At 35.2% G+C, this 62,303-nt stretch overlaps 4 protein-coding genes across 4 annotated transcripts; all 4 read left to right on the top strand.

The window, feature by feature from the left end:
• Positions 1 to 4,537: 4,537 nt before the first annotated feature.
• On the top strand, positions 4,538 to 5,107 carry LOC126691011 (uncharacterized). The gene has a single exon (XM_050386096.1). The coding sequence runs from the start codon at positions 4,538 to 4,540 to the stop codon at positions 5,105 to 5,107; it is 570 nt and encodes a 189-aa protein (XP_050242053.1).
• A 29,159-nt stretch (positions 5,108 to 34,266) lies between these two features.
• On the top strand, positions 34,267 to 35,588 carry LOC126692252 (NDR1/HIN1-like protein 10). The gene has a single exon (XM_050387784.1). It carries the CDS (start codon positions 34,675 to 34,677, stop codon positions 35,341 to 35,343), a length of 669 nt encoding a protein of 222 aa, XP_050243741.1. The 5' UTR covers positions 34,267 to 34,674; the 3' UTR covers positions 35,344 to 35,588.
• Positions 35,589 to 42,609: 7,021 nt separating this feature from the next.
• Positions 42,610 to 43,287, top strand: LOC126691010 (NDR1/HIN1-like protein 10). The gene has a single exon (XM_050386095.1). The coding sequence runs from the start codon at positions 42,610 to 42,612 to the stop codon at positions 43,285 to 43,287; it is 678 nt and encodes a 225-aa protein (XP_050242052.1).
• Positions 43,288 to 53,983: 10,696 nt separating this feature from the next.
• On the top strand, positions 53,984 to 54,973 carry LOC126692251 (NDR1/HIN1-like protein 10). Its single transcript, XM_050387783.1, has one exon. The coding sequence runs from the start codon at positions 54,104 to 54,106 to the stop codon at positions 54,779 to 54,781; it is 678 nt and encodes a 225-aa protein (XP_050243740.1). The 5' UTR covers positions 53,984 to 54,103; the 3' UTR covers positions 54,782 to 54,973.
• Positions 54,974 to 62,303: the final 7,330 nt, after the last annotated feature.

Genomic DNA, 62,303 nt, shown 5'->3' with positions numbered 1-62,303 from the left:
TTTAAACTTTCAAAAAGATTTGCAGGGAATCCTTACAAAAAAGGACTATGGAAACTCATGAACTTAGAGTATTTTGTGAGAAGAGGCACTGAAGTTCTCTGGAATACTTGAAGGCTTTTTCTAACGGAAAGAGGAAAATGATCTCCCACAGAAGCCTTATATAGTAAGGGAAAATAAATGAGATTATTTCCGCTCAAAATTCTAGGGGAATGTCTGCCATTGGATTAGCGCCTCACCGTTGGATGCGGGGGACATAGAGCCGCCTAGAGTAATTAATGGTGCATCGTGGGCTACGAAGCGTTAGTAACAGTTATGAGGCACGTGAAACAGTGCTCCCACATGTGTGAACCAAAGAATTGGTGGGACTTCGCCTTTAAATATCAAAATCCCACTTTTTTCTCCTCGAATAAGAGGGAAAAACCGGAATTTTGAGGGGCTATTGTAGGAACAAAGACTCAAAATCATATAGTGAGCTTTGGGCCTTACCCGGGATAATTGGCGAATCCGAGGAGAGGCAAATGATCACAAAAGGGACTCAAGGTTAAAGTCCCATAAACAGGAAATGCGTGAGAGATGATCCGAGGAGGAATACTTCCTCGAACGTGATCGATTTAGCTTAAATGCGTAACTCTAGAAATTAGAGGGCCCCTCCGAAAGGTCCTGGTGATGGGAGTGCGCTATATAAACATATGGGAAAGAAGGAAACGCAAAATATCTAAAGAAAAGCTGCTACCACCGCATTAAATGCAATGCAGCTACTTTTCTGACCGCATTTATGTGGAGAAGACCTCTGAACAATATTGCCTTGGTTACCACAACTCACAGAAAGTTGAAGGGAGGTGTCTGATGGAACAGGCACTCAAGTGAGAATTTGGATGATCAACAAGTGTAGGATCAAGATGGCTCCAAGAAGGCTATATAATGTGAGAAATTCCCATGAGATGGGAGAGAGAAAAATTAAAAGAGAACACTGTAGCAATCTAAACTATCTTTGTATCCAACAACGATCAATATACTATAATTTAGCCTCCTCGGACTGAAAGTCCATTGACATCAACATCTTTTATTTGTGCTCGATCGTAGTTTAGCTCAATACTAGCCGTTGTCCAATTCACTAGGACCTAGTTTTTTGACCCATCCTCTACAAATTCATTGTTTTGGGCTCATTGGACTAAGACTTCATACCTTATGGGCTTGGGCTCCAAATTGTGACCCTACAATTCTAAAGCATTTTTTATTCTAAAAAAAAAAAAAAACTTTTACAGTTTTTTTTTTCTTACTCCTAAGAAATCAAATGACCTATTTAAATTTCTTATATTTAAAGTAATTTTTTAAGTTCATCAATAAGTGACTGTGTACTCGAGAACGAAGTTAAACCTGAGTACAGTAATTATCATTTTTATATATAAAAAAAGTAGGTAATATTTACAGCATATCTTGTAAGTCAATTAATTTTCTGTTAATTACTTTTAAATATATCAAATTAAATTTATCAATTTAATTTATTTTCAACCATTGATTATATAATTTAAGCCCCTTTAAACTAAAATTTTGGCTCACCGTACTGTTTTTCATCATTTGAAATCAATAGTAACTTAGTATACTACTAGTATTTTAGAATGTTATTTTTGAGAAAAAGTATTTTAGAAGATTGAAAGGCAAAATATCTAGACTACAAAAACGACTTTCTCAAAGAAATAAAAAAGACTCCAAAAACGAAAGAGTAGTAGTGGAAGATGAAAAGCTCCATACACAAAAACTTTGTATTTAAGATAATATAATAGGCCAGAAGTTAGTAAACAAATATATTCATTGAATTTTTATTGATTAGAACCAGTTAAATGCGCGTATATTTTCCCAGAAAACGAAATCTCAGTAGACTAAATATGTCCAGTAACACACGCAAGTCAAGGATTGAAATTATCCAATAACCCTTTTTTTATATAGGAAATTATCTAATAATAACCTATGAGTCATTATTAGTATTTATTATTTCGACATAATATTAAATCTCCGGTCTCCACACCAATAAAAACAAATTATCTAATAAACTAACATATTATAATTGTTTTCTATGATCATTTATTTTTATTGGTTTATAATAGAGTAAGTCTAGCACCACACCAATTTCTACAATTTTATCACGTGACGACTCATGCGTGAGTTCATAATTTCATTACTCACAAATTGCCACATGACCAAGTTGTGAAAATTAGTGTGGTACTAAACTTACTATTTATAATAAAATCAATTCAATTTTTTCTTAAAAAAAGAAAACAAAAACTTCGAGTGGGGTGCAATAGCATGAGTTCTCGATAAATAAATATTTGGTTGCAAAGTTCTCAACATAGGAACTAAGTTCACACAGATCGAACACAAAATATCCAACGAGGACTTTTACAAAGCAACGCATTATAAACCGACTTGGCTTTACCCAAAACCACGAACAATCCTATTACTTTCCTTTCTCAAAAACCGCAATCTTAATTCTCTCTCTATATATATATCACACGCATTGTACCCTTTTCTTCAATATCTCTATTCCTCTTCTAACTCTTCATCTTCTATATCAAATACTAGCTAAACCCTTTTTTTTTCTCTTACTTTCTTGCCCTTATTTTTGTTCTCAACCATGGCAGAGAAACAAAACCAACCCTTGAATGGTGCCTACAATGGCCCCTCAGTCCCACCGCCACGCCAAGCCTGCCACCGCCCTAGCCATGGTAGAGGCCGCAGCTACTATGCCTGCCTTTTGAAATTCATAGTCTCGTTGGTTGTCATCGTTGGCCTTGTTGTTCTTATCTTTTGGCTCATCTTCTGCCCCACCAACTTGAAATTCTACGCCACAGAAGCCTCGCTTACACAATTCAATTTCACGTCTAACAACACTCTCTAGTACAACCTTGCCCTCACCATCACTACCAGTAACCCCAACAAGAAGATCGGTGTCTACTATGATTCTATAGAGGTTAGGGCTTCCTATGATGGCTAGAGGTTTGGTACCAAGATTTTGACACTATTTTATCTATACATTATGTTATTAGGTTTGTGAGAGATAGACTTGGTGTTTATGTTTTTATATTTAGATTATTGGATTTTTATTATGATATCTTATATATTTGTTACTTTCGTTATGTTTGTAAAAAAATAAAGTCACGAATATAGCCGCTATTCTTGAGTTTTTAATGTTGTCAAGGCCTTGTAGCTAAATTAGCATCTCTCCATGCACAAAGCACTTAGGGGTTTAGGAGGTTTGAGTTGCAAAATTAGCAACATGTTGTAATTATCTCTGTAGGGGCATTAGGCCCTGGAGCCCATTATTTAGGTATATAATGGACCTAAGGCCCAAGCCGAGGATTGAAGGCATCTGAGGAGGCTAAACGTTATCAAAAGAGCTCATGTTCGCAAACAGAGAAGTCAGTTTTGATCATAACGGCACAGGGGGTTGTGCCGAGGATAAGAGCATCCTCGGCTAACCAAGGTCGGGGTCCGTAAAGGTGGTCTACCATTCAGGAGGACGTCCAAGGAACACTCTGCTGATATGAATAGGCACTATGGGAACACAAGATAGAGAGGTGTCTTAAAATATCTAAAGGGAAAGCTGCTACCACCGCATTAAATCTTCTGCAGTTAACTTTCTGGCCGCATTTATGTGGAGAAGACCCCTGAACAGTGCTGCCTTGACTACCACAATTCACAAAAGGCCAAAGAGGATGTCTGATGGAACAAGCACTCAAGTAGTGACTCAAATGATCAATAAGTGTAGGATCAAGATCGTCCAAAGGGAACTATATAATGTAAGAGATCCTCCATGGACAGGAGTTCGAAAGAGAAAGAAAAAAACACTGTAGCAATCTGGAACCAAACTTGTAACCAAACTTAAGAACAATATACAAAAGCAGTCTCCTTGGACATTCCCGAGGACATTTTTCTTCAGTTTGCACTTGTTTATCTTCACTTTTTTGTCATTAAGACTTACCTTATTTGTTGTCTGATTAACTAAAACCCAGTTCTTCCAACCCACTCTCTACAAATTTATTGTTTTGGGCTTTTTGGGCCGAAGTCTATCCACCTTTTGGGCTAAGGAACCAAATCTGGTCCTTATAATTGGCGCCATCTGTGGAAAGATTGGTGTGATAGTGAGTCTGATTTCGAATGATGAGGTTCAAACTAGGTAGAATCCATAGGGTCTCAACGTCGAGATCAATTCCGTGATCTTGAGCAAAAGAGAGACTGGGAAGGGAGTGTGCATACTACTTATACTAGTAGGAACTATTCTTGGGGTGGTAGTCATCTCTCCCATGAGAAAAATACCAAAGCCATGCAGCTAGAGATTGATCACTTAAGGAGAGGCTTACGCCATGAATGGTGAAAGAGAACTCCTTCCATTTCTGACTTCTCTTCTGATGAAGAAGAGGATGGTTGCTATAGGCACAGATCAAGAACTCCCCTCAGTGAGTCTTTCTCATATGATGAGGACCATCATCACGAGTGTAGAAATGGAAATTCATCTTCGAAAGGCCTAAGAAATGATGCTATGAGTAGAGCACTCAACCAGATCTCCAAATCACCTTTCACACGCAAGATTGAGGGAGAAAGACTTCCTCGACAGTTCACTCAGCCCATGTTCACCATGTACAATGGTCGAATGGACTTTGTAGAACATGTTAGCCATTTCAATCAAAGAATGACTGTGCACTCCAAGAATGAAACCTTGATGTGCAAGGTATTCCCATCCAGTTTAGGACCTGTGGCGATGAGGTGGTATGATGGTCTAGGTACAGGTTCCATTGGTTCCTACAAGGAACTCACTCAGGCGTTTGGATCCCGCTTTATCATGTGCAGCAGGGTTCCTCAGCCCATAGATTCCTTGTTGTCCCTGTCCATGAGAGAGGGGGAGGCCTTGAAAACATATTTGAACAGATGCTGGGAGATGTTCAATGAAATAGATGGTGACTTTGACGACGTGGCCATCAAGACTTTCAAGGTCGGCCTGCTTGCCGAGCACAACTTAAGGAAGTCTTTGATTGGGAAGCCCGTTACCAGTGTATGCCAGTTCATGGATCGGATTGATAAGTATAAAAGGGTCAAGGAGGACCAACAATAAGGCAAGGGAAAGGTTAAGGTCATCCCCCAAGAGAGGAGTGATTTCAGGTCGGACCGCTATAACAATAACAGACCTCGAAGGGATTATTCTGGGCAGTCTGGGCCTGCAGTACCTCAAGTGGTTAACACAGTGTTTCGAGAACCGGTGCATTAAGTTTTGGAGAAGATTAAGAATGAGTCATACTTCAAATGGCCGAACAAGATGAGTGGAGACCCTTCGAGGCGAAACCAGTGTCTTCATTACCAGTACCATCAGGAGCGAGGGCATACCACTGAAGACTGCAGGACTCTTTAGAACCATCTGGAGCAACTGGTTAGGGAAGGAAGGCTACAATATTTTTTGTACCGTCCCAACGGGCAAGGAGACCAATCGAGATCTAGGGCTCAGAGGAATGCTTCTTTAAGGCCTCTAATAGGCACGATCAATGTCATCTTTGCTGCAGTTGGGAGAACTAGTTCTCCGCCCTCTAGGGTAATGTCTGTAGCTCAGCTTCTATCTGGGGACACTAATTCTGAGCTGAAAAGGGCTAAAATGGAGATTCGACCGATGCTGAGTTTTTCAAGATAAGATTGGAACCATCCAACCACATGATGGTGCTTTGGTGATAACTCTCAGAATATGAGGGTATGATGTGAAGAGGGCAATGGTAAACTAGGGTAGTGGTGCAGAGATTATGTACCCCAACTTGTATAAAGGGCTGAGCTTGAAGCTTGAAGATCTGACAGCCTATAATTCATCTTTAGTGAGTTTTGATGGGAAAATTGTCATCCCAAAGGGCCAGATTAGGTTGCTTGTACAATCAAGCTCAGAGGTGATTGAAGTGGACTTCATTGTAGTGGACGCGTATTCTCCCTACATAGCCATAGTGGCCAGACCCTGGCTTCATGCTTTGGGGGCTGTTTCCTCAACTTTGCATCAGAAAGTGAAGTATCCGTCTAGGGATCGGATTGAGGAGCTGGTAGGAAATCAGTCCATGGCTAGGCAATGCCTTGTGTTTGCAATTTTGCATCAGCCTACATCTGAGTCCTCAGCCTCTACTGAGGGAGGTTTATAGTAGTCAAAGTCCTCGGCGTCACTTGTTGATGGGCCAGCTGAGGATGCAAAATGTGAGAACTTAGAGAAGTTTTCTGTAGGCAATGACCTAGAGAAGTTTATCCAAGTTGGGACTCAACTACCGCCTCGGGAAAAGGAGGAGCTAGTGCAATTTCTCAAGAAAAACGTTGATGTGTTCGCTTGGAATGCCTATGAAGCTCTGGGGGTGGATCCAAGCTTCATCTGCCATCATTTAAATGTTAATCCATCTATCACCCCCAAGAAACAACCACGTTGGCGTTCATCTAAGGATCATTCTGATGCTATCAAAGATGAAGTGATGAAGCTTAAGCAGGCTGGGGCTATTAAGGAGGTGTTTAACGCTGAATGGCTGGCTAATACAGTGGAGGTAAAGAAGAATGTTGGGAAATTTAGACCCCGGTTGATAGAATTAACAAGTTTTAAACCCAAGTTGTTAATTAGATTTATTATGAATAAAACTTATTAAAACAAACAAACATCAATATCATATCAAAATCATACAGTGGAAAAATAAATAAGACAAGATATGATGACCCAAGAAAACCAATGAAACAAACTAGTTTCACAGTAAAAAACCTAGGAGGAAACCTTCCCGAAAAGCAATCCACTATAGAAAAGAGAAGTTTCAGATCTAGTACAAAACCTTTGTCCCTAGACTCTACAATCCCCGTAGATGAACTCACAGCAAAAACCTTCTAACGCTTCAGAACCTCTGAACTCTTCAATATATGAACGCCACCCTTTGATGCACGAACGTGAGTAACCAATTGTGAGGATCCCAGTACACAACTTAATCACCAAGATATTGGCTGCAAAGTTCTTTATTTCATCAACAATGAAGATCAAGAAGCACTTGGTTACAAAACCCTAAGGCGCAAAGACGCAGTAGCTTCTTTCAGAGAGAATAAGGCATCGGTCACCTTTTGCATATGTTCCCCATGTATTCTATTATGTGACGGCCTCTAAAATAAGCCTTATATAGGTCTAGGGTTATGAGAAAAGAAACCCTACACATACATGTCATCATGAGCTGAAAATCTGAAATTCGTAAAGCTTGACAGATAAGGTGTCGAAATGGTGTCGAGGATTAAAACAGCAGACACAAGAGATGAGGCTCAATTGATCCACCAGGTGTCGAGAAGCTATCGAGGGGATAAGAACTTTCTCAATTGATTGACCAGCTATCGAGAAGGTGTCGAGATTGCGATAAGAAACACCTTAAGAGGCTCGATAGATAGTCTAGTTGTCGAGAGGTGTCGAGTAGCTATCAAGCTTTAAAAACTCAGCACTTCTTCACTTGTTTCTTGGATAGACTTGATGACTTCAATACTTGATCTTGAAACCTTGTTTCTTGAAGTATTTGTTAAAGGATTAGCCAATTACATAAAATCATGACATATGTTCTTAACATGTGAAACACATATGTCCTAACAAAGAAGACTGGGAAGTGGCATGTACAGATAGATTGTACAGACTTAAACAAAGCCTGCCCAATGGACCCTTTCCCCATGCCTCAGATTAATCAACTGGTGGACGCAACTGTGGACCATCCTCGGATGAGCTTTTTGGATGCCTTTTGAGGGTACCGTCAAATACCTTTAGCTTTGGACGATCAAAAGAGGATATCTATTGTCACTTCTATTGGAAATTACTATTACAAAGTGATGCCCTTTGGTTTTAAGAATGCAGGGGCTACCTACCATAGGATGATGACCAGGATGTTCAAATCTCAGTTGGGGAAAAACATCGAGATTTATATAGACGATATGGTGGTAAAAAGTAAGGCAAAATCTGAGCACATTAATGACCTCGGGAACATCTTTGAGATCTTGAGAAAACACAAGCTGCACCTTAATGCTTCTAAATGCTCCTTCGGTGTTAGGTCAAGAAAGTTCTTGGGGTACATGGTTACACACCGTGGAATTAAAGTTAACCCTAACCAAATCAAAGCAATCAATCACCTCGGAATCCCAAAGAGGTCCAAAGGCTAACAGGGATGATCGTTGCTCTAAACTGATTCATTTCTCGGTCAACAAATAGGTGTAGACCTTTCTTTCAATTGTTGAACAAGTGGAAAGGATTTAAGTGGATCAAGGAGTATGTTTTGGCATTCCAACAGTTGAAGGAATATTTATCTCGGCCACCCATTATGTCTAGACCCGAGATGGATGAGGTTTTGTTTGCCTATATTGTCGTGGCTCCCTATACAGTAAGCTTAGTGCTGATAAGGGTTGACAGAGGTGTGCAGAGGCTGATTTATTACGTGAGAAAGTCACTACATGAGGTTATGGTTTGTTACTTACCATTGGAGAAGGCCATCCTGGCAATGGTGCATGCTGCACATAAGCTCCTCCACTATTTCTAATCACACACGGTTGTTGTTCTAACCCAACTCCCACTTAAATCTCTACTTCAGAGCGCTGACTATACAGGGAGAATTGCAAAGTAGGGTACAATCCTAGGGGCCTTTGATATCAAATACATACCTCGCACCTCTATCAAGGGTCAGGTCTTCACCAACCTAGTAGCCGAGTTTGCTGAAACCCTACTAGAAGAGAAAACAGAGGAATAAAACATGGATAAAAAATCGGTTGGTGTAATTTCCCTAAAAGAACCTCTGTCCTAAAAGGTCTATGTTGATGGTGCAACGAATCATAGAGGATCTGGAGTAGGTCTAGTGATGGTATCCCTGGAGAGGATCACAATTGAGAAATTTTTGAAATTGTGCTTCTCAGCCACAAACAATGAAGCTGAGTATGAAGCTCTACTGGTAGGGATGACCATGGTTCAGAAAATGGGTGGAAATGCAGTGGAGGTATTCTCTGATTCGAGGTTGGTTGTGGGCCAAGTTCATGGAGAGTTGGAAGCCAGAGATCCTAATATGCAGGAATACTTGAGCCAGGTTAGACATTTACAGTCCGGGTTTGGGTCTTTCAATTTATCACAAGTTCATACAAATAGAAATACACATGCGGACTCCCTTGCCACTTTGGCAACCTCCTCGGCACAAAATTTACCTCAGGTAATCCTTATGGAGGACTTATGTAAACCTATTGAGGTCAGAGCAAATATGGTTCATGTTCATCAAATAAGGGTGAGTCCTAATTGGATGAACTCTATTATGCTATTCCTTAAGGAAGATGTTTTGCCCGAGGATAAGTTCGAGGCTGACAAGGTACGAAGGAAGGCTCCTCGGTTTTGGTTGTCCAAGGACCAAAAGTTGTATAAGAGGTCTTTTTCTGGCCTATATCTACTATGCATACACCTTAAAGCAATTAAACTACTCCTGGAAGAATTACATGAAGGAATCTGTGGAAGCCACACGGAGGGTAGATCTTTGTCTCACAGGGCCCTCACACAAGGCTATTAGTAGCCAAATATGCAGAAAGAAGCACAAGACTATGCAAAAAAAAAATGTGACCAATACCAGAGATTTGCCCCAAACATTCACCAACCTGGCCCCTTAATCCTTTGTCTAGTCCCTGGCCTTTCGCTCAATCAGGCTTGGATATTGTAGGGTCTTTCCCTAAGGCAGTAGGGAATCACGGATTACTTCACCAAGTTGGTTGAAGCGAAATCATTGGCAAATATCAGGGATGTGGATGCCAAAAAGTTTGTTTGGAAGAATATTGTCACTCAGTTTGGAATCCCTCGCACCCTTATCTCAAACAATGGATTGCAGTTTGATAGTAAGGCCTTCAAGAGGTATTACTGTGACCTGGGCATAACAAATAGATACTCCACCGCAGCTTATCCATAAGGAAAGGAATAGGCTTAGGATGCCAATAAGGTCATAATGAGTGGACTTAAAAAGAGATTGGACGATGCGAAGGGAAAATAGGTGGAAGAGTTGCCACATGTTCTTTAGACTTACCGGACTACTCCTCGTAAGTCCACTAGGGATACCCCATTTTCAATGAATTACGGGGCCGAGGTTGTCATTCCTCTAGAGACTGGGTTCCCCACACTAAGAACGAGTTCCTTCAGTCCGAGCAACAATGATGAACTATTAGAGAAGAGCTTAGACTTAATTGAAGAACAGAGAGAAAATGACATGGTCTAATTAGCTTACTATCAACACAAGCTCATGCAAGGATATGATGCTAATGTAAAGTTAAGGCCACTAACAATTGGAGACTTGGTCTTAAGAAAGGTTTTAGGAATTGCGAAGAATCCAGCGTGAGGAAAATTGGGACCCAACTAGGAAGGGTCGTATCATATCACATCAGTGGCCGGAATAGGTGCATAATATCTTGAAGATCTAGAAGAAAATGCTGTACCACGCCCCTGAAATGTAAATAACCTCAAAAGATATTATTATTAATGAAAGTCTTCTTTGTCACTTTCTTGTATATTACATTATCTGCTAAGCTTCATCCAATTACTTTCCTAAGTATTAAACAGAACCTTAGCTATGACTGACTCCTCGGACCATATGTTTTGGGGAAATTAATACTCTTTGACATCTATCTAAGTATCAAACAGAACCTTGGCCATGTCCGGCTCTTCGAACCACATATCTTGGGTAAATTGATATATTTTAATTACTGTTCTAAGTGTTAAACAAAACTTGGTCATGTCTAGCTCTTCGGACTACATACTTTGGGTAAATTTATATCTTTTAATTACTGTTCTAAGTGTTAAACAAAACCTTAGCTACGTCTGGTCTCTCGGACCACCTACTTTGGGTAAATTAACATCTCAAATTACTTTCCTAAGTATTAAACAAAATCTTAGCTATGTCTGGCTTCTCGGACCACATGCTTTGGGGAAATTAATACTCCTTGACATCTATCTAAGTATCAAACAGAACCTTGGTCATGTCTGGCTCCTCGAACCACATACCTTGGGTAAATTGATATCTTTTAATCACTGCTCTAAGTGTTAAATAGAACCTTAGCTACATCTGGTTCCTTGGACCACCTGTTTTGGGTAAATTAACACCTCCAGTTATTTTCCTAAGTGTTAAACGAAACCTTAGTTATGTTTGGTTCCTCAGATCACCTACTTTGGGGTAAATTAATACTTACTACCATCTTGCCAAGTGTAACACTCCATAATTTTGATATCAATTTAATTATTATATGTAAGTTATAAAGGAAGCCTACAATTAAATGGATTAAATTGATTTGGCCTAAGATATTAAAAATAAGATAAATACTATGGGATATGAAGCCCAAGTGAGGTGGCATAAGTAAGTATATGGGCCTTGAAAACCCTAGCTTTCTTCCTCTTTAGTCATACATGTACTTTATTGATGGAGGCTTCCTTTTTGCTTCAGCCGACTATTGAACTTTGCCTTTCTTCACTGTGGTGTTGAGTTGGAGTCTTCAGGTATGATTTTTCTCATGCTCAAGATTTAAGAAGTTTGAATAGTCAATAGCTAGCAATTGATATGAACCTAGACTATCATTATACTAATAGAAAAGGGCTCCTATAATTGTATTATATTAGATAAAGATTGGTTAATATGTCAGGAAGGAGCACAAACTTTGAAATTGAACCAAATAGAGTAATAGGCTTGGACATTGTCACCATGTTAAAGTGAAAAGAGTGCTTATGGTTATTGCATTCACACATAGCCTCAATTGTTGACCGATCAACCATCACACTTCTATTATTGTCTAAATCCTTGTCCAGCGGCATTAAAGGGACAATAGGCAATTAGATTGATAGTTAGGCTTGTTCGTGGCTTTCCATGTTGGATTGAATATATATATAATATTAAGGTCAATAGATGTCCAGCGGCTTCAAGAGAACATACTAGCACTAGATTGATAGATTAAAGCTATCATGTGGATTTTGATGATAAGTTGATTATGAATATATATATATATATATATATATAATATGTTAGAGTCAATGGACATCCAGTGGTATCAAGAGGGAGTGCTAAGCAACAAATTAAGGCAATACATGGCTTCCAATACTAAATTGGATAGATGTAATGTTAGCGAGAATGGATATGAATAAATAATATAGTTGTTACATTCAGGTTGGTCAAATATTTATTATTCGGCCCTATTGAAGTTTCATGAATACCTATGATTACGTTAATGGAAAAATCTGATTAGGCGACAATATTTTTTAAGTCCAAATATCTTATCAAAGCTGAAAGTGAATTGGATAGTTAAGTGAATAAATGGAGGATTTTGGATATATCAATATTGTCTAGGATAAAACCATTTGAGTGTGAAAATAGATTTTTAAGTGGGAAATTATGTATTGATGAACCTATTTTTGGTGTTGCTAGGTTCTAATTCTACTGAATTGTTGTGATTCAAGGGAGGTTGATTTCTTTTATTTTTGCAACTAAGAGGTAAGTGGTGTTTACTAATTTTGAGGGTTTTCTCAAACAGTGTTGGTTATTAAACTACTATATATCAAAGAAATATATTGTTATTCTATACATATAAATGGATATTTTATAATTTGTTGATGTGCACATTAATTATTCGTTTTATGAAAAACTTGTGGGACAACCTAAATTTATTTAAATTTGTATCTGTGAATATGTCCTTATATTTTTGAGAATTATAAATGGATTATTTTTGTGAGCATCTTGAATGGATTATTTATGTGAGCATCTTGTATATGTTTTGAAAACCTATGGCAAGTCGTGATTCAAAGCTCTGTGTTGTATTAGTCCTTAACAAGGGACAATCATACTGCAACCAGTCCTTAGCAAGGGACGGTCCCAAAAAAGGGGACAGTACACATTTGATAGCTCCTTAGCAAGGGAGTATACTATTGAGGATCCAAAAAGGAAGCTCCTTAGTAAAGGAGTGCACCTTTAGGTTCCAAAGGAGCCATCCTTAAGAAAGGGGATGAAAAAAAGGTTATAGTCCCAGAAAAGGGGACAGCACAACCCTATCAATGGAGCATAAACGTTGACCACGAGTAGAGCCTAGGAAACTGTGTATGTGATGGTATTGATATATATGTTATGATAGCTCACAATATAAAGATATTTTCTTTTACATGAAATATTTAATGATAAATATTGATAAGTTACAAGTTATGAAATTGCTGTAAGAATTATTTATTTGAAGGTTTGTTCCCACACGCCAATGTTAGTGAATTCTACTTATTGAGTTATCTCCCCCCCCCCCCCCCTTTACCTCCCTTTATTTCCCATTACAGATACATTAGAGGGATTATTGGAGTAGAGATTCTTAGGAGACAGCAGTTACGAACTATTTTGTGGAACTGGGGATTTTATTATTATTTTATGGCATTAAAAATTGTATTGGAGAATTATTTTGAGGAAGTTTTGTATTTGGTGAATTAGAGTTCTGACTTTTGTGATGAGATTCAAGGTTGTTGGTTTCTTTTATTTAATATTTTTATAGATTATTCAAATTAAATAGACTTTTATTGCTTATGATTTTGGGATGTTACACCAAGTGTCAAGGGCAAGTCCTTAGTTATTTCGGGCTCCTTGGACTAAATATTTAAGGGTCAGATGGGGGCCTATGAGCATCACTTAAAGCGTTTACAGGCCTACATATAGTTGTTTAGAATTTGATTATCCCTCTGCTCCTTTAAACTTACTAATAAGTTTAAACCTGTTGGCAGGCTACATTATTATGTGTGACCTTAAAGTTAAAATTATGCTTTGCCGAGATGGTGGACTTAGTGGATTTCTTTTGTTTTGTTACCAACCATATGAGATGGGAATATAGGAAGAAAGAAAATATACATAACTTTCATTAATCAAAGCCTTCAAGCAAGGCAGATAGAGTACAAATTAAGCAACTTCCTTACAAACTTTGGGAATTAAAATAAAAGTTACAAGTAAAAGAAAAAGAAAAAGAAGAAACTAACAACACAAAAAGAACTACACTAAGTCTACTTCTATTTTATTACAAGTTTTTTCTTTGGAGGGCCATTAATGGGCTGAGTAGATGCAGCTTCTGAGGCCTCAGGGCCTTTACTTGCAGGATCAGATTTGGCAGGTAGGGGCAGAGAAGCCAGAACAATCTCCATTATTTTAGATGCTTCTTTTTCTACAGGAGGGTCCTGGGAGGTAGTTGGGGGCTTTATGGCATCAGGGGCCACCCCTTGATTTGTGTTCTTTTCTTTTTTGGTAGCCTCGGGTTACTCAGCCTCCTTGGAGGGATTGGCAAAGGAGGTTCTAACATTGGTTGTGCTGTCCTTGCTCACCTCTGCCATCTCAGGCTCGACATCAATCCTCAGACCAAAGGGAATAGACCGCCGGATGGTAAAGGGGTAGTATACGTTCTCTGCCTTCCTAAGCGAGGATAAAGTCTCAACCTCAGTTGAGAGCTTCATACCACATTTGGGAGCAGTAAGTCCTACATGCCCCCGGGACCTTAGCCCTGAGGGCTTCCTCAATTTCTGCCACTCCGGCGTCGTACCCATCTTGCTTGGCCTGATCTCGAGCCCTCTCTACTTGCTCCTTTGCCTTCTCGGCCTCCTCCAATTTCTTCTTAAGCATGATGATTTGAGTTTTGGAGGCGGCCAACTGATCCTCAGCGTTGCGAAGGAGCACCTCTAGCTCTCGGCTTGCTTTTCAGCACTATCAAGAGCTAATGTTGCATTTTTTCTTTCTCTCTCCTATTCCAGCAGCTTTTTCTTAAGCTCTTGATTTCTCTTCTCAGCCATATTAAAAGGTCTCTACAGTATCATGATGCCTTCCCTCCTCCTCCTTCATCTGCCGGTGGCAGTAGTTAGTAATCTCCTCTACTCAGAAGCAGGCTTGAATAGCCTGCCGAAGAAAGAAAAAAGGTTTAGAAAAGGAAAGTGAGTAAAGCAATTAAAAGAATAAGGGAGAAAGAGAAGAAGAAGGGGTCAAGTAGAAGACATACCATGGTAAGATATCTCTTGAGGCTAAGGAAGACCTCATGCCTCCTTATTGACTGTAGCTTGGCCATATCCTTGGGGAGCAGCAAAGCTTACTCCACCTCATTGGCCACATAGCTGGCGGTTCCTCCTTGGAAGTCTCTAATCGAGGCGGTGGCTAACAGAGATGCCCCATCCAACATTGGGTTGGGGCAAGGAGCCAGGCTGGGGGCGCATCTTGAGGCTCACTCCTCATTTCAACCCCCTTTTGCCCTATTTTAACTTGCTTAACTGCTCTTTGGGCCTCGTCCTTTTGTCCACCACCTTTTTGCCTTTAGGCTCCCTCTTCTTCTTTAATCCGGCAGGTTCACTCTTGAGGGGTAAGGCAGGTGGGGGAGTGGGAGGCTTACTCTATGCAGCTTTCCCTGGCGCATCCTTCCTTAGTTGGGACTCCAGCAATTCTTGGAGACTGGACATCTGCTTGTGCTGGATCCCCATCTCGTCTATTAGCGGACTGAATAGAGGGCCAAGATCAAAAGTTGAAGTTTCTGGGGACCAAGCACGGTTAAAGACTTCAAATTCGTCCTCAGAGTCAGGTACGTCAACTACTTCTTCCTCTTCAGTGCTGGCAAGACGGGAAGAAGTAGCTACTCCGATGGCTTGTGATAGTGGTGAGACTAACCTCGATATGCCCTCGGGTATGGCCTTAGTAGCGAGTGTGCCTTTTGGAATAGGGCCGGAGAGCAAAAAACCTGGGGCTGCTACGCTGATTTGTTGTAGCCGAAGATCTCTAGCTTTGATGACACATTTAGGTGCCAAAAAGCTCTTGGAGATTGGGACGTAGTCCAAAATCAAATGAGCTACTCTAAGTTGGCTATTTGTGTGGACGAAGATCTCGGCCTTCAAGATCTTGCCCAAACTTGCTTGGTTTACAAGGTTGAAGTTGGGCATAGCAGCGTGTGGGTCTACAAAGCCATCAACAAGAACAAAAAGTCATTCATTAGCAAAGTGCAAATCAAAGGAAATTTTTAGGTAAGCAAGAGTTAAGGAAAAAGAGAAGGGTATAACTTTGAAATTGTGAATTTAAACCTAGAACCCTATCTGGTTTCCCCTTCCTTGTCAGACAAGGGAGGCCATCATGTCACTCCCCTGATAGGATCAAAAAATCCTTTTTCAGACCTTTATTGGAGTCGGGAAGGCATTAGATGAGCCTAACGTCAGGGTACTTAGATTTCAAGTAGTACCCCTGCCCGGTTAGGTGGTGGAGGTTGTAAATCCAGTTTACATCGTGATGGGTAAGGCCTAAGCCTATTCTCTCATTTAGGGCGTCTACATAGCTTAGGATCCTAAACATGTTGGGAGTACACTGGGTGGGAGCTAACCTATGGGCTCTAAGATAATCCCTAGTAACCGTGCCCATAGGTATTCTCATCCCCCCTTCTATGAAAGCAATCATTGGAATTACCACTTCTCCCTCCCGCCTATCTTCAAACCACTGCCCTTCCTTACAGTACCTCATACCTACCCAAGGAGGGATCCTATATCGGGCCTTAAAGTTCTCCATTCCCTCCTTGGACTCTACCAAACTCTTGAATCTACCCATTTTTGGAAAAGTAGGGAGAAACTAAGAAGATTGAGAAAAGGAAGTGGAGACGAGGAGGAAAGAATGCAAAGAGAAGAAGAGCGTATAGAAAAATAAAGTATAAAAGTTCAAGAAGACTCATAGAAAGAATAAAGGTGTCCTCGAAGAGGCCTTTGGTATTTGTAAGGGCTCAGGTGAGTTGGAAAGGTGTACAAGTTCAAGGTATGTGCGCTAGAACGAAATGAATGCTAAAGTGAAAGGAGGAGTTGATTTGAGAGGTATTTATATAAAGGAGGAAGCTAGAAGTGGAAAAATTCCCGCTCGGTACCCAACAAAAACATCAGCTGTTAGATTTGCATCACGTCGTAGAATGTGGGGGATAGGAAGCCGCAAGAATTTAATGAAGGCGCATCTCAAATGCCAAAGCACCAGGAGCGCACCTTGGGCAGTTAAAAAGGAGTCTTCATTGGCAGAGGTGGGATGCAGAGAGCACGAGGCAACTGTAGTGATGTCGAAATCCTACCTTGTTTATCTTAAGAACAATATACAAGAGCAGTCTCCTCGGACTTTGCCAATGACATTTTTCTTCAGCTTACACTTGTTTATCTTCACTTTTTTGTCATTAAGACCTACCTTATTTTTTGTCTGATTAACTAAAGCCTAGTTCTTTCAACCCACTTTCTACAAATTTATTGTTTTGGGCTTTTTGGGCCGAAATCCATTCACCTTTTGGGCTAAGGAACCAAATCTGGTCCTTACAATCTCTTTCAAAAAAAAATTTTGTACCCAATGTTGCTTAAGTATTGATGTGATCATTAACTTTTGGTACTGATTCTGATCAAGTCATTGATTTCTATATATATATATATATATATATATGAGAAAAGTTATTGGCCCCATTTAGCAAGAGTACACGTACATATTAAGCAACCAGTATCTTTGAGTCCGTCAAACATAAGCGCAACAATATTAATCCCAACTTTTTTTTTTATTTGGTAGAAAGGGAATTTCATTAAAAACTAAACAGCAAACAAGGGCTCAGAATAGAGCCTATTGACATACAAACCATTGGCATCAGCCTCCAATATACTAGTTAAATCCACAGGCGGACTGGAAAATACAACAAAATCACTGTCAAGCAGAAAGCCTATTCTAGCCAAAAAATCCGCACACTTGTTTGTCTCCCTATATATATGCCTAAATCTTTTCTGCAGAATCCCGTTAGCCATATGTCTGCAGTCTTCCAAGATAGGGGAAATAAAAGAATTAGAAGAGGGGGGAGAGTTAAGAGCATCCACAATAACCTTAGCATCTAACTCAATAATAACAGATTGAACATTCATTTGAAGACACAGCTGCAAACCATCACGAAGAGCCCATAATTCTGCCATGTAGCTGCTTGTGTTCCTGATCCTTCTTGCAAAACCTGTCACCCAAACGCCATTGTCATCTCTGATTAGCCGCCTCCACCCGCTTGACCGATGCTACTAGTTGCCGCACCATCAGTGTTCAAAGTGAGCCAACCGGCCCCCGGTTTTTCCCATCTAATGCACTTCAGGATTTTCTGCTTGGTAACCAAGCCATTGTTCGCACAGAAAAAGAACTCTGAAGCACAATCTACAACTTCTTTGTCAAGATTGGGTTTTGGATTTTTTTGTTTGAAGATACATAGGGTTCCTATCTTTCCACAGTAGCCAAATACCAAATAAGAAGACATGACTCCAAGGTAGAGGACCAAACAAGGACTTTGCCGATGACATTTTTCTTCAGCTTACACTTGTTTATCTTCACTTTTTTGTCATTAAGACCTACCTTATTTGTTGTGTGATTAACTAAAACCCAGTTCTTCCAACCCACTTTCTACAAATTTATTGTTTTGAGTTTTTTGGGCCGAAATCCATCCACCTTTTGGGCTAAGGAACCAAATCTGGTCCTTACAATCTCTCTCAAAAAAAAAATTTGTACCCAATGTTGCTTAAGTATTGATGTGATCATTAAACTTTTGGTACTGATTCTGATCAAATCATTGATTTCTATATATATATATATATATATGAGAAAAGTTATTGGCCCCATTTAGCAAGAGTACACGTACGTATTAAGCAACCAGTATCTTTGAGTCCGTCAAACATAAGCGCAACAATATTAAACCCAATTAAATATTTCAAGAACCTTCTCAATTTGTTCAGTTCAGCAACCCAGGCTAAAAGAAGTTTAGAGAATTTTTTTTATTGATTTTATTATCTGGTAAACTAATTATATTAGAAATGGTTATCCCATCTTGAAAAGAAAAGAAGAAGAAGAAAAAGGTGTCACTCCTTATAAATAGAGAGCAAAGGCTAAGCTTTATCTAGTGATAGACTAGGTTGATAGTGAATTTCAATTAGCATTGCCCGAGTATGTAGGCTTCAATAAGTCAACTTAATTGCGTTAATTTTTGTATATTGTAGTTCTTGTAATTTTATTGTTTAGGCAGGGAAGAGCAAAGATGTGTGATCAAGTCAAAAGTATCAACATAATAGAGACATAATTAGGAATTAATATTTTCCATAGATTTTAGTGCAACTCCTCCATAGAGTTCCTAAACTTCTATACATCTATTTTGAACCAAGTGAATTAAATTTTGTCATACCATCAACATTCAAATAAATAGTGTATTATTATTATTATTATTATTTATTTATTTATATCTATGTAGATTATTGATAAGTGGTAAATAAAATTGATAAATAAGTTTTTAAGAAATTCATGATGGAGTCACTCAAAGAACTATAAATAATCTCAATATGAAGAGTAATTATTCTGATTCATGGCTATTTTTGGAACATGCTTCATGGTGGGCAATAAGGGCCCAAGCTCACTAATAAAATATGCGTTGGGCCACTAAGGCAACGAAATCCTTTGCGGACGATATGAAGGCCTCTTATGACCAACTACTCACTAGGGCATGAAGCCCTAACTAGTTATGGGCCTTATTCCGCATATCCATAAGGACACGAAAGGGCCAAGGAGCCCAACTCAGCCACGGATGCTCTATTGTAATATATGTAATTATGTATTGATTTAATCCCAAAAAATAATTTGACTTCACCATTGGGCCAACAAGAAGTCAAATACAGTGTTAATTGTTAATAGTAAAAAGAAAATATGTAAACACAACTTTTATACCACAATTTTTGCTACAATGTTGATGTGGTTGGTTATGAGTTATGAGTTCATGTAAAAGTAATAAATAGTCACTCATAATCTGTCACATCAAAATTGTGTTAAAAGTTATAGCAGACTATTATTGTACATGAATGAAATAGATTGCAATTACTACATATCGTTTTATGTGGAAAATCTTCAAAGGTTAAAGGAAGAGCAATGACACAGGTCAGTCCAGAAGAATAAAACTTGACTTAGTGCATTGTTCGATGTAGTGACTAAGGCTTGGGTCATTTGTTGGGCCTTACTTTGAACCCAATTCGAGCCTGATTTCCTCCAGGGTCTAGCCATCACCTTGTTGGGCCCGCCCACACAGGCCTAACCTTGACTTTGCATATTTGCCAAATTCCTTATGGGTGACCCTTTTTGTGTGTGTGTGGAGACTGATTGTTTTGATGTAGAATCAACACGTAGGTCATGCAATTAATTAATTACCTTTAAATATTCATATAGATGCCCACCCACATCGGTCAATAGTTTGTGAGAAACCACCCACATATGAGATTTATATCAAACAAAATCAAACTTTTGAGATATATATATATAAGACACACTTTTGAAATTTTTTTTTTTTTAGTCAAAATTGATAGTCAATTATCCTTTTGAAAATTTTAATTTACATATTGAAACTTAAAAGAAAGGAAAGTCGATGAATTGAATGTTTATATATATATATATATATATTAACTGATATTTTAAGAATATTAGTTTAGGAAATATTTTAAAAAATAATTATAGAAAAATAAAAAATAATTAAATTGATCAAATCAATTCTCTTGAAGATTCTAAATTGATCAAATGAATACACCATTACACCTGCTCAACGTACGTGTCAGAAAACAATTGCTTGTAAATTTAGCCAATGAAAAGTCTTATGAATTAAGAAATACGACTGCACTTTTAATTTTAAAGAACGGATTCAAAATTATTTTTATTTTTATTTTTTGAAATGTAAGTAAACGGAATCAACTATGTAGCTCAACTTTAATTATTATTATTGTTGTTGTTGTTGTTGGGTCAAGAAGCCCAGCTCATGTTTGTAAGACCTTTAACTTGATGGCCCCTGAACTGTACGAAACCTGCCCAAAACTGTTCTCAACTTTGAGGTCTGAAGAGGTATTAGAACTTTATAGCCAGTTCTGGCCTTTGGCCTGATATATTGAATTATGGAGTGCTGAATTTGAATGCGTTATTGATGACCAAAATAAAATGAGTATATATCTATAAGACCTTATGCAGGGTTATTCCACATTATAAACTATGCCGTCATAGTCTAAAGAAATGTTGTTCAAGGAGGTGCTTACTACTAGGGTAAGACAAAATCCAAGAGCATGGGAGAAAGGTAGAGAAGGAATTTATTTTCCATTATTTACACAATATGGGATGTTATGCCTCTTTTATAACCGCACTCCCATATAATGTATGTCACATGGGAGTTAATCTAATTTAATAAGGCCATTTGATTGGCCTGAATATGCCCATTAATGGGCGATCTAGTTGGCCAAATTCTAATAATAACTTCTGGAGCACACTGACATACAATTTTATTATGAAAGCATAAATCCTTGTAAATAGCCTCGGGCTTAAGTTATTCAACTGATGAATATCTAGCCAATGGTATTGTAACTGAGTTGGCATTTTCCATACATAAAGTGCTTGGAAGTTTAAGGGAAAAATGGTTTGAATTGCGATGTTAACTATTTAAAATTAATTTATAATTACCACATCATTTTAATTGTATCAACTATAAATGTAGATTGTATTCTACCAATAATTTCAAATTATGGGTTGTAAAGAATTATAAATCTTATGAGTAGGTGAGTTCTAGTTAACCTACTCATAAGACTTATAATCAAATTGTTTGAATCTTACTTACATTATAACTAACCAGACTATACGTTCAAATTTATCATACCTATAAAAAAAAATAAATGGAACAAGCTTGACCAGAGGAATTTATAGTCATTTTTCCTTATGGCGAAGGAAGAAGGGTTGGTGTCCAATGGACCTCTTCCATATCTCCCTCCCCTTGTCATGAGTTATCAAGGTTAATGTCATCTTTTCCTTTTTAAGTGGGATAGATTTGTAACTTGTAAGACCCTTAGAGCACCCACAGCAAATGTGGGATATGTGCCAAATGCTAAATATTTGGCACATATCTCACACCAAACACTATTTGACCCCATTTATCAGATGTGTCATATCTCATATTTTTTGCAACATGCTACAGTAGAGTCACAAATTTGCCACGGTATGGAATGCGTGTGGCATATGATTTATTCTTTTTTTATTCCTCTTTCTCTCCTTTAGTCTCACCTGGTAAACCCCAATCCTCTCCTCTCAAACCCTAACCCTCACTGCTCTTCCACGCCCACACCAACGCTCACGCCGACGATCACTTCCACGCTGACGCCGACGTCGATCTCCTCTAGCAATGGTTTTTCTGTTTATTTTTTATTTATTTTTTATTTATTTTTTTTTTGTTTTGGCTGTGGTTTGATGGGTTCGGTTTCGACGGAGGTGGGTGGGTTTGGATGGGCTAGGCTATGGGTCGACGATGACGATGATGGCAATGAAGATGGTGGGTTTGGAGTCTGGGTTGACTTGGATTATGAAGGTTTTGGGTTTGGAAGTGGGTGTGGAGGCGATGGGTTTGTTGGGGTTTGTGGTTGAGGTGGTGGTGGTGGTGGGGCTTTCGATTTGGTGTTGGTGGGCTATGGGTTGTGGGTCAAGGTTTTGGGTCAGCGGCATTATGGGTCGAGGTTGGTTGCGGCAGCATTGTGGGTTTTGGTCCGATGGTTACTTGAGTTTGTTTGTTGATGGGTTGGCTGGGTTGGGGTTTTGGGTCGGTGACTGGTTGAGGCAGTTGATGGGTGGCGAAGGATTTGGCTGGGGTTTGGTTGGTTTGGTTGGATTTGTTTGGGTTGGGGTTTGGCTGGGATTTGTTTGGGTCGTGAAGGATTTGGCTGGGATTTGATGGGTTGTTTGGGTTGGGGTTATGGTTGTTTGTTGTGGAATTTGGCTGGATTTGTTTGGGTTTGCTGTGAGCTGTGTTTTTGGTTGTGGAGGATGTGGTGGTTGTGTGGTGGTGGTTGTTGGTTGTTGGCAGCAGTGTGATGGCCGTTGATTGTCTTGATGAGTTGTAAATATTATTTTAATGTATAGAATTGAATGATAAAACATTTGATAAATGGGATGTTATAAAATGATGTGGTAAAATAATAAAGTAGGCCTTTGGTGTGGTAAATGACATAATTTTTGCAACAGCTCCTACGAATGCTCTTAGAGTGATGGTCCCTGAACTGTATGAAACATATATGCCCAAAATTGTTCTCTACATGCATATCTCTCAAGGGTCATTATAACTTTATAGGCAGTTCCAGCTTTTAGCCTATATATTAAATTATGGAATGTTGAATTATTTATTTATTTATTTTTGAGAACCTGGAGTGTTGAATTTGAATGAGTTATACTGATGCCAAAATAAAATGAGTAATAGGACCTTATATAGGGTTATACTGATACCAAAATAACACTACAACAAATCTGACTTTTTTCAAGGGTCAAAACCCTTGAAAAAGGTATTAGAAAATGAAATTTTGAAGGCCTTCGTGGCCCTCAAAACAAGTGTTCTAATATTATTTTGAGGGTCAAGAGACCCTTAAATAACCTTTTACCAAGGTTTAAAAGATTTATATTTACCACCCTTGATAAATAAGGTTATTTAAGGGGTCTTTTGACCCTGAAAATAAGTGTTGTCGCTACTCTTCACCACTTGCTTGCTTGCTCATCATCATCACCCCAGCCAAATCCCTCACCCAAAAATAGGGAACAGTTCCTTCAATTTTAATAGATTATTCCAAGGGTGGTTATAGGTTTATTTTGAGGATTTTAGTGACCCTTGGAATAAAGCTAATCAAACTTAGTCATGCACCCCAATTTTTAGTGATGGTTTCGCACTTTTTAGTCAACCCTTAAGAAAAGTGGGTTGAAAGAAGTCAATTTTGTTGTAGTGTAAAATGAGTGATGTATCTATAGGACCTTATATAGGGTTATCCACGTTATAAACTATGCTGTCACAATCTAAAGAATTGTTGTAATGGAGGTGCTTACTACTAGAGTAAGATCCATAAAACTCACAACCTAATTAAGAACCTTTGGAGTAAATCCCAAGAGCATAGGAAAAATAAATTCCTTCTTTCTACCTTTCTCCCGTGCTCTTGGATTTGCTCGAAAGAATTTATTTTTCATTATTTACACAAATGGGATGTTACACCCCTTTTGCAACCAACTCTCATATAATGTATGTCACATTAGAGTTGATTTCATTTAATAACACTTATTTGATTGACCTAGATTTGCCTACTAATGGGCAACCCAGTTGGCCAAATTCAAACAATGACTTTTGGAGCACAGCTATATTCAGTTTTATTAGAGCATTTACATTAGTGGAGTTATAAATTTAGCTATTTAGCATCACAAAAAACTACTTTATTTATTTTACCTTCTTGCGTTATAAAACACCCAACATCAGTAGTTTTATTTTAGCTTTCAACAAAATAAAATGATATAAATAACACGATAAAATAATATATCCACTACAATAAACAACCATCACAACCACTATTATAGTGGGTTTGGCCTTCTATTTTTCTTCCGATCTGAACACACATAACACACAAATTTGCAAAAAAAAAATCAAAAAAATCAAAAAAATTCACAAAACTCCAATTCACAAAACCCAAAAAACAACCCAACATAATTGTTAGGTTCTAAAGTCTTAGGATTTTATGTATTTAGAACTCTAATTTGTATTGTTGGCAAACCATGATCAAAACAATGTGTTTAGAAGTGTTTTAGTCTAGCTCAAAGTTGTAATTTTATGTAAAGTTGGAATCGAGTTAAAGTAGAAAGCATTGTGCCTTTTGGCCTGGCTCGATCGATCGAAAGACAGGCTCGATCGATCGAAACTCGGGCAGAATGATTTTCTGCAGAATTTTCCAACTCAGCCCTAAGTGTTTTAAAATGTTTTTAGGGTTTCTTATTTGTCCTAAGTATAAAAGGCAAACCCTAGCCACGTTTTAGTGTTACTCATAATTACGGTTTGTGTAAATCTCTTATGAGATCTGGAGGAGCTTTCCTTTACACAAACTTAGGGTTTTCAAGGAGAAGATTTATCTACTCCTTGATGATCAATTCAGTTGCTGTCATTGAAGTTTAAAGAATACACAAGCGGGTGTGCTTGTATCTGGTGGTGAATCCAAGAAAGAAGGAGTCCGTGGATTCGGAACTTGCACGTAGTCGTGTCAGTAAGTTCTACTGGTGTGTAGCAATAAGAAGTCGAGTGTGGGGGCTTGTAAGTCTTATTGTATGAACTTCGATTCTTTCATGATAGTGGATTCAAGTTTACCTTGAGGATAGTTAGGTTAAATCCTTCCCAGGTTTTTACCGGTTTAGTTTCCTAGGTGATCATATCTCGTGTTATTTATTTTCTGCTGCTTTGTATGATTTGATCTTTGTTATTGTGATAACCTAGACTTGTTTAATTGGACTAAGTAAAAACTTGGCTAATTACCTAGGTTAAATCAATTGTTTAAGGGGTCTAAAAACTATCAAGTGGTATCAAAGCGGGTAGCTCTTTTGTTGTTGATCCTTTGATCACTGAGCTAATCCTTGACTCCTGTTGTCATGGAACACGGACACTCTCTAGTTATTCCTTCTCACTTTGATGGGAATAATTATGCTTATTGGAAAGTAAGGATGAAAGCATTTCTAAAATCCATTGATGAGAGAGTATGGAACTCCGTTGAATACGGATGGGAGAAACCCACAACGCTTGTTAGTGAGTGGGAAACTTCTCAAAAAGAAGCAGCTGCGTTTAATAGCAAGGCTATGAATGCGATCTTTAACGCTGTTTCTATGGAGGAATTTAAAAGAATCTCTAATGTTGAGGTTGCGCATACTGCTTGGAATATCCTCCAAATTGTACATGAAGGCACAAAGGCTGTCAAAATCAATAAATTGCAGCAATTAACTTCTAAATTTGAAAGCATTAGGATGTCTGATGATGAATCTTTTGATGAATTCTATGCAAAATTGAATGATATTGTTAATTCTGCTTTTAACTTGGGTGAAATCTATGATCAACCTAAAATTATTAGGAAGATTCTTAGATCTTTAACTGAAGACTTTAGACCCAAGGTGACTGCCATTACTGAAAGCAAGGACATGGACTTCATCCCTGTTGATGAACTTGTAGGATCTCTTCAATCTTATGAGTTGGATCTACCCAAAACTACCAAATCCAAATCAATGGCTCTTAAGTCAGTTGATGATGTTGAAGGTGGTGGATTTGATGATGAGCTCTCTGCTATAGAGATTGCCTACCTTGCCAAGAATTTTAGAAACTTTCTCAGGAATAGTAATAGAAAGGCAAGAGGTACAAACACTGCTAAATCTAGAAATTTTAGGAAGCATGATCCCACTAAGGTTAATAACAATGATAAACCTAGAAAAGTAGGTCAATCTTCCAATAATTCCTTAGGCTCTTAGTGTTTTGGATGTCAAGGGTATGGACACATGAAATCTGAATGTCCTACCTATTTGAAGTCTAAGGGTAAGGCTATGGCTGTAACTCTTAGTGATGGTAAAGTTTCTGATAATGAGTCTGATTGTGATGAGGATGGAAGCTTCATTGTTTTCATCTCTATGCTGTAGTCAATGAGAGCATATTTGTTGAAGAGAACCCTTCTGATGGGGAACTCTCTGAAGATACAGATCTTCAAGAGGCCTATAATAAATTTTGCAAAGTTGCTGCAAAGGATGCTATGAATGTTGAACTTGGCCTGAAGAAAATTGAATTTCTTGAGCTTGAAAAGAAGAATTTGCTTGTTAAACTGTTTGATGCTAATGAACTTTTGAACAATGTGAAAACTGAAAACATGCTTTTGCTTGATAGAGTTAAATCTTTGGAACTTGATTTATCTGTTGCTAGATCTGCTAGTTCTAAATTTGATCAAATGTTGAGTGTTCAAAAGTCTTCTTCTGACAAAACTGGATTAGGTTATGTTGAAAGCATCTCTCCGTCTGCTCCCCATTCCACAAAATTTGTTCCTTTATCTTCTTCTTCTGAACCTTCCATGAGTGAGATAGTGAGTGAAACTGCCAAACCCCCTGTGAGTGAGGTTGTTAAACCCTTAGAAGGTTCATCATCTAGGAAGATTAGGGTTGATCTGAAAGAGTCTAAGTCTAAGAAGCCTACCCTATCTAAGGACAAGACACATGATAAGCCTGCATGGGTTTGTCACTTTTGTGGTAAGTCAGGACACATTCATCCAAACTGTTACAAGCTGTAAGCTGCAAAGAGAACAAACAAACCAAAAGTACTTGTGCCTCAAGAACTTGATCCTATGGTACTTATTGGTGATTTGGTAAAGGTTTTAAACCTTTATTCCAATCCTGGAGTTGGTAATCATTCTCATGTGAGTAAGAACTCCAATGCTCATGGTGCATCTAAAAGGTTTTGGATGCAAAAGACTCGAATTAACTGAGTCTCTCTGACATGGTCCTTGTGCTTCATTGTTCTACCCTTTGTGACCATTGTTCCTTGGTTTTGTTTTTGTTTTTGTTTTTGTTTTTGTTTTTTTTTTTTTTTTTTTTTTTTTTTTTTTTTTTCTAGGATTTGCATTGCATAACATTCATGTATTTCATTCTAGGTGTTTTTTTTTTTTAATAAAAAAAAATGGAAAAGGAAGCAAATTTTGTTTTATACTATTCTTCTTGGTTTTTGAGAACAAGGTTGGTCAATTTATTTTCACATAACATGTCTTTTGTACCTTGTTTAGCTTTGATGAGCTTACTTATTGCACGTTACTAGTTGAAGCTTTGTAATGTATGTTGTGTGAGAAAGATGTTTATGGTTTTTGATTATTCTGTCTTAATCTTGAAGTCACGTGATTTTAAATGTTTGACTTAAAATTTTAGAGAAAGACATAAATAACGATCTCACCACTGTTCACTAGCCAATCATGAACACCTTAGTGCATATCATAAGATTTTGTGCTCAAGAAAGCGTAGCACATGCACAAAAAGAACATAAGGTGAAGCCTCGGTTTAAATTGGTTAATACTTAAAATTGGTGTGTACTATTAAGCTTGATGCCAAACTCACATGACTTAAAATTGGTATGTATATTATGAGGCATAAATACAAGAAACTTACATGATTGCAAGCTTATGATCTAGGAGAAAGGCATAAATAACGATCTCACCACTGTTCACTAGCCAATCATGAACACCTTAGTGCATATCATAAGATTTTGTGCTCGAAAAAGTGTAGCACATGCACAAAAAAGACATAAGGTGAAGCCTCGGTTTAAATTGGTTAATACTTAAAATTGGTGTGTACTATTAGGTTTGATGCCAAACTCACATGACTTAAAATTGGTATGTATATTATGAGGCATAAATACAAGAAACTTACATGATTGCAAGCTTATAATCTAGGAGATGTGGGAGTTATATGATGTAACTCTTTAGGTGATAGTCTCTTTTAAATTATTTGTGATGAATTTTGTAGATTTTGTGATTGATTACTATTCACATATTATCTCACATGTATCTCAAGTTTTTGCTAGTTGCACACATTACACAAACTACTCTTTGCTAAACTTTGTACATGTTATTGTGTGTGTTTATGGTCTGACCAACCAAATTTTGCAAATTTTTTGAATTTTGTGCAAAAATTAATTTGTTACTTGAAAATTTGTGGAGAATGCAAGAAATTTTGTTTTTGGGAATTTGGGCTTAAAATTCTTGTTTTGAAAATCATATCATCACATACTCATGCATTTTGTTCTTAAATTTCAATGCTTTTGAGTTGATTCTAAATGTTTTTCAAAAACTGTGTTTTTCCTCAAATTAGGTGAGCCACTACCCATTTCGATCGATCCATTCTGTTTTTCGATCAATCAAAATTTTTTAAATTTGATAGAGAAAGCCTCTGTCTGTTTCGATCGATCGAAACTGATTTTCGATCGATCGAACTTGTTTCAAATTGTTTTTATAGAGTCTCTATCTATTTCGATCGATCGAAACTCGTGAAACATGTTTTTAAAAGGTCAGATTGTCTTTTTCAAAAAGTTTTTCAACTTTTCTCTCTCTCCAACTTGGCTAAGGCTCCACCATCAATTTTTTGTCGTTTTCCTCCAAGATTTTTGCAAGGCTTTTGTTCTTGAAGGCCGGTAAGTCTCTTTTGCCCTTCCTTTTGCATTTTATTTCATGTTTTCACGCATTTTTCATGCATTGTTATGGGTATTTTCGACACTTTCTATATATTGGGGTTTTTGATGATTCAAACCTGTTTTGGTGAAATTGATCAATGGGTTTTTGTTCTAGGATGCTATAATGATGACTCTTGTAGTTTAATTCGATCAATTTTGTGGTTTTTAGAAAATTGGAAATTCTAGGGTTTGAAATTGTTCCGAATTGGGGATTTTTTCTAATTGGGTAAAATTGATGAAATTGGCTTATCAAATTGATGTATTTGGTCATTATTTTTGTAATTCTATCATGTGTGATGATCAATTCGTCAATGTTTTTCAAATTGATCAAGTGGTTTTCCAAATTTTGGGGTTTTTGTGTTAATACCTCTATGTTCAAGCCAATTTTGTGAATTTGAACCTTTTGGATTTAATTGCACTGCATTAGAACATGCATCATACCATTTAATTTGTTCATGCATCATATAGATTTTTATTCTATATTTTTTTTGTATTAACTTGCAGTCTGCCCTTGGTTTTGTGTTTTGTTCTTTTGTTCTGTGTTTTGGTCCTTATCTTAGCACCATGCCTAGGAAAACTAAAGCCAGTAGGACCCCTTCCACTTCCTCTGTGTCTCCCTCTAGGGTTAAGGAGTTTAGGAATGATAAGTGCAAAGAGGCCTTTGAGACTTCGAACCGTAAGCGTAAGATTTGGGCTGAGCGAGCTGTTGTCTTAGATGAGCTTGATCCTACCATTAGGGCAAATTTTGAGTCTAGAGGTTGGTTGCCTCTCTTAGAGATAGATCATCCACCCCCGACCACCCTGATTAGAGAGTTCTTCTCGAACCTCTCTTGCCACGTCTATGATTCCAACACCCTTGTTAGGAGTTGGATACGAGGTGTTGAGTTCACCATTACCCTTCGGGTAGTGGCTGAGGCTCTTGGGGTTCTGGTTGTTCGGGAGCTTGACTATCCCTATGATGAGTCACCCTCATTAGATGTAGTCATGTCATACATCACTGGGTCATCTATCCAGTGGGGTTTTGATCCTCGGATTATGTCCGCTGAGCTTACCGAGAATGCCTAAGTTTTCTTTAGGATAGCGTGTCATTCGTTGTGACCTATTTTTTACTTCAATACCATCCCTTTAGAGTGATGTGTGTTTTTGTATGCTTTTGTTTCTGGAGCGTCTATCAGTTTTCCTCACTTGTTCCTTCGTTCTTTGAACGAGGTTCATAGGAGTTCTGCCGTAGGGCATGTGCTGATTCATCCTATTTTCATTCATAGGATTTTGCTCTTTTTAGGTTTAGATGATTTTCCGTCTGGTGAGCCTGTTCATGTTGTTGCTCCTATATGTGCCACCTTTCTTCGTCAGAGGGCTGCTTACTTGAGAGTTGCTCCTTCTCGTCCTAGAGGTGCGTCATTTAGTGGTGTTCCCCCTCCTCCCTCTTCTACAGGTGTTGATGCTGCTAAGACATCAGGTGCTGCTGCTGATGATGATGTTCCTCCACCAACTGTTTCGGATGATTCAGACATTCGTCGCACGTTGGATCATGTCTTGACCGTTCAGGCGGCTCATTGACAGATTTTGGTGGACATGCTTGATGAGATCCGTGCCTTGCATACGGAGTTGGCATAGTTTAGACCACCTCCTTTTTTATGATGGATTTTGTTTGCCCTTTGGCATTCCGTCACAAAAAGGGGGAGTACTTTGTAGAGTTTTTGCTTTCAGGAGGAGTTTTATTTATTTTGGTTGGAGCTTGTAGAGTTTAGATTGTATCTAGGTGCTTCACTTTGTACTTTACATTTACATTTTTAGCTCTTGCCATGTTTTTGATGGGATATTCATGTTAGGGGGAGTTTTATGTTTTGTTTGGTACTTTATATGTTTCTTGTTTCAAACTGCTTATTGATTTATATTTATGAGTTATTCATTGATATATGTCTTTATTTGTGTGTTGTTTGAAATCAAGAAGTTAATTTGTTTACTTGTATTGTTTTCACACATGCGGTTATGCATTTTGTTTAGTGTTTCAGGAAATATACGGGTTGATTCAATTAAGCTGTTGTCTACACTTGCAACTGATGGATAGTAGTTAGGATTGAATTTGTTTTATGAGCATTATTTTGTAAACTTTGAGCTTCTAATTTTGTTTTGTCACGGATTGCCAAAGGGGGAGTTTGTTAGGTTCTAAAGTCTTAGGATTTTATGTATTTAGAACTCTAATTTGTATTGTTGGCAAACCATGATCAAAATAATGTGTTTAAAAGTGTTTTAGTCTAGCTCAAAGTTGTAATTTTATGTACAGTTGGAATCGAGTTAAAGCAGAAAGCATTGTGCCTTTCGACCTGGCTCGATCGATCGAAAGACAGGCTCGATCGATCGAAGCTCGGGCAGAATGATTTTTTGCAAAATTTTCCAACTCAGCCCTAAGTGTTTTAAAACGTTTTTAGGGTTTCTTATTTGTCCTAAGTATAAAAGGCAAACCCTAGCCACGTTTTAGTGTTGCTCATAATTGCGGTTTGTGTAAATCTCTTATGAGATGTAGAGGAGCTTTCCTTTACACAAACTTAGAGTTTTCAAGGAGAAGATTTATCTATGCCTTGATGATTAATTCAGTTGCTACCATTGAAGCTTAAAGAATACACAAGTGGGTGTGCTTGCATCTGGTGGTGAATCCAAGAAAGAAGGAGTCCGTGGATTCGGAGCTTGCATGTGATCGTATCAGTAAGTTCTACTGGTGGGTAGCAATAAGAAGTCGAGCGTGGGGGCTTGTAAGTCTTATTGTATGAACTTCGATTCTTTCAAGATAGTGGATTCAAGTTTACCTTGAGGATAGTTAGGTTAAATCATTCCCAAGTTTTTACCAGTTTGGTTTCCAGGGTGATCATATCTTGCGTTATTTATTTTCCGTTGTTTTGCATGATTTGATCTTTGTTATTGTGATAACCTAGACTTGTTTAATTGGACTAAGTAAAAACTTGGCTAATTACCTAGATTAAATCAATTGTTTAAGGGGTCTAAAAACTATCAATAATAAATCTAAAAACTTAAGAGAGCAGAGTCATTAGCTAAAAAATAGCGTGCAAGGGAGAAAGTGGCAAAAAAAAAAAAAAAAAAAACAGCGTGCAAGGGAGAAATAGAGCGTGGGAGTGTAATAAAATATAATTTTTTGCTTTAGCTTTTTTGCTACAATGCACAACTATAGATGGTTGTGCACTGTAGCAAGAAGCTAAAATTTTTAGCTATAGCACCACCATTGTAGCATACTTTTTAGTATTGGTGGTGCTAAAAATAGCAATATGGCTTTTTAGCACCACCAATGCTAATACTCATATGAAAGCATACAACCTCTTAAATAGCCTCATTATATATAATTAGGGTATAATCCATACATATGCACGGTACAATTAAAAATAACACAATTATACATATATGAATTCAAATTATACATTATTTAAGTTATAGGTATATACATGAGTTTTACTCTTTCTTTCTTCTTTATATTTTATTTTTTGGATATACACATGAGTTTACTCTTTTCTAATGGGGTTTTTTTTTTTTTTTTTTTTATTTATATTAGACTCTTCATTTTTTGCACAACATTAACTCACCTAGAAATTTTAAATATATATAGGACACGTGATGCAAAATTAGACAACAATTAAAATCCAATTTAAAAAACTTAAAAACACTCTTTGAATCAAATATAATTGTTGTCTAACTTTTATTCATCAATATCACACTTTTATATATTTGTTTTTATTTTCTATTGATATCACACCCTAACGTTACATTGTTTTTTTAAATAAATAAATATATATATACACACACACGTTTATATATAAAGACCTTATATCCAATATTTATATGTAACTTTTGCGCATGGATCATAATATTGAGACTAAATGTTGTTGTTGCTGTATAATTTGTAATTTTGTATGTGTTGCCTTAAAAATAATTGAGGTTAATTTATTGCAAAATTTATTTGTTAGGGAAAATTTATTGAATAACTTAAATAAGCAATGTATCAAATTCGGATTGTTATTTTCTTTTTTTTCAACTATTCCATGATGTATAAAACTTGTTTTAAGTGTGTGTATATATATATATATGTTTTAAAAAATTTCAACTATTAAAACTTTAAATAATTCTAAAGCATTTTATTCTTAAAAAAAAAAAATTACAGTTTTTTTTTCTTGCTCCTAAGAAATCAAATGACCTATTTAAATTTCTTATATTTAAAGTAATTTTTTAAGTTCATCAATTAGTGACTATATACTCGAGAACGAAGTTAAACCTGAGTACAGTAATTATCATTTTTATAAAAAAAAAAAAAAAAAAAAGAAGGTAATATTTACAGCATATCTTGTAAGTCAATTAATTTTCTGTTAATTATTTTTACATATATTAATTATAATTTATCAATTTAATTTATTTTTAACCATTGATTATATAATTTAAGCCCCTTTAAACTAAAATTTTGGCTTACCACTGTTTTTCATCATTTGAAATCAATAGTAAATTAGTATACTAGTATTTTTGAGAAAATGTATATTAGAAGATTGAAAGGCAAAATATCCTTAGACTACAAAAATGACTTTCTCAAATAAATAAAAAAGACTCCAAAAACGAAAGAGTACTAGTGGAAGATGAAAAGCTCCATACACAAAAACTTTGTATCTAAGATAATATAATAGCTGGGCCAGCAGTTATTAAACAAATATATTCATTGAATTTTTATTGATTAGAACCAGTTGAATGCGCGTATATTTTCCCAGAAAACGAAATCCCAGTAGACTAAATATGTCCAGTAACACACGCAAGTCAAGGATTGAAATTATCCAATAACCCTTTTTTTTAATATAGGAAATTATCTAATAATAACCTATGAGTCATTATTAGTATTTATTATTTCCACATAATATCAAATCTCCAGTCCCCACACCAATAATAAAATAACATATTATAATTGTTTTCTATGATCATTTATCTCTATTGGTTTATAATAGAGTAAGTTAAGCATCACAATAATTTTCACAATTTTGCCACATGGTGATTTGCGTGTGAGTGAGTCCATGATTATACGACTCACGACTCATGAGTCGTCACATGACAAAATTGTGACAAAGTTGTAAAAATTGATTTGATATTATACTTGCTCTTTATATATAATAACTTCAATTCAATTTTTTTCTATATATAAAAAAATAAAAAAGAAGGAAACTTCGAGGGGGGTGCAATAGCACTTGTTCTCAATAAATAAATATTTGGTTGCAAAGTTCTAAACATAGGTACTAAGTTCACACAGATCGAACACAAATATCCAACGAGGACTTTTACAAAGCAAACGCGTTATAAGCCGGCGTGAGTTCTCATGCAATTGCAGCCGTGCCGTATGTAAACACGTAGAAAACCTAATCCGTGGCTTTACCAAATACCACGACCAATCCTATTCCTTTCCTTTCTCAAATTCAATTCTCCACCGCAATCTTAATTCTCTCTATATATATCACACGCATTGTACCCTTACCTTCAATATCTCTATTCTTCTTCTAACTCTTCCATCATCTTCTATATCAAATACTAGCTAAACCCTAGTTTTCTCTTACTTTCTTGCTCTTATTTTTGTTCTCAACCATGGCAGAGAAACAAAACCAACCCTTGAATGGTGCCTACTATGGCCCCTCAGTCCCGCCGCCACGCCAAGCCTACCACCGCCCCGGCCGTGGCAGAGGCTGCCGCTGCTGTGCCTGCCTTTTGAAATTCATAGTCTCGTTGGTTGTCATCGTTGGCCTTGCTGTTCTCATCTTTTGGCTTATCTTCCGCCCCACCAACTTGAAATTCTACGCCACGGAAGCCTCGCTTTCCCAATTCAATTTCACGTCCAACAACACTCTCCAATACAACCTTGCCGTCACCATCACTGCCAGAAACCCCAACAAGAAGATCGGTGTCTACTACGATTCTATAGAGGTTAGGGCTTACTATGATGACCAGAGGTTTGGTACCAAGAGTTTGACACCGTTTTATCAAGGGCATAAGAGTACGGAAGTTTTGAACACTGAGTTTTCAGGGCAGCAATTGGTGGTGCTTGCGGCTGAGGAGCTTTCTGAGTTTAATTCCGAGAAGACTGCTGGGGTTTATAACATTGATGTGAAGCTTTATCTTCAGCTTAGGTTTAAGGTAGGGAAGTTGAAGACATGGAAGATGAAGCCCAAGGTTGACTGCGAGTTGAAAGTTCCATTGAGCTCTAATGGAAATTCAGCCACTGGTTTTGAGATTACCAAGTGCGACATTGATTTTTGATTGGCACACCTTCGTCATGTTTGATTTTATATATTATTTTTTTTAGTTCTTTTTTTATTGGGATTTCTTCATTCTTTTGTTTTCTCTATACATTATAGTATTAGGTTTGCGAGATATGGACTTGGTTATTATCTTTTTATTTATTTATTTAGATGATTGGATTTTATTATGATATCTTCTTTGTTACTTTCGTTGTGTTTATAAATAAATAAAGCCACGACTATATATATAGCCGCTATTCTTGATTTTTTAATGTTGCCAATGTTGCTTAAGTATATTGATGTGATCATTAGACATTTGATTCTGATCAAGTCATTGATTTCTTTATATATATGAGAAAATTATTGGCCCCTTCAACAGAGTACACGTACATATTAAGCAACCAGTATCTTTGAGTCCGTCAAACATAAGCGCAACAATATTAATCCCAATTAAATATTTCAGGAACCTTCTCAATTTGTTCAGTTCAGCAGCCCAGGCTAAAAGAAGTTTAGAGAATTTTTTTATTTTTTTATTGATTTTATAATCTGGTGCACTAATTATATTAGAAATAGTTATCCCATCTTGAAAAGAAAAGAAGAAAGAAAAAAAAAATTCACTCCTTATAAATAGAGAGCAAAGGCTAAGCTTTATCTAGTGAGAGACTAGGTTGATAGTAAATTTCAATTAGCATTGCCCGAGTATGTAGGCTTCAATAAGTTAACTTAATTGCATTAATTTTTGTATATTGTAGTTCTTGTATTTTTATTGTTTAGGCAGGGAAGAGCAAAGATGTGGAATCAAGTCAAAAGTATCAACATAATAGAGATAATATAATTAGGAATTAATATTTTCCATAGATTTTAGTGCAACTCCACCATAGAGTTCCTAAACTTCTATCCATCTATTTTGAACCAAGTGAATTAAATTTTGTCATATCATCAACATTCAAATAAATAGTGTATTATTATTATGAGATGAGTTCAAGTTATACCTGGTGTAAATTCATAAAAGTTACACATTTTTGTGAACCATTAATTACTATTAGATCTAAGGGTCAAAAAACACTCATAGTAGTATCATTATTACTCCCTAGAAATTAGTAATTCAGACATTAACTCTTCTTATTAAAGAAAAAAAATTGTTTTAATACAAGTTATCTTTATTGTCTTCTTGACTTCTTCCTCAAGCCTCCACCATTCATAAAATTCTCAAGATAAAATTGTAAATACAAGCTATCTTTATTTTGTTTTAATAAACATGATTACCATTTGCGAACTCATTTATTTGTCCATCTTTATATTATGTAGCCAATATGATGGTAAAGAAATAATATCACATTCAACCCTCAAAAAGCTAAATGTGACTCCTAAAACCATTTTCTTATGTTCATTGTGGGACTAATTGTGTGCTTCATATATTGAGTGAGAGAGAGACCTGTATTTGAGTATGATCGAAGAGTAGAGTGGTAGAAAAGTGTCTCTTCCTTGTGAAAATACTGGCACATACAGGCCTCGCTGCAATAAACCTTTGCATTGCTATGCTATCTAATTTTTGGTTTTGGAGTTCAAAAGAGAAAGAAAAATAGAAGGAAAAGCAAATAGATTAATTGAAAGAAGCAGAAGAAGAAAGAAGAAAGAAGAAAGAAGAAGAAAGATATGTCAGAGTAAGGAACCCCTTAACTTATAGGCTATAGCAGTATAAATTTTAAATATAGCTTGTCTGTCATATCCAAATATGGTAGTTTTAATTATCAGAGGGTGTCTATAAGGCACAGCCGAGCTCATATGAAACCTTTGAGATTGTTTCAATTTCAAAGTCTTCATCTCCAGCAAAATCTCCAAATTTTTGTATTATTTGGAGAATGAACAGTGACTTTTACCTTTTAACTACTCCTTTTTCAAAAACACTTCCAACAAATTCTCTATCTCATTCTCTATCTCATTTAAATATTATTTCTTCATTCATTATTTATTCTTTTTTTAACAACCACACATCTTCCAACATTTTTTTATTCAACACCTAATTATTATAATAGAAAAAAAGGATTTGAAGAATGAACAGTAGCTCATCAGACTTGATGAGCTACTGTTCATGAGCAAAAAAAAAAGGGGGTTTTAGAGAGGCTGTTGGAGCACAGTTTTCCTCTTTTTTCCAGTTTCACTCTCTATATTTTAGCCATGCATGCTTTGTTGGAGATGCTCTTATATAGTTACATTATTGGTTAAAAGCTTAGCAACTAATAGACAAGATAAAAGCTTGTAATTACAATCGTCTGAGAGAAACTGTAGAGAGATGATGGAGGCCTGAAAGTATATTGCAAAAAGAAAGACAAGAGGAAGAAGATGATGATATGGACGAAAAAAAAAAAAAAAAAAAAAAAAAAAAAAAAAAAAAAAAAAAAACGTTAAGAAGAGTTAATACTTGAATCACTAATTACTAGTGAGTAATAATGATACTACTATAAGTGTTTTTTGACCCTTAAATCTAATAGTAATCAATGGTTCACAAAAGGTGTAACTCTTGTGAAGTTACACCAGGTGTAACTTGAATCCATTATTATTATTATTATTATTATTATTATTATTATTATTATTATTATTATTATTATCTATTTAGGTTATTGATAAGTGGTAAATAAAATTGATAAAAAAGATTTTAAGAAACTCATCATGGAGTTACTTAAAGAACTATAAATGATCTCAATATGAAGAGTAATTATTCTGATTCATGGCAATTTTTGGAACATGCTTCATGGTGGGCCATAAGGGCCCAAGCTCACTAAATAAATGATGTGTGCGGCATTAAGGCAACGAAATCCCCTGCGGATGAGATGAAGGCCTCGTATGGCCAATTATTCACTAGAGCATCTAACTAGATATGGGCCTTATACCGGATATCCAAAAGGACATGAAAGGGCCAAGGAGGCCAACTCAGCCACGAATGCTCTATTGTAATATATATTGATTAATCCCAAAAAATAATTTGACTTCACCATTGGCCCAACAAGAATTCAAATACATGTTAATTGTTAAAGGTAAAAAGAAAAAAATGTGAATGCAATTTTTATACCACAACTTTTGCTACAATACTGATATAGTTGGTAATGAGTTATGAATTCATATAAAAGTGATAAATAATCATTTATAATCTGTCACGTCAAAATTGTGTTAAAAATATATCAGACTACTTGTACATAAATGAAATAGATTGCAATTACTACATATTGTTTTGTGTGGAAATCCTTCAAAGGTTTAAGGAAGAGCAATGGCACAGGACAGCACAGGTCAGTTCAGAAGATTAATACTTGACTTAGTGCATTGTTTGATGTCTAGTGACTAAGGCTTGGGTCATTTGTTAGGCCTTACTTTGAACCCAATTCAAGTCTTGATTCACTCCAGGGTCCAGCCATCACCTTCTTGGGCCCGCCCATACAGGCCTAACCTTGACTTTGCATATTTACCAAATTCCTTATGGGTGGCCTTTTTATTTTTTATTTTATATATATATATAAGAACGGTTGTTTTGATGTTTAGGCCTTACTTTGAACCCAATTCAAGTCTTGATTCACTCCAGGGTCCAGCCATCACCTTCCTGGGCCCGCCCATACAGGCCTAACCTTGACTTTGCATATTTGCCAAATTCCTTATGGGTGGCCTTTTTTTTATTATTTTATATTTTATATATATATATATATATATATATTTAAGAACGATTGTTTTGATGTAGAATCAACATGTAGGTCATGCAATTAATTAATTACATTTAAATATTCATATAAATGCCCACCCACATCGGTCAATAGTTTGTGAGAAACCACCAACATGTGAGACTTATCTCAAACAAAATCAAACTTTTAAGATATATATATATATATATATATATTTATGAGACACACTTTTGAATTTTCTTTTGTTTTAGTGAAATTGATAGTCAATTATCCTTTTGGAAATATTAATTTACATATTGAAAGAATGGTTTTGGGAATTGAATGTTTTTATATAGAGAGAGAGAGATAACTAATATTTTAAGGATATTAGTTTAGGAAATATTTTTTTAAAAAAATTTATAAAAAAAAGAAAAAATAACTAAATTTTCCCCAAAAAAAAAAAAACTCACACGCTACTCATGCATGAATATTTTGACAATTATTAATTTGCCCATCACTCTTTGATGAAGTTTATTTTTCCATTGAGCTATTTGATTCACTTAATTTACCAGAAAGTAAAAATGCTTAATTGGGTCACTCAAGAAAAAATTAGCTTTTGTATTTTGTCATGTTTCTCACAAAAATCAAGAATAGGACGATCATTTTAGCAAAACTTTTAGGATTATTTTCGTTAATTTCCTTATATCTCATTGTTGATGTGAATTTTCCTTACTCATTAAAAATTTAGAAGTTGGAATGGTCTACTTAAGACCGGTACCTCAACACTAGACTAGAGTTTGGTGACATTCCTAACTCTTAGTTGAATATTTTTTTTAAAACTTTAGGAGGAAGTAAAAGTTATTTTTAACAATACTGTTAAACATGTAACAAATTTTGCTAAACAATTATTTGTTACTATTTTTTTTTTTTAATTCAATAGTTACAATTACTGGGAGAGGCCGGTTTTACCTTTAAGAATGTAGTATCACAATTCGAATACTCTTGGGTCCTTGACAAATTTGCTAAAGGAACTTAAAAATGGATATTTAAAGCTTTTAAAAAAAACTCGGTTCAACGCAATTAATATACATTCCTATCGGCTCCATTGAATTCAATTCGCATGAAATCTCTTTCCAAGCAACACACGCAAGTCCTGTCAAAATAGACATTGTCCAAAAAGAAAGTCCAGAGTACAGTGCATTAATTCACACAGAACCAAAAGGACTTTTCTCCAAGGCAAACGCGTAGGGGAGTATTATTTGTCTGTAAAGAGAGGGTATAACAAAAAGTCAGCAATCTATGGGGGCAACTTCTAGCAGTCCCCCAATACAAAAACAGTGGAACACAAAAAATTGGCAGTTATCATATTTTTTAGGATTTTGGGTTGCTCTCGAGTCTCGACCCTTCTCGTTAAATCATTTGCAAATCCATTAGCTTTATGGTGTACGTAACATGGATGGATGGTCTATTCGTGCTCTAATATTAAATTCTTTCAATCACAAACCAACACATAAATATCCGATGCCAATATACCATGGGTCGTTAGTCAATTAATCACAAGTTTTAAATACATTTCTAAAATTAGATGTTTATATCCTAATCTCCAAGCTATGTCTACTCCATGCATAACATCCCACAATTCAGCAATATTATTAGTTGTGATAAAAAATGCAACGAGTAACCTCTCACCCAATTAATGTTTGTTTTAGTCTTTAAGAAACACGTTTCAAATTTGAACCCCCATCAAACTTATGCATCCACATATTTCTGAACCGCAACATATGGCTTACCAAATTGGAAATTCGAAATTACCACTAACATTCCTCTTCACTTTCCATTGCTATATCTAGTTATAGGATAAATCTTGGGTCCAGTTGCTCTTGTGCACCTAGAGCCATTGCGATGGTGACATGTGCACAAAAGTAAACATGTGTCATCACAACAAATCTAATGCACTAAAGCACTAGACCTAAGCTAAGTCCCTAGTTATGTACACACTTACTCTTCCTCCATCTTCTAAAACATTCATTGTTTTCCATGTTTTAATTTGCATCGTTGTTCCTTTTTTCTTTTTTCTCTTTTTTTTTTTTTTAAATAGGGAAAAATATCCATCCATACTTGTTTAAATCTATTATTTTGAATCAATATCCATAATTGATACATGAATGTCCACATTTTAACACATGAAAGTAAATGTAATAGTACACTAAAGAGCTTTAAGCCTTTAAGATTAAAGTTTGGAATTCCTACATTTTTTTTTTCAATTTTAAAGAAAAAAAAAATTAACACAAGGGTAAATTTAGGTACACTTCCTTATTAGGAAATATACTTTAAATTTCCATAATAAATTCAAAAACATATTTGTATTAAATTTAATTGAACTTAGAAATGATAAAATTGTTTATGTTGCATTGGTTAGTACAACCTAATATCTTAATATAATTACATAATTAAAGTCCACACCTAAGAGCGTGTACTTAAATTTTTACTTGACAAAATTGCCAAACATTTGACAAATTTTGCTTAAGAACTTTAACAATTTTTTTGTTAGAATAACTTTAAGGGTCTGTTTGGTTGGAAGAGTGGAAAATTAGGAAGATAGAAAATAGGGAGGGGATAGAAAAGTGGGAAGATAAAAGAGATTTAATTTTCTCACATTTATGTTTGGTTGGAGGATGGAAAAGTGGAGAGATGAAAAACTTATTTGTTTGGTTAAGAAGAAAAATGAGATGATAAAAAATGAAGTTGATACAAATTTACAATTATATCACATTTTTTATTAAAAACAAAAAAGTAACACATTTTTTTATTAAAAAAATCGTGTATGGATACTTCAATTTTTTATTTATTTATAAATAATACAAAAAAAAAAAAAACACTAAAACTAGAAAGAAAAAAAAATAGCAACGTACAGGAACGAAGCCCATGTGCAAGTCCTCCTAGGGAGAAAACATTTTTGTGGGCTTGGAGAAAACACCCAAATCCTACCATCTCTTTTCCCTCTCCAATTTCCAACCAAACTCCCTCCAAAAAATTTCTCCTTCTTATTATTTTCTTTTTTCTTTTTTCTGCCTAAAGGGATTTTAAAACTCTTCAAAAAAAGGCCAAGAGGCTTGCATCAAATTTAAATAAATAAATAAATCTTTAAATCCGGTCCAATGTAATCCCAAAGTCAAAGAGGCCCAGACTATTTTATTTTTTTGAGAATCAATTGCAGAAAAGATGGAATTCGGTAATGTAGGCCCAATCCCAAAGCCGCCAAATTGAATTCGGTGTTGTTTGGACAAATCCACAATAGATAGACAATGGAAATTGGAAGGTCAAGTTTTGAAATTCTACTCTCTTCAAATATTGGATTTTGAACAGAACTTTTCCAAAAGCAAACACGCGTTTCCTATTCTACCGTACCATGCAGCCCCGCGTAGCCAAACCGTAGCATACCAATTTGGACAATGGAAATTGTCACCACCTTTCTTTCAACACTACTCATCCACCGCTATATATATACACACACATCACACCTGTAAATTGTACCACTCTTCCATCATCTTCTATTAGCATTAATTCCTCACCAACCAAAAATAAAAACCAAAAACTTCCTCTTAGTGAATTTCTTGAGCTTAATTTTGTGATCAACAATGGCGGAGAAAGAACCCCAGTTGAATGGTTCCTACCCCGGCCCATCTATACCACCGCCGAACCAAGAAGACAAACACAAAAGCCGTGGCCGCTTTTGTTGCCTTTTTGGCTGCCTTTGGAAAACCATAGTGGCCTTGATTCTCATCATTGTCCTTGCTATCTTCATCTGCTGGCTTATCCTTCAACCCAGAATGTTCAAGGTCCATATCACGGATGCCAAACTCACTCAGTTCAATTTCACAAACAACAACAACAATCTTCAATACAAACTCGACCTCAACATCACTCTCAGAAACCCCAACAAGAAGATGGCTATCTACTTCGACAAAATCGAGGCCAATGCGTTCTACGAGGGCCAGAGGTTCGATACAGAGAATTTGACGAAATGGGGTTTTAAAGTAGAACGCAAGAGTACGCATTTTTTGAATGCAACGTTTTCAGGTCAGCAATGGATGGTGCTTGGAGCTAATGAGCTTGACTTCAACGAGGAAAAAAGTGTTGGGGTCTATAGCATTTATTTGAAGTGCTATCTTCGTATTAGGTTCAGGATTGGAGATTTCATAGGTGGGGATCACAAGCCAAAGGTTAGGTGCGGATTGAAAGTTCCATTGATTTCTAACGGGAATTTATCAACAGCTCGATTTGAGACTACCAGGTGTGACGTCCAATTGTTCTAATTGCCCGAGACCATTGTCACATTTGATTCAGGATGGTGTAATTCTTAGTAGTCTTTATTTACCATGGTTTCTTCATTGTTTTGTTATTCTGTGTAAAATATGCACTTGGGTTTACGAGATATATATAGAGCTGGTGAATAACAGATTATATGTATGCTAATTATATTAGAAATAGTTATCCCATCTTGAAAAGAAAAGAAGAAGAAAAAAAATGTGTCACTCCGTATAGATTGAGAGCAAAGGCTAAGCTTTATCTAGTGAGTTTGTGAGAGACTAATAGAATTAAATTTTGTCATATCATCAATATTATTATTTTTGTATCTATGTTATGATCATAGTGTCTCACTTAGCTTAAGTATTTATAAACTTTTTGGTACTCTCCCATTATAAGCCAGTTTTCAAGATTGAGTTATACCTATGTAAACAGGGGCGTAGCCAAGATTTTTTACATGGGGGGGCCGATTTTTGACGACGATGATTATCATTATTGTATGGACAGTCTATATTTTTAGGTTGATATGGACCTTCTTTGAGATAAGCTCGTCGGATTCATCTTGTTTGTTGATAGGAAATTCATATATTTGTTTACGTGATCCTGGATCACGATCTATCTCTTCAGATTGAATTCTTGAACATTTGGAAGGGTGTTCATTAGGCATTGAAGTATCAACATTTATTTCTACAGGCACATTTGTTTCTACAACCATAGGTGTCCTAAATTCTGAATTGCTAACATTTTTTTCTTAAAGAAAGCATCAATTGTTTTTCGTTTGCTCATAATTCTTTAAGCTTTAAGAATATGACTCAAAAATTAACCTGAAAAGAACTTAAAAAATAAAATCTTAATTAGAAATTTTTACTTAATTATATGGATGTTATTCCTACTTAAGAAAAAAAAATTCCACTGTAATTTAAACAACCAACCAATCATCATTCCTATTATTAATTATATGGATGTTATTCATACCTCCCCATGCCTTCAATCATATATTTCTCTAAAAATCTATGAAAAATTAAAATGCATGTAAATATTTAAGTAAGCGTATATAGTTGAGAAGAAGAAGAAAAAATAAATAAATAAAAAAACACTAAAAAAAGAGATGAAGGTGTAGTGCTGAAGAAAGAAAAGAAAACTCAAAACTCACCCTCTGAATGATTTATTTTAAGAAAGCAAGAAGAAAGAAAATAATGGTCAGGTTTTTTTTTTTTTTTTTGGGATCGTGAGGACTAAGTTTGAAAGGAGGGCTGAGCTGAGGTTTTGTTTTGTTTGGGGGCTGCTGGTACCAGTTGAGTGGGCAGTGGCATGTACACAGAAGACAAGAAGAGAATAAAAAGAAGAGAAATGATATGTCTACAATATTTTCACAATATTTTTACAACAAATCCTAAGTGGCAGGTTGTTACTGGTTGTTATTGTTGGAGCAAAAAAGTAATCTTAGTGTTAGGTTCAAATTTGAACTAATAACAACTAACCACTTATGATTTCTAAAAATGCTATAAAAATTTTGTGAACGTAGCACCTCTCTAAAAAGAATTGCAAAAGAAAGGGTTCTGATTTTGAGATTGAGAATGGGTGATAAAATGTTATTTTGTTGGGTAGTGCCTTTGGGTATTTAAATATAAGGGGGTCGTGTTTTGTTTTATTAGAAGATAAAAGAGGCCTACAATTGAAACTAGAGCATGCTAGGGCCTGGGAGTGAATTGAACAGAAATGGGAGGGGGGCCGGATGTACATCATTGAGGGGGGCCCAATTAAAATTTCTATATACATTGGTGGACTTTTTTTTTTTTTTTTTTTTTTTGCAGGGGCCACGGCCCCCCTAAGGGGCAACGTGGCTCCGCCCCTGCATGTAAAAGCGGAGCCAAGATTTGAGTTGAGTGGGGGAGGGGAAAAATTTATATATGATATGCGCACTTACACACATTATTATTAAAAAAAAAAAAAAAAAAAAAAAAAAAAAAAACTTATTCATAATATTGTATTTATCTATTGAGATATTTCTCACATAAGTGATCTATTTTTTTTAAAAAAAAATTTAGAGCCAAAACTCAAGTTATGAATGAAACTATTAGTAGTTAGATAAATACTAAGTGTAATATATGTGAATTTCTATTATTTTGGTTAATGTGGACCCATAAAAGGTTTAAATTATAATTTGCTAGGGACAGACTATTTTTTGCGTGGGCCAGGGGTTTTCCCCCCCCCCCCCCCCCTCTCTGACTCCCTTAGCTTTGCCTCAGTACCCATGGATTCCTAATATTTGATATCAAAGTCAACCACCACCCTAATTAATTGGATGTAGCTCATTGAATATGTGATCAAATAATATAAATAAGATTTTAAGAAAGTTAATCGAAGAACTCAAAATGATCTCAATACATTCGTGGCTTTTTTTTGGAGTATGTTTTATGGTGGGCCATAAGGGCGTAAGCTCACTAATAAATGATGCGCTAGACCACTAAGGGGGCGAAATCCTTTGCGGACGAGATGAAGGCCACTTACGGTCAACTACTCACTAGGGCATTAAGCCCTAACTAGATATGGGCCTTGTATCGCATATCCAAAAGGACACGAAAGGGCCAAGGAGCCCAACTCAGCCACGGATATATATATATATATATATATATATTAATCCCAAAAAAAAAAAAAAAAAGACTTCACCATTGGGTCCACACGATGTTAAATACAGTTAAATTGTTAAAAGTAAAAGGAAAATATATGAACATAACTTTTGTATCTCAACTTTTTCAACAATATTAATGTGGCTAGTTATGAGTTATGAATTCATGTGAAAGTGATAAGTGATCACTTACAATTTGTCATATTAGAGTTGTGGAAAAAGTTATGACAGAAAAATTGTGATCCTAGAATAACTTTGAGGAAGGAAAAAAAAAAAAAAATAACAGTAGGATAATACTATTGTACATGAATGAAATAGATTGCAATTACTACATATCGTTTTATGTGGAAAACCTTCAAAGGTTAAAGGAAGAGCAATTGGCATAGGCCACTCTAGAAATTTGCTATTTGTAAAATCATATTACATGAGCTTATGGTCCATTTAGATTGAGGAACAAAGAAGAAAAGTAAAGTAGAGTATAGTAGCTTTAGCCTAGAATTAGTTTATTTTTAAGTTAACTTTACTCTATTTCTCTTCACTTTCTATCTTTCTCCCCTCAATCCAAACAGGTCCTCAGGGAACAGGGGAAAGATTATCTACGCTCTTACAATTGCATTTACTTGAGAGCCACAACGAGGGAAGGCTCATGGGCTCTTCACTCTGGAATGCGTGGGTTGTATTAAAACTTGTCTTCGTGCATTGTTTGATGTCTAGTTAATAAGGCCTGGGTAATTTTTTAGGCCTTACTTCGAACTCAATTTGAGCCTTGATTCCCTCCCGGGTCTCCATCACCTTGTTGGGCCCATACAGGCCTAACCTTGACTTTGCTAATTGCGTATATATTTGCCAAATTTCCTTATGGGTGGCGTTCTGTTTTCATGTAGAATCAACATGTAGGTCATGCAATTGATTAATGACCTTTAAGATATTCATATAAATACCCACCCACACATCGGTCAATAGTTTGTGAGAACCACCCGACATTACATGTGAGACTTATCTCAAACAATATCACATCTTTGAATTTTAATTTAGACAATACTTAGATACATTACTTAAATATTGTTCTTTAGGTTTTTTTCTTAAAATTTAGATATAGTACAAATAAAAATGTATTTTTTAGTGAAGTAGCCGCATTGCTGAATCTTAAGAGAAGAATTTAAAAAACATCACTTAAAGTATTGTATCTAAGTTTTGTCTTTTTATTTATTTATTTTTATTTATAAAACACACTTTTGAATTTTTTTTTCTTGTTTAATAAAAATTGATAATCAATTACCCATTGGAAATTTTAGGTTATGTTTGGCAACAGTTTTTATTTTCTACTTTCAAAAACTTTTTTTTTGGGAATATAAAGAAAAAACAATTTTCTTGTATTTTTTAAATCAAAAACATGTTTGGTTAGCATAAATTAAAAAGATAGTTTCTTTTAAAACAAAAAATACTAATATATATTGATACTAGGATTTGAATTCTAATGCTAAATCATTAAAGGAGACCGATTCATTAAATTAAATGCGTGTTTTCATTGATTTTTTAAAATTAGAAACTGAAAATAGCATTTAGCATATTTTTAGTTTCCTTCACAAATTGAGTTATGAAAACAGTCTTTGTTTTCTATTTTAAGTTACCAAACAAGTTTTTTAGTCTCAAAAATATAAAATTGTTTTTGGAAACAGAAAATAAGAAGAAAAAACAGTAACCAAACATACCCTTACTTTCCCTATTAAAAGAAAGGAAAGTTGATAGTTTTGGGAATTGAATGTTTAATAATATATAGTGAGCATTTGGGCAGGGCTGAAAGTTGCGTTTTAGCCCTGCGTTTTCATGCCTTTTTTTTTTTTTTTTTTTTGCTCTGCAGTGAACAGTAAAATCACTGTGCAGGGGCAAAAAATACTATTCATACACTGTTCACGCACTGTTCATGGGTCCCACGACACTATTCACACATTTAAAAATTATTTTGCTATAGTGTTTTTAGTTTTCAGTTTTCAGTTTCAGCAACAATAAGCTCAATCCAAACGGACCCATAAATGGCGAAAATACACTTTTGGTCCCTACATTTTGGATCAATTCTCATTTTGGTCCCAAAATTAATTTTGCTATTAATGTAATCCCTAAAAAAAGAAAATTGATTCTATTTTGGTCCTTACCATTTACCCACTAACGGAAACCTCCTACGTGGCAAATGGAATACCCTGCTTGTTGACGTGACGCTGACATGACACTAATGTGTCCATTAAAACATTATTAAAAAAATTATTTGGCATTTTTTAAATGCCACGTTAGATTTAAATTAATAAAAAATTAAAACAATAAAAATTTAACTCCTCAATTTTAATTTTAATTTAAAAAAATAAAAAACAAACAAAGGCTCCACCATTCTTTTCCAGAAGAGTTTAGTCTTTAGTTTTAAACTTTTTTTTTTCTTTTACAAACAAACTAATTTTAAAATTTTTAGTTTTAAACCTTTTTTTTTCCAGAAGAGTTTTCAGCCACCTCCACCATTCTTTTCTCCTCAACAATCAACACCAAAGGCTCTCTTCTACCAACCCTATCTCTCAAACCCTAACCATTCCCAAGTCCTTCAATGGCCTCTACAAACCCTTCAAATCCCAACCCTTTTGCTCCATTTCTTTCACTTCTCGTTCTTACTCACGACGCAGCAGCAGCTTCTTTATCATTGCCTCTCACTCAAACAAGCTCTCTCTCATCTTCTCGATTCAAGCCACCGCCACCGCCTCTGATGGACGAAGCCTAAGATCACAGGCTGAACACGATGATGCCACCAACAGCCAAAAACCCAAATCTTTCATCTTCTCAATTCAATCTCTTGATGTCTAATTCGTTTTCTCTCTAACTCATCATCTTTATCTCTCTCTTTAATCCCATGGCCAATCGATAGTGATTGGGTGGTCTATTGGTCCAAATCTGAAAGAGAGAGAAGCATAGAAGACCAGGGTTTTCTTTTGGGTTTGTTTAAGATCTATGGTTTGATGATGTAATTTATGGATTTTGGGTTGATGATTGAGTTTTCTCTAGGGTTTGTTGATGATAAGTGGTCTGATTGGTGCTATGCTGTTTTGTTGTTGATGTTGGATGATTTAGATGTTTTGTTGTTGATTTGGCTGGGTTTTGATATATTGGTTTTGGAGATATATTTGGGATGAAATTCTATCTATTTAGTTGAATTTGTGTTATGAGAAATGTTGGAAAAGAAAATTTTTGAGTACTATGTTCTTTGTTCTTATGAGCTGGGTTTGTATTCTTGTAATCTAGGTTTAAGTTCTTGTTTATTCATGATCTTCAGCATAAATTGAATTTATGTATTTTTACATTTTTAATTTTGTTTTTATGTTTTTTAATTTTGTTAAAATTGATAAATTAATTTTTAAAAATAAGATGTTGACATGTATTTTGATGTGGATGCTGATGTGGTATTTTTTAAATATTATTTTAATAGTTACGTCAGCATTTCCTTTGCCAACTGTGCCTCTATCTGTCGCATCAGTATTTCCATTAGTGGGTTGACGGCAGGGACCAAAATAGATCAATTTTCTTTTTTTAGGGACTACATTAGTAACAAAATCAATTTTGGGACCAAAATGAGAATTGACCTAAAATGTAGGGACCAAAAGTGTATTTTCGCCTATATGTATGTATGTATGTATGTATGTATCCTAAAAAAAGAGATACTTTAAGAATATTGGTTTAGGAAAATTTTTTTTTTAAATTATGGAAAAAGAAAAAAATAGCTAATTTTTTTTTTTTAAATTTTAAAAAAGGGTAAATTTCACTAACTCCCCCTAAGGTTTGGGCTAATGCCAACTAGATCTAAAATAATTCAAAACTGACCATTTTAGTCCATAAACTTAAACTATTTTAACGAATTATTTATTTTAGCTTCTTTCTCATACCTTTCTTCTCTCCGGTTCCTCGATTTTCAGTTTTCACTCTCTGACTTTCTAATCCCTCTCACTCTTAAACATTTCTTACTCTCTTATCCCACTCTCTTCTCTCTTTAGTGGTCTTTGAGGCAACGTCATGGTATGGGTAAGTGGTGTTTCGTGGGTTTTGGTGTGGGTAAGTGGTGGTTTGTGGATTTTGGTGTGGATTAGCATTGGAGTCTCTCCCTTCTCTCTCTCGTGGTCTTTGCGACAACGCTGTGGTGTGGGTAAGTGGTGATTTGTGGGTTTTAGTGTGGATCAACATTGAAGGGTTTGGGTTTTCTCTCTCGTGGTGTTTGTGGCGGTGCCGTGGTGTGGGTTAAGGATGGTTAGGTTTCGATCGGCTGTGGTGGGTTTTTTGTGGGAGTGGTTGGTGGTGGACGGTCACAAAGCCACAGAGAGGAGCAAAATTTTTTTCTTGCTGAGGCCCATGAATTTGGGGGTTTTCTTAAAAGGATGTTTTGATTGATTGAGTTTTGGTTTTGGATTAGGATTTTGAGTTTAGAAGCCTTAGAGGGTTTGGTTTTCTCTCCTATGGTGTTTGTGGCAGTTCCGTGGTGTGGGTTAGGGGTGATTAGATTTCGATCAGCGATGTTGGGTTTGTTGTGGGGGTGATTGGTGGTGGATGGTCACAAAGCCACAAAGAAGGGCAAATGTTTTTTTCTTGCTGAGGTCTGCAAATTTGGGGGTTGAGTTAAGAGGATGTTTTGATTGTTTGAGTTTTGATTTTAGATTAGGATTTTGATTTGAAAGGCTGATTTTTTGTCACGGTTCTTGATTCTTGATTGCATGTTCTATGGTTTGGGTTTAAATTTGTTATGTTTTCCTCCTCATTCAATGAAAGTGAGTTTTGATTGTTGGTTTCATTGAAGCATTTTTTTTATTTGTTTATTGAGAAAGTTCTTGTTCTTCCTATAGATATTTTTTAGGGTAAACTACATAATTGGTCCCTAACCTTTACATCATATTTCAATTTAGTCCCTAACATTTTAATTGTGTCAATTTGATCCTTAACCTTTTAATGTCATGTTAATTTAGTCCCTAATGTTATATCTTAGATGGAAATTACTAACATGACAAACGGTCAAAATAAAATTTAAGTTTATTGTCTCATCAACGTAAGCTAATTTTTTGTTTTGACCATTAGACAAGTCATAAATTTTCATCCAAAAGATAACGTTAGAGACTAAATTGACACGATACTAAAATGTTAGGGACCAAATTAACACAATTGAAAGAATAGGGATCAAATTGAAATATAGTGTATAAGATAGGGACCAATTATGTAGTTTACCCTATTTTTTAATCAAAGTCAGAGAAACAGAAGAGAGAGAGGTGAGTTAACAGTGTTATAGTCCGTTTGGACTTAGGACTAAAATTGTTAGTTTTGAATTGTTTTGGACCTGATTGGTATTAGCCCAAATCTCAAGGGTAGTTATTGAAATTTACCCCCCCCCCCCCCCCCCACACACACACACACAAAACTTATCACACCACCCATACATGAATTATTTTTACAATTACTAATTTGCCCTTCACTCTTTGATGACATTTATTTTTCCATTGAGCTATTTGATTCACCTAATTTACTAAAAAGTAAAAATGCTTAATTGGGTCACTCAATTAGCTTTTGTATTTTGTTATGTTTCTCACAAAATTCAAGAATAGGACGATCATTTTTGCAAAACTTTTTTGATTATTGTCGTTAATTTCCTTATATGTCATGATTGATGTGAATTTTTCTTACTTATTAAAAATTTAAAAGTTGGAATAGTCTACTTAAGACCGGTACCTCAACACTAGAGTTTGGTGATATTCCTAACTTCTAGTTAAATGTTTAAAAAAAAAATTAGGAGGAAGTAAACGTTATTTTTAACAAAACTGTTAAACATGTAACAAATTTTGCTTAAAAATTATTTATTATTATTATTTTAATTATTTTTTTTAGAAGAAATTTTTTTTTTTTAATTCAGTAGTTATAAACTTATAATTACGGGGAGAGTACGGTTTTACCTTATAAGAATATGTAATATCATATCACATTTCGAATACTCTTGGTTCCTTGACAATTTTGCTAAATGAACTTTAAAATGGATATTTAAAGCTATTTAACTCGGTTCAAATGATTTAAAAAAAAAAAAAAAAAACTCGGTTCAACGTAATTCCCACCATTTGTTACTATACCTTTAATACATTCCTATCGGTTCCATAGAATTCAATTCGCGTGAAATCTATTTCCGAGCAACGCACGCAAGTCCTGTCAAAAATCAAAATGGACATTGTCCAAAAGGAGAGTTCAGAGTACAGTGCATTAATTCACACAGAACCAAAAAATAAATTAATTAATAAATCACACAGAACATAAATCGGAACAGAACTTTTCCAAGGCAAACGCGTCGGGGAGTATCATTTGTATGTAAAAAGAGTATAACAAAAAGTCAGCAATCTATGGGGGCAACTTCTTGCAGTCCCCTAACATTGGTACACAAAAGATGGGCAATTATCATATTTTTCAGGTTGTTGGGTTGCTCTCAACTCTCGACCCTTTTCATTGACTCATTTGCAGATCTGTTAGCTTTATGGTGCATGTGACATGGATGGACGGTCCATTCACGCTCCAATAAATTCTTTTAATCACATACCAATTCTAATGCCAATACACTATGGGTCGTTAGCCAATTAATCTCCAAGCTAAGTCTAATTCATGCATAATAGCCCACAATTCAACAATATTATTAGTTGTGCTACCAATATGCAACGAGTAACCTCTCACCCAATATTTATTTTAGTCTTTAAGAAACACATTTTAAGTTTTAATTCACATACTCATGTAGCCACATATTGCTAAACCTCACCTTACGATTTACCAAATTGGAAATCCAAAATTACAACTAACATTCATTTTCACTTTCCATTGCTATGTCTAGTTATAGGACAAAACTCGAGTCCAGCTGCTCCCGTGCACCCGGAGCCATTGTGATGGTAACACGTGGCTAAAAGAAGACGTGTGCCATCACAACAAATCAAATGCCTTAAAGTACTAGATCCAAGCCAAGTCTCTAGTCTACTAAATACACACTTACTAGTACTCTTCCACCATCTTCTAAAGCATTCATTGTTTTCCATGTTTTAATTTGCACTGTTGTTGATTTTGTTTTTGCTTTTGCTTTTGCTTTTTTTTTTTTTTTTTTTTAAATAGGGAAAAGTATCCATCCACACTCATTTACATATACTATTTTGCATCAATATCTACAATTGATACACGAATGTCCACATTTTAACAGATGAAAGTGGATGTAATAGTGCACTAAAAAGCTTTAAGCATTTGAGATTAAAGTTTGGAATTCCTTCATTTTTTTCAATTTTAAGGGAAAAAGAGTTTTTTAACACAAGGGTAAATTTTAGGTACACTTCCATACTAGGCAATATACTTTAAATTTTCACAATAAATTCAAAAACATATTTGTATTGAGTTCAATTAAACTTAGAAATGATAACATTGTTTATATTGCATTGGTCAATACAACCTAATATCTTAATATAATTACAAAATTAAGGTCCATACCTAAGAGTGTATAACTTTTGAAAGATTTTTTTTTTTTTTTTTTTAAAACAACTTTAAAGGAATTTTAAAACGGCCAAGAGCCTTGTATATAACAAACAATCTGACGCCTATTGATGTTAAATTATTTAGGTTCAAATACCCCTTTATCTAATTATCAAATTAAAATAAATATATAAATCTTTAAATCCGGTCCAATGTAATCCCAAAGTCAAAGAGGCCCAATTGCAGACTATTTTATTTTTTTGAGAATCAGTTGCAGTTTATAAACTTGAATTCGGTAATGTTGGCCCAATCCAAAGCCGCCTAATTGAATTCGGTATTGTTGGGGGGCAAATCCACCATAGATAGAGAATGGAAATTGGAAGGTGAAGTTTTGAAATTATAATGTCTTCCAAATATTGGTTTTGGAACAGAACTTTTCCAAACCAAACGTGCGTTTCCTATGTCACTGTATCGTGCAACCCCGCGTAGCCAAACCGTAGCTTACCAATTTGGACAATGGAAATTGCCACCTCCTTTCTTTCAACACTACTCATCCACCGCTATATATACACGCACACATCACACTTGTAAATTGTACCACTCTTCCATCATCTTCTATTAGCATTAATTCCTCACCAACCAAAAATAAAAACCAAAACTTCCTCTTAGTGAATTTCTTGAGCTTAATTTTGTGATCAACAATGGCGGAGAAAGAATCCCAGTTGAATGGTTCCTACCCCGGCCCATCTATACCACCGCCGAACCAAGAAGACAAACACAAAAGCCGTGGCCGCTTTTGTTGCCTTTTTGGCTGCCTTTGGAAAACCATAGTGGCCTTGATTCTCATCATTGTCCTTGCTATCTTCATCTGTTGGCTTATCCTTCAACCCAGAATGTTCAAGGTCCATATCACGGATGCCAAACTCACTCAGTTCAATTTCACAAACAACAACAACAATCTTCAATACAAACTCGACCTCAACATCACTCTCAGAAACCCCAACAAGAAGATGGCTATCTACTTCGACAAAATCGAGGCCAATGCGTTCTACGAGGGCCAGAGGTTCGATACAGAAAATTTGGCGAAATGGGGTTTTAAAGTAGAACGCAAGAGTACGCATTTTTTGAATGCAACGTTTGCAGGTCAGCAATGGATGGAGCTTGGAGCTAATGAGCTTGACTTCAATGAGGAAAAAAGTGTTGGGGTCTATAGCATTTATTTGAAGTGCTATCTTCGTATTAGGTTCAGGATTGGAGATTTCATTGGTGGACATCACAAGCCCAAGGTTAGGTGCGGATTGAAAGTTCCATTGATTTCTAATGGAAATTTATCAACAGCTCGATTTGAGATTACCAGGTGCGACGTCCAATTGTTCTAATTGCCCGAGACCATTGTCACATTTGATTCAGGATGGTGTAATTCTTAGTAGTCTTTATTTTATTATCATGGTTTCTTCATTGTTTTGTTATTGTGTGTAAAATATGCACTTGGGTTTAAGAGATATAGAGCTGGTGAATATCAGATTATGTATGCTTTCAGTCTTTATAGGTTCTATCTTTGTATGATTTTTTTTTTTTTTTTTTAAATTTAATTGAAGAATAATTGTTGGACTTCCTTGTTATATATTGTTAGTGTATCATGCATATCATATTGAGTATATATTAATATTTTGGAATATTAATTGTGTCATAACCATAAATATTAAATCACGTTTGAGCAAGTAATGTTACATTAACAAAAATACTTGTATGCATAAAAAACCGAGGGTTCCGCGAGGTAAATGCAACAAAAAGGGAGAAATTTTAACGGATGGTGCTGCTACAGTTGGCAGCGAACTTGAAAAATGAGTGAGTTATAGAGGTTTAAAGCATGTGATGTATATCCAAAAGTTAAACCATTTTAAATATACACTACTGTAAGTTTATTTAAGATATTCTCCTCTCTCCCCTTGTGTGTGTATATATGTTAAAATACTTAGTATTCTCAAAATAAATAACTGTGGGTTAATTTCACATTAAAAAATGAGTGTGAGCTATAGAGGTTTAAACTTTAAAGTTTGTGCTGTGTATTCAAGAGTTAAGCCCTTTTAGATATACACCACTGTCAGTTTCTTTAAAACTTCCACCCCTCTCCCCTTGTGTGTGTGTGTTAAAATACTTAGTATTCTCACCAAAAAAAAAAAGGAAAAGGAAAAAAAGTGGCACTCATACCATGGCACTTAGTATTCTCACCAAAAAAATGTGAAATGCATTAAAATAATTACCTTGCTAAATCAGCCATAACATGTGATGGAACATTCTCCATCCAAAAAAAAATCTAGAATGTCAATCGCATATCTTGCCACATTATGAGCAACACTTACATTCTCTCCTTATATAAGAGTTTAGTAATTGAAAAAAACTATTAGAGTAGATCTTTGCATCTTCAATCCAAGGGCCTATAAAGGATAGCATAGTATCAAGTTCAATTAGTGCTTTGATAACCACCAACGAGTCGCCCTCCAATATCACTTTGGATGAAAATACGTACACATAGCAATATGTTACAGTAATTAAAATTGACATTATTCACCATATATTGTTCTGTTTGTTTCAATGGAAAACCTTGTATAAAGATAGTTTTACATGTTTTTCAATATTTCGTAGCATTAGAAGAAATTAGTCAAAAGAAAAACTATCTTCGGTAAACATAAAAAGAATAACTTATTTTTAGAGATTATTTTCCACTAATATTTTTTGGAAAACAACTCTATTACATAGCAAGCTAAATAAGAGAAATTAGAATATTGTTTTTCAATTCATTTAAGATTGCTAAGAAAACATAGGAAAATAAGATAATTTTATAGAAAATACTTTTTAGAAAATGAATAATATTTTTAGAAACATTATTGTCAAAACAAGTATAGGGGAGAAGTGTAATGCTATAGACATAAACTATTTTACAACATTTTTACAAACTACTGATTTAATTTTAGTAATTTTCAAATAATCATTGATAAACATAAATATGATGTTAGTGGTGGACCTATATTAGAACTAATAAAAATTTGCCTCATCAATAGTTTGTAAAAATGTTGTAAAATAGTTTGTGACTGTAGCATTACTTTAAGGGAGAATATCACAACATTATACTTCGAAAATGCCTAATAATTTTCAAATTAGTGTCCTCAGTTCTTATCATTAAGAACCTATCTATAGAAAAATGTTAAGTGTGTGGCCTCTGAAACACACGCATTGTAGGTATAACTTTATAAGCTTTTTTTTTTTTTTTTTTTTTTTTTAAATGAAAACTTTATAAGAATTTAAGAACAAATGAATGGCACATTTTATACTCTTAGAAAAATTAAAAAAAAAAAAAAGAAAAAGAAAAAGAATGACTCGTTTTATTGATAAAATTCTTCCCATAAGGTACAAGTCCAACCACCAAATTTGTATTCTATTGACGTAAATGTTCCCTCAATGCCTCATGGCCCTCACCTTTAATTACATTTTGTTAGTGCAAACATAATAATAATAGAAATAACACAAAAAGAAACTGAATAATATTTCTTTGAATATTATTAATGTAAAGAGAAAAATTACACAACACTATTTGGACTGAGGCGCAGCACTCACTCTCCTGTATCTTGCCCAATATCTGATTCAATTCATATTAACCCATTAATCACTACAATTAAAAGGAATAAAAAAGTCTCTCTCATTTTCAATGTGAGATTAAACATTTTCACTAACTCTATTCACTCTCACATCTTTACCTTTATGTTGTTATATTTTTTCTTTTTAATTAATTAATATTAAAATACTCCAACAATCCCCCACTCATTTTAATATTAATATTTTTTAATTAAAGAGAGATTATCAGGCAAAGACGGGTCACTATGCATCATGAAAGTGTGCTCTGTATTGAACCTTCACTTAGTAAGACAACGATCTCAACTCCAGAGTCGTAGTGGTCTCTGACTTGAACTAAGACTACTTTAGAAAAATTAAGCGTCACTGCTTACACATAACAACCCAGGTGTTGACATTAGCTTTTATAGTTAGTACTTTACGGTCGTGTACTGATCCTAGTTTCATGAGTGTATTTGAGATTAAGTCCAAATCTCATAGGGAGCGACCCTACCCCCACACTCACATAGGTGAAATTTTGTCAAGGTACTCTCGTAATTTTGACACCCCACTCATATGAGCTACAAATTTCATTAAGAGTTTTTTACTCAACCTCTCCACATTACAAGATTAATGCACTTATATCATAGGGATGAGCAATTAAAAAATTATTGACAAAATAAATAGTGCATTTCTTATGACCATCGTATGATTCATTTTTCCCATTGAATCTGATTCTCAGGATCTCTGGTTCTTGGGTTGGGTATCCTTATACATGGCTCATGATTCTATGGACTTTAGTCCCATCCCCCTCGATGTATTCCAGACCCTATCTTTTGCCAAGGCCTTGGTAAATGGATCTGCAAGATTATCATTAGATTTAATATAATCTATAGTTATTATGCCACTACTCAAATAAGATTTAACGATACTGTGCTTATCTTCTTATAGGTTTGGATTTACCATTGTAACAACAGTTTTTAACTCTACCAATTGCGGCAGTGCTATCACAGTGAATTAATTTAGGTGGAATTGGGTTTTCCCAAAGTGGAATTTCATATAACAAATCTCTAAGCCAATTTGCCTCTTCACTAGCTGAACCCAATGCTATTAATTTAACTTCCATTGTTGAATTAGCAATTATTGTTTGCTTTTTAGATTTCCAACAAATAACACCACTACCTAAGGTAAAAATATAATCAATGGTAGAGAGAATCACCTAACAAAGTATTCCAATCAGCATCACTAAAAACTTCAACCACAGTAGGGTCCTTTTTTATAAAATAAGCCATAGCATTTGGTACCATTAAATATCTCATGACTCGCTCAATAGCTAGCCAATGATCTTTATTAGGCTTGCTAGTAAATCTACCAAGCACTCCTATTGCATATGCAATGTCAGGTCTAGTACAATTAGTAACATAATGCAAACTATCAATGAGGCTAGCATAATCCTTTTGATTAAAAATCTCATCGTCATTATTCACAGGAAATAAATAAACACTAGAATCAAAAGGAGTAGCTACACTTTTGTGATCATGAAAATTATATTTTCTCAATATTTTCTCAACATAATGTGATTGATCAAGAAATATTTCATCACATGTTTTTATAATTTTCATGCCCAAAATAAAACTAGCCCCACCAAGATCTTTCATATCAAAATGGCTTTTAAGCATTTTTTTGTCAAATTTATAACATGCATATTTGAGCCAAAAATCAACATATCATCCACATAGAAGCTACTAATAACATATAAATTATTCCATGATTTAGAATAAATACATTTATCACATTCATTTGATTTATAACCATTCTCAATCATGCAGGAATCAAACTTTTCATGCCATTGCTTAGGTGCTCGTTTTAAGCCATATAGGGATTTAGTTAGCTTGCATACCTTACTTTCTTGTCTAGGCTCTACAAAACTTTGGGGTTGATCCATATAAATCTCTTCCTCTAAGTTCCCATTTAGAAAAGCAGTTTTTACATCCATTTGATCAATTTTCAAATAAAAAATTGCAGGAATAGCAATTAACAATCTAATAGATGTAATTCTTGTTACCAGAGAGAAAGTATCAAAGAAATCAAGATCAACTTTTTGTTTAAAGCCTTTTGTAACAAGTCTAGCTTTAAACTTATCTATTGATCCATCCAGTTTCAATTTTTTTCTAAGGACCCATTTACAACCTATGGTCTTACAACTTGGTGGAAGATCTACTAATTTCCAAGTTCTATTAGAAATTAGAGATTCCATCTCATCATTTACAGCCTCTTTTGAAAATATAGCATCAGGTGATGTTAAAGCCTCTTTTAAATTTTGGGGATTTTCCTCAATGTTGAAAACATAATAATCAAGACCAAAATCCTTTTCAACTCTAGCTCTTTTACTCCTTCTAGTTTCCATTTCAAAATTTTCTTCATTTTGTAAATGTGAAGTAGAAGAACTAGGTTATGACAAAATATTTTCTTCATGAAAAATTGCATCACCAAATTCAAAAATTATTTTGTTTTCAAAATAAAAAAAATCTATAGGCTGCACTATTAATCGCATAACTAAGAAAAACATAGGTAGTAGCTCTTTACCTAATTTAGGTATTTTAGGGTCAGTAAGCCTTACATAAGCAAGACAACCCCATCCTCTCAAATATCCCAAATTTGACTTATGTTTTTTCCACATCTCAAAAGGTGTGGTATGTGACTTTTTATGTGGCACCCTATTCAAAACATGACATACAGTTAAAATAGCTTCACCCTAAAAATGTAAAGGTACACCAGATTCAATTAACATGGCATTTGTTAACTCAGTTAGAATTCTATTTTTTTTTTTCAGCCACACCATTAGAAGCAGGTGAATATGGTGCAGTAGTTTCATGGATAATTCCCAAAGACTAGACAAATGAGTTGAATGCACTTGATTCATACTCATGGCCTCTATCACTTCTTATTCTTTTTATTTTTCTACCGAATTGATTTTCAATTTCTTTTAAAAAATCTTGAAATTTTTCAAAAGCATCACTTTTATTTTTCAACAAATAAATAGTTGTATATTTTGAGAAATCATCAATAAAAGTGATAATATATCTATTTCCTCCACGAGTTAAAATTCCCTCAAATTCACATAAATCAGAGTGAATTAACTCAAGCAATTTGGTATTTCTTACAACACTTTTATGAGGCCTTTTTGTAATCTTAGTTTGATTACAAGTTTTACATTTTTCAAATTCTTTTAACAGTCTTGGAATTAATCTTAAACTACTCATGATTCTCACATATCTACTATTTATATGACACAAACGAGCATGCTAAAAATTAACAGAAGAAAGCATATAAACTGAACTGTTAGATGCTTTATTATTCTCAACATTCAATTTAAACATTCCATCACAAGCATAACCCTTGCCCACAAATTATCCATTTTTAGTGATTACATAGTTATCAGATTCTGTAGTTTGCTTGAAGCCAGCCTTGTTAAGCAAAAAACTTGACATCAAATACTTCCTCATGGACGGAGTGTAAAGTACATCTTTCAATGTTAGCACAAGTCCAGAAGTGAATTTCAAATCAACCTCACCACTCCTAAGAACCTTGGTTTTGCTAGAGTCACCAAGCATAACAGTTTTTTCTTCTTCAAAAGGAATGAACAATTTGAACAAATTTTTGTCATAGCAGACATGCCTATTAACACTAGAATCTTCCCACCACCCTTCAACGTATTGCACCATATTGATGTTTGTAATCATAGCCACTAAATGCTTTTTAGTTACATTAACCTGCGGGACAAATTAACGTTTCCGAAATTTGCAAAATCGAGCAATATGCCCACTCTTACCACAGACACTATTAAATTGTTCTTATGAAGGGGGGTCCTTGGTTCTTATTGTAATTTTTATTCGGGTTTCCCTTTCCTTAAGGTCTATTATTATTTTTAAAGGCTTTTTTTTAGGCTTCAATTGACCATTTCTAGAGAAATGATTTTTGGGCATATTATTATTGGCTGAAATAAGGTTTACCTTTGTGGTGGAATTACCATTACTCTCTTGTGTCATGAGTGCATCTTGTCCTCTAGCCTCCTCCTCCACACGAATGTGTGTGATCAAAGTCTCCAAGGATGTCTCATTCTGTTTGTGCCACAAAGTCTTTTGGAACTCCCTCCAAGATTGTGGTAGTTTATCAATTATGCCAGCTACCACCAAATTGTCTCCAATCTTAATGCCTTCGGATCTCAATTCTGCCACAATCATTTGGAAGTCTTGCGCTATATCCACCACCGATTTTCCATCCATCATTTGGTAACGGAAAAATCTACTAGCAGCATACTTCTTTGCACCAACCTCCTCGATATCATACTTGCTTTGTAAAGCTTTCCAAATTTTCTTGGTAAAATTATAAGTTATATCATAATAATCATAAAAATGATTGGCAAGACAATTCAAAAGATAAGAGCAACAATTGTATTCATCTTTTGTATACTTATCTATTTTTTCTTGATGGAGACTATATTCTTCCTTACTCATCTCATCAAACCTTTAATGGATTCTTGTCACCTCCACACTTCACCTCCCCCTTGCGCACGTATCTAGCTAGTCCAATATCTAATTCAATTCATATTAGCCTATTAATCACCACAATTAAAAGGAATAAAATAATATCTCTCCTTTTCAATGTGGATTAAACATTTTCAGAGCATTATCCTCTCCATGTATTTAATATTAAGATTTTTTTTTCTGATTTTTTTTTTTTTTTTTTTTTTTTTTTTTTTTGAGAAACAAACATATACACAAGGGAGTGGGAAAAGAGTCTTAACACACTATTTTTGGATTTGATAATTTACAGAATGCTATATTATTTAAAATTTTAAATAGTACAACCACTAGATACACTTTTAGATTTATAATATTTAATTTGAATCATGAAATAGATTAATTTTAAATGGAGGAGATCAAATCCTCCATGTTAATTTCAATCATGAATGATACTTTTTCTTCTTCTTCTAAATAAACAAAGGGTTTTAATATTCATTTTTTGTTTAGTTAGTGGGTGATGTGGCAGTTTCTCATATCGCGTTAAAAAACTATTGGAGGTAAACCAGACCTAATTTACATTCCTAAATACATGAGAATCGAGAGGAAAATTAAAAAGACAGTTGAAATGAGTAGATCTTAGTACTTGTATTCTCTACCGATCAATGAGGATGAACTGGGGCTATTTTATAATGCCGGCCGGGATGATCTTTATAATGCCGGCCTGTCTTCAGTCTTTGCTTTTCTGGTCACTAACAGAGCTGCTCTT

The sequence above is a fragment of the Quercus robur genome, chromosome 7 (genome assembly GCF_932294415.1).
Source record: "Quercus robur chromosome 7, dhQueRobu3.1, whole genome shotgun sequence".
NCBI lineage: Eukaryota > Viridiplantae > Streptophyta > Magnoliopsida > Fagales > Fagaceae > Quercus > Quercus robur.
Note: the sequence above shows the minus strand (reverse complement) of the source record. Positions and strands in the feature narration are given on the sequence as shown.

Coding starts and splice junctions, on each gene's coding strand:
- LOC126691011 (XM_050386096.1), top strand. CDS start 4,538: ATGAGTAGAGCACTCAACCAGATCTCCAAATCACCTTTCACACGCAAG.
- LOC126692252 (XM_050387784.1), top strand. CDS start 34,675: ATGGCAGAGAAACAAAACCAACCCTTGAATGGTGCCTACTATGGCCCC.
- LOC126691010 (XM_050386095.1), top strand. CDS start 42,610: ATGGCGGAGAAAGAACCCCAGTTGAATGGTTCCTACCCCGGCCCATCT.
- LOC126692251 (XM_050387783.1), top strand. CDS start 54,104: ATGGCGGAGAAAGAATCCCAGTTGAATGGTTCCTACCCCGGCCCATCT.